Source organism: Nicotiana sylvestris, chromosome 7 (assembly GCF_000393655.2).
Source record: "Nicotiana sylvestris chromosome 7, ASM39365v2, whole genome shotgun sequence".
Lineage (NCBI taxonomy): Eukaryota > Viridiplantae > Streptophyta > Magnoliopsida > Solanales > Solanaceae > Nicotiana > Nicotiana sylvestris.
In genome coordinates this window covers 121,433,344-121,505,314 of record NC_091063.1, presented here as the reverse complement: position 1 = coordinate 121,505,314, position 71,971 = coordinate 121,433,344, and the positions used below count along the sequence as shown (strand labels likewise).

The 71,971-nt window shown below is 38.9% G+C and overlaps 1 protein-coding gene across 1 annotated transcript; it reads left to right on the top strand.

Moving 5' to 3' along the window:
* Positions 1 to 34,769: 34,769 nt before the first annotated feature.
* On the top strand, positions 34,770 to 60,419 carry LOC138873705 (uncharacterized). Its single transcript, XM_070152182.1, has 7 exons — positions 34,770 to 34,931; positions 35,015 to 35,267; positions 35,385 to 35,558; positions 35,663 to 35,823; positions 36,373 to 36,451; positions 46,539 to 46,719; positions 59,789 to 60,419. The coding sequence occupies exons 1-7, from the start codon at positions 34,770 to 34,772 to the stop codon at positions 60,417 to 60,419; spliced, it is 1,641 nt and encodes a 546-aa protein (XP_070008283.1).
* The last annotated feature ends 11,552 nt before the right edge of the window (positions 60,420 to 71,971 follow it).

The window sequence follows — 71,971 nt, the reverse complement described above, 5'->3', positions numbered from 1 at the left end:
TTCAAAAGAAAATGATTGAATATGCTAATATCTGAAATTCAGAAATTTTATCATTTGTTCATTGCCCTCATAGTTGGAAAAAAGGTAGTATTGTTTTTATTCTTCATCTCTAATAAAGATACAACATGAGGGTAATTTTAGATGGGTAAAATATAAAATTGACTGGTCGGACTAAAATTAATTATATTCGCTAGTTAAAATATATATATATATATATATATAAAATATTTTTTTAATATTTATACGAATACCTTAGCAAAATTTCGTTCACCTTTTTACTCTCTAAAATAGAGTTTACGCTGGACAAAATGATATCTATTTATTTCCTAGGATTTAAAACTTTAAAATAAACTAAAATTTTACTTATTAAATCTTTCCTTATCTAAACTGCATAAGTAGTCCTAATATTTAGGACTTTATATGAATATTTTCCTTTTGAACTTGGTAGTATAATTATAATATAATTCATATTGCTTTTCCTAATATTATAAAAAAAAATATCGTATTGTAAACTAAAAAAGAAATTGTTAAGAGGAAAAAAGTTTAATATCGTTTATTTGAAAGAAAGAAAAAAAGAGGAAAATATGGGTCAAATGTGGAGCATGAAAGGCCAACAATCTTATCTATATCTATATTATATTAAAAGCACAAAGGACCTTAGTGAAATGTCGTTCACTTTTTTACCATTAAAAAATAAAGTCGCGGTAGACAAAATAGTCATTTAATTATTATCCTAATAGTTAATACTTTGAAATCTAAAATTTTGATTATTAAATATTTACTTATTTGAACTAGGCAAGAAGCCCTAAAATTTAGGAATTTAAAATCAATTAAAATTCTACCTTACATAATTTTTTTCTTTATCTAACTATATATGTAACATAATAATATTTCTTATATGTTACTTTTTCATGGATGTATATCCTATGGAAAATGAGTAAATTAATGAAATTAATGAAATTAAAGTAAGTAACTCATCCTAAAAATTTTATGCTAATAAAGAGATTAAGAATCAAATTTATAAAAATACAAACTTGAAACAATAAGGATGAAACATTATATTAGAAGAAAAATATAATCTAGATGCGTTTAATTAATTATTTTTCTTTCTTTTTGCATTCAACTTCGACAAAATGATAATTTCTAATATTTTTAATAAATTATTTAATTTATTTTAAAATATCAATTTAATATTAGTCATTTTTAGCATTTACATTACCAATTATCAATTTTTTAGGAGCTATAAGTTCTACCTCTTCATTTTTAAATCTCTAAAAGACCACGAGAATTAAAATTTCAATTTGTGTTATTTGACAAATATTTGAAAGATCGTGGAAAAGTACTTTTGTGTTATCTGTTTATTTCATTATTAGGTCGTAGAAATAACAATAATTTTCATAAGTTATTCCTATAGAAGTCCTTGAAATCAGAATAACGCATCTAAGGACTTCTATGGAATAATGTTTTTTTCTTTTGTTAAGCTAGCTAAATAGGATCAACATTCATCATTTTAAGGAATTTATACTTTTTTAGTTATGCGATTTTTTAAATTTGTGTATTCATTAATATATGGTACACGCGCAAAGCGCGTACTCTAAAACTAGTTATATTAAAAACACGAAAGTCCTTAGCGAAATATCATTAGCCTTTTTTCCCTCTAAAAATAGAGTTTACAATAGACTAAATAAACATTTAATCATTTTCCAAGGATTTAGAACTTTAAAATAAACTAAAAAAATTACTTATTAGATCTTTTCTTATTTAAAATATATAAATAGTCCTAATATTTAAGTTTTTATTTGAATATTTTCCTTATTTCTACTAGGTAACATAACTATAATATATTTCATATTACTTTTTCCTAATATTATTATAGACGGTCGAAATCGGGCTCATCTATTGCATGACAGATCGAGATTAAGACGTAATGAATTAAAGATCGACCATGGGTTCCATCGAGCCAGGATACGAAATTAGAAAACTCGTCTTCGAGGTTACCGATCCGAATGAGCCCGAGGTAATATCGTCGGACCAGATAACGGAAGGACGAAATATCCGTAATCGGTCGGATATCACTACAGGAATCTCGGCATGTATCAATGAGGAACCGGTTAATTAGCAAATTATGAGATTTTTTTTACCTTATATAGAATTATACCTAAAGTAGGATTCTCGTACTATATAAAGAGGGTGTGATTATTTAAAAGGGACATTGTAATACGCATCCCAAAGCATTTATAATATTATTTTCTTTATGCAAGCTACTGTTCTTCTATATTTCACATCATTAGAATCACATTCAGTTCGAGTGAGACTTATTTCCCAAGGCTATAACTGTTCAAGTCATATGGTTTGAAGTTACTTTATTATTATTTGCTTTATTCATAATTCATTTTCGCTTTGTGTCATATTAAACCACGTATCCTTAAAATCACGTATAAATACAATTGTAATCCGATTTTGAGGGTAAATAGTTTGTCATGTAAATAGTAGAAATTTGTGAAGCTTTGTCAAGTTTTTGAAAATAAAAAATTGAGTTTTAAGAGTCAATTTTGACTCGGATTTTGAAATTATTACATATATGAACTCGTGGTTCATGGGTAGACGGAATTTACTACTCGACATGGTTTATGTATGTGGTAAACTCGAGGACAAGTGCATTGGTACGCATCATACGACTACTTATGACGCTAGAATATGTCAATGGGCGTGGTCTATATCGACATACTCCAGCGTCATAGGTCGTACGTGAAGACATAGACAACCACATAGGTCACACTCAACAAAATAGGCCAGCGACATAGAGCACGACCAATGACATATGATAGCGGTTACGCACCATGCTTCTTTTTGTTTTCTTCTTTTTCAAGCTCGGAGAACTCGGGGCCCTCTTCCTTTTTTTCTCATCACCCTGTCTCGGAGTAGGGGACTCGATGGGTACATCCTCATTACCGGATGGAGGCCTCATTGCAACACCCTTGGGAAGGCTTGAAAAAGAAAACGAAACAAATAAGAATTCAACGACACGATAAAAAAATCAAGTATTATTAATTCGGTAAAGGAAACTCACCATGGGAATGGGCCTCCCACCGGCCCTTTGAAAGTTCGCGCCACACACGCGCGGAATAGGGTTTCTGTGACACGAGGCCCTCGACCCACTCCTTGAGTCGAGGGACTGCATCCGGCATCCGAGCAACAATTGCACCACAAAACACCAATAAGAAGAGAGGAAAAGGAAAATCAATAAATGAAATCTTAAAGGCAAGGTTATACTTACGTTTTATGTTCTATTTCTCTAGAAATGACATGTCATCGGCCAAGATTAAATCCAAGGTTTTCACTCGAACGAATCGGCCCAACCAGCCTTGGTCCCGGTCCTCGTCTATACTCGAGAATGGGGCCTTACTAACCCACCGAGCAAGTTTTATTAATCCCCCTCGATAGAGTCAGGGACTGTACAGATGCATGAGGTGATTGATGGTGAAGAGACACCCCTAGATTTTGTTTACAAAGAAGTGGAGGAGAATTACTATCCACTAGAAAGAGGGATGAATTTGACTGAGGGTCACCTCATACCTCTAACAGAAGGCGGTGATGACCGGGTCTAAGGGGTCCAACGTGAAGGGATAAGTGTAAACACTTACAAACCCCTCCACATGGGTAGTAATCACTTTCTCGGATGCAGGCACCACCACGTGCTTACCAACCCAGTTGCAATCCTCCTTGACTCTTGAGAGAAGACTGTCGGTGACCGAGCATATATATATCGAGACCGGCTCGCACCGTCCCGGTAATGATGAGGTTTTCTCGACCTTGAAATCAGCACTGATCGAGCACCCGCCAGGAATAAATTCCTCAAGAGGAGGTTCTGCCGCTAGTTCCTTGCTGGTCGGCCGTGATGAAGAGGCAGTCTCTTTTTGTGGAACTGTCTTAGAAGTCTTCGCCATTTTTTCTTTTAAATAATGATGAAGAAGAGGAAGTTAAAAGGTTACACTTAATGGTTTGGAGTGAAAAGCGAGAGTTCTTGTACTATTTCGTATATTGAAAAAAATTCATGCACACAAATTGTTGTAGGAATTTAATTGACTTTTAAGGTTAAAAAGGGCATTCAATTTTTAATGGCATTTTGGTCTTTTCAATCTTTAACTTGAGAGTTTATGCTTATAATATAGTATGATTCCAATAAATGACTCCATATAGTGGTATATATCAAGTTATTTCTTGTAGCACAATGACTCAATACTAGTTATTTTTAGATTTACATTATCATTTATCAATTTTTGCTTAAGAGATATAGGACCACTATATTGGTCAAAATCTGACCGTCACGACTACACTAACCAACGTCCCGCCTAGGTGACTGGGCAGTGAAAGATAGCGTAGCCCACTTTGTGTCTCTTTCCCGACATCCGTCGAGTCGGAAGAAACAGCGCCTAAAGGGACGACCGAGACATATTGGAGGCAAGAGGGCGTCGGTCCAAGTAAAGGACAAGGGTGACTTGACTATATATAGTAGGAGAAAACCTTCGATTAAGGGGGTTACTCCCTCTTTTCTCTCTCTAAAGCTCTCTTCTTGTATTCTTGAATGAAGTAAGTAATCCATAGAAAAACATGTAAAGTTATCCCCCCATCGATCGATGGGAGACACAATATTAAATTTCAATATGATCATTTAAATCTCTTTTATCTTTTATGCGATCCATATTACTAGCTCTTTGATCTGGAATTAATTATGTCTGACTAAGATTTACCCATTCATCTTCTCTAATTGATTTGTTTAAAAAGGTTTCGATATCTTTTGAGTCAAATAATTTGGCGTCGTCCGTGGGGACTTCTTAGTGAAATTTCCTAGTCTCTCATAGATCAAAGACAAGAAATACGATCACCCACCAAAAGGAGCGTAAAGGAAAAACCCAACCCACGCGAGACAAAGGCACAATGCGGTAGGGGGAGGAGAGCCGAGCAAAATTACCAAACTTAGAAATCTTCACCCCATCAACCATCGATATGCCAAACAAGACGAACAACGTTACCAACCTGTTCTCCTCTATTGGACCACTGGACGGGGGCAAGGAAAGGATCACTCTAACTCACCTTCTGCTCCCTGCTCAAGTAGGGACACAAAGGCCGCGCAGGCGAACGAATAAAGAAACACCTCAGTGAAAAGGACGAAAAACTACTGCAAAACAACTGTTATACCGCCCTTCGGTGATACCTCCAAGCTGGAAGGCGAGATTCAGACAAGGAAACTACAATATGTGCGCAGAACGAACCTAAGCGAAACAACAACGTTTCACATTCTCCGACGTTGCACCCGCCATTGCGAGCAATGTCAAACGGACTGGGACTCACCCAGAAGATATCTGGCTCTCCAAAAACTGGGACTGACGACGGGTTGCTATTTCAATAAGTTCGAAATAACACCCTTTAAGGCCAAGGGCCTTCGCCAACAAGAAGAGTTCGACCTCGATCGAATGACGACGAGTTGTTATTTTGATAAGTTCGAAATAACACCTTTTAAGGCCAAGGGCCTTCGCCAACAAGAAGAGTTCGACCTCGATCGAACGATGACGAGTTGCTATTTTAATAAGTTCGAAATAACACTCTTTAAGGCCAAGGGCCTTCGCCAACAAGAAGATTTCGACCTCGATCGAACGATGCAGGTTGTTATTTCTATAAGTTCGAAATAATACCCTAAGGCCAAGGGCCTTCGCCAAAAGAGAAGAGTTTGACCTCAATCGAACAACGACGGGTTGCTATTTCGATAAGTTCGAAATAACACCCTTTAAGGCCAAAGGCCTTTGCCAAAAAGAGAAGAGTTTGACCTCGATCGAACGACGACAGGTTGCTATTTCGATAAGTTCGAAATAACACCCTTTAAGGTCAAGGGCCTTCGCCAAAAAGAGAAGAGTTCGACCTCGATCGAACGATGACGGGTTGCTATTTCAATAAGTTTGAAATAACACCCTTTAAGGCCAAGGGCCTTCGCCAAAAAGAGAAGAGTTTGACCTCGATCGAACGAAGACGGGTTGTTATTTCGATAAGTTCGAAATAACACCTTTTAAGGCCAAAGGCCTTCACCAAAAAGAGAAGAGTTCGACCTCGATCGAACGACGACGGGTTGTTATTTTGATAAGTTCGAAATAACACCCTCTAAGGCCAAGGGCCTTCGCCAAAAAAAGAAGAGTTCGACCTCGATCAAACGACGACGGGTTGTTATTTCGATAAGTTCGAAATAACACTTTAAGGCCAAGGGCCTTTGCCAGACAGAGAAAGGTTTGACCTCGATCGGATGTTGATGGGTCACTATTTTGATTAGTTTGAAATAACACCTTTTGAGGCCAGGGGCCATCACCCAAGAGGAAACTAGAAATATTTCTAAGGCCAAAAGCCGTCATGAGGTATAAAGGGAAAGAAAAATCGGGACTCGCCATACATGCATCTATCTCGCACCAAAGCCATAAACAGTGAAAATAAAGATGAAATACAAGGAAAATAACGAAGAAAAAACTCTTCTTTATACAAAGTCATTGCGCGAACTATCGTCGCTTACATATGGCCCAAGCCAACAATAAAAGAAAAAAAAGATAATGAAAAGAAAAGGGGAAAGAAACAACGACAACAGACGACGAACAATTAAAAAAATAGTTGAAAGCAAGAACATGCAAAGACAACATTCTTCATTCGGCGTCATTGCCTCCATCACCATCACCATCTCCAAGAAGTCCTCCCTCATCATCATCCGCTCTCCCATTGGCTTCAGGCGTCGCCGCATCATACCCACAATTGACGCGAGCCTCTCGTGCTTTCACTCGCGCTTCTTCATATGCAGCCTCAGTCACAGTACCCGCCTCCCACAAACTCTTATATATATATATCCCGCTGGGCTTCAGCATAAACCCAAAGCTCATGCATATGGCAGGGAACAACAGTGGAGGAAAATTCAATCTAAGCCAACAGTCGCCCATTTTCTGCTTCCAGCGCTGTGACCCGATATCCCATAACTGATGCCTCTTGATCAATCTCGCTAATGCGCTCCTCGAGTCTTGCCTCCATGAGGGTAGTCATCGCTCTTTCCGACTCCTGTTCGGACTGGAGGACGCGGATGGTATTCTCTAAGGCCGCCGCCCTCGCCGAAGTTGTGGACCAAGCACTCTCGATGCTCTCCAACCCAACTACCTTGTTCTCCAGGGAGGTCAATTTCCCCATCCATTCCACGCTCATCGCCTCGACCTTGGTCAAGTTCTGATCGATCTCCGACTGCATTGACCTCAATCTCTCCTGCAGATGCTCACATTCTGCGGCGACTCCCTTGCCCAACTCGAGCTCCTCGTCCTTCATTCAAAGTTGCTCATCAAGCACACTCTTGTTGCGAATAGCTTGCATCAACTCCTGGTCCTTTTTCTCCAACTCCTAACCAATAGCCCGATTACCGGGGTTTGCCTTCAGTCGCTCATGCATCTCGCGGCACTTGTTGCGGCAGCAATGATATTTCTCCAACATCTTCAAGAAAATCTTGGCCCGAATGTTGGCCCTGTGAATGCTTTCCACTTCCACCATATACGTCTAAAAAATGTAAAGACGGGTTAGAACTGTATCATCAAGAAAGGCGAGGGAAAAGCGAAAGTAAGCATAACATACCCTTAAGCTTATAGCGGCCACCTCATCCATCAAATCAATATCAGTAATGGACCGAAGGGCCGCATTCTCGGTTGCGGAGCATAACATGCTGAACTGCGGCACCAGATCCTTCGTGTCCCCTAAAAGATTGGTATCCGAAGGGATCTCAAGAATACGAGACGAGCCTCTCGCACAAACCACCGAGTGAGTAAGTCCCTCCTAAAACATCTTGACATCGTTAGGGTCGAGGTCCAATTTGGATTCATAATCGTTGACCACCACACCTTTCCCTCTTTCGGCAGCCGAAGAGGAAGAATGACCAACTGCAGAGGATGAAGGTACGTCCGAAACTATAATGGCGGCCTTGGAAGTCTGATCTTCCGCCATGACAGGTTGCTGACCACCGACAATGGTGGGAATCTCTAATTGAGCCGAGGAAACGACTGGTTCCGTCCCTACGGGGGGAGCCGTACAACCCCTCTCTAGATCCCGTCGTAGGAGAATCGTCTAGATGAATCACTATTGGGGGTGCAGTTTCAAACTCTACTCGCCGACTCTTCGGTGGCCCGTCCTCTTCCCCAGTAGACAAATATTCACCCGTCGGATGAGCAATGCGGGTCGGGACTTTGGCCTGAGAAGCCCTCGCAGGAGTAACCAAGGCCGCAGACTCAACTGAAGCAGCCCTCGACGAAGGTCGGGCGATGGGTACCGCGATAGGGTGAGTAGATGAGGCCGACTGACGAAAAGCTAATGGAGGAGCCCTTGCTTTCCGTACTCTCCCTAACATTGACAAATGACACATAAGAGCTAAATAAAAAAAGAGGAAGAATAGCAAGTAGAAACGTCATCTCACCTGTAAGAGCCTGCGTCCGAACCTTTCATAAAAGGTCGACCATGTACGACCCCCCATTGTATGGGGAAGAATGGCACTCACCCATTTGCGAATACCTTCGACAGGCGAGGGGGCAATTTCTCAGCTGCAAAGACATGATAAAGTTTAGTACCGTAATAGAAAACGGTTGGGCATCTCACCAACTAAAAATACAAAAACTTACGCGCAAAGTTTCACTTCTCAGGGAATCCCGTTGGGTCTGCCATAATGTGCTCAGTCTACACGTAAAAATAGTTCTCATAGAAATGACAGTTAGTCCTGTCGTCCATCTTCACCACCAGACTCTTCGACCCCCAAGGGCCCATATGGATCATCATACCACGAATAAGTTAAGGGGCGAAGATGTTGAGCATATGGCCCAAAGTGACCTCACAACCGGCGAGTTCTGCGAACTTAAGCAGTATAAGGAATAACTTGTACAAATACGGTGAAAGTTGGGCGAGGCATATCTTGTAAAAACGGCAAAAATCCACCACCAACAAAGGAAGAGGAAGTGTATACCCAATAAGAAAGGGGTAGGCATAGAACATGCAGTACCCGGGGCGGTCGAAATGAACTATGTTGTTCCCCACCGCCGGCTGCATATCAACGTAATTAGGGATTCCCCGCCTTTCTTTCAACTCAACAATGTCCCTTTCTCTCATAATGGAGTGGACAGGTTCCGGTTCTACCCCGGTGCGAGTACCGAAGTTGGTCAACTCCCTCCCAGGGCGAGGCACGATCACAACTACCGATGGGACCTCCTTATCTTCTACCGCATCTATCCCTCTGATGGCCTGAGCAGCACTTTCCGGAGCAGGAACTGTGGCAGGAAGATCGGTGCGAGGGGAATCACCAGCCATTTTTGCCCAGATGAGGCGACAGAAAGACAATGTAAAGAAAGGACGTAGATTTTCAGTTAACTAAGGGTAAACGAAAACTTGGAGGGTCGGAAAGAAGGAATATCTGCAGAATTCTCCTGAGTAAAAGATAAAGATATGTGTCAATCGAATGATAAGCTCCCTCTATTTATAAGAGATATACATTCCCCGAGCACGAAACCCAAGGAGTCGCCAATCAAATCTGATAGGGCACGAAACGTTTCAGTTCCCCAGTAACGTGTGTCATAATGGCGGTAACCACGAAATAGCGCTTTGATACCAAATGACGTTTCGATTCCGAAACTGCCGCAACGGTCCATGAGTATCGAAAGAATGCCGCCCCTACCAAAAACCCAAGGAATGTAACTAAGGAATCAAAAGTCAGAAGTCAGATTTCGCTCGAACTCGTAGCAATCATGATCCGTCTGCCGAGCCCGACAGACGGAGGGACTAACTGTATTGGTCAAAATCTGGCTGTCACGACTGAACTAACCAACGTCCCGCTTAGGTGACTGGGCAGTGAAAGATAGCGTAGCCCACTCTGCGCCTCTTTCTCGACATCCGTCGAGTCGGAATAAACAACGCCTAAAGGGACGACCGAGACATATTGGAGGCAAGAGGGCGTCGGCCTAAGTAAAGGACAAGGGTGACTTGACTATATATAGTTGGGGAAAACTTTCGATTAAGGAGGCTGCTCCCTCATTTCTCTCTCTTAAGTTCTCTTCTTGTATTCTTGATATGAAGGAAGTAATCCGTAAAAGAACATGTAAAGCTATCCCCCATCGATTGATGAGAGACACAATATTAAATTTCAATAAGATCATTTACATCTCTTTTATTTTGTATGCGATCCATACTACTAGCTCTTTGATCTGGAATCAATTATGTCTGACTAAGATTTACCCCTTCATCTTCTCTGATTGATTTGTTCAAAAAGATTTCGGTATATTTTGAGTCAAACAACCACTCCCTTCATTTCTAAGTCTCTAAAAAATTTAAAAGTTCAATTAAAAAATTGTGATAAAATTATATAACAAACAACAACTCTAGTTTTTTTTAAAGTCAACTTTAAACCACATAAATAATAAAAAGTTTCATAAGAATGACAATTTTTTCTCTGAATAATTTCTTATAATAAAAAAGTATAACATTGAAGGGGAAAAAAACGATTATGTCTTGGTAGAAAACATAATAGTCAAACTAGAAAAATGAATAAAAATAGAAAATATTAGATTTTTATGAATAAAAGAAAACGTCAGACTAATTAGTGTGTTATTTTGAGTTCAACAAAATGAAAACATGAACTTCATTATTTAATTAAGTACTATAAGCACATTGTGCTATTCTGTCTATGCTTCTAAAGCATATGCAGAACTTATATATCGAAAATATAATAAAGCATTTTAAATACTTTTGTGAGACAATCTTTTTTCTTTTTATTGAGTTGGTTAAATAGTATCAATATTCATCATTTCAAATTAATTCTTTTAATTTTATTTTCTAATTCAAGCACGTTATTTAATAATGTTTACTTGATTTTGAAAAATTTATACTCATTACGATGGACTCTTAGGCCCCCAAAAAATTAAGGCCCCAAAATCTCTCTCTATATATGTATTAAAATAAATTTTCGCAATCATATGTTGTCAATTCTTATCAATCACTACGTCCATATTTTCAAAGTTTATAATATGTACTATTTTAAAATATGTAATGTAATTACGGTAGAAAATAGTAGGCAATTATATATGTAGTTATTTTCTATCTTAATTTTATCTAATGCATTTGAACTTGAATCATTTTTGTTTATAACTTCAGTGTTGTAAGATTTTTTTTCAATTCTTTGAATATCTTTTTAAATATTTCAAGCTCAAGCTAACTAGATTATTAAATGATTAGATCGAAAAATATGCCGCCTTATAGCCTGTTGCCTTCTAAAAGCTTGGCCAAATACCTCAAATTCTTAAAAATGTACTTTTTGGGAAAAATATTTGTGTCCTTGAAAAAGCTTGGTCAAACAAACTATTAACCTTGAATATCTTTTAAAGCATAATTATCTATGAAATTGATAGGTTTACCAAGTTTTGAAATTAAAAGTAAGACGAAAATTGTACTAGTAAAAAATGATACTCTAATTTTTTAAATGTTTCTATTGCTTATAGAATAATTTTAATATTATCTCTAACAGTTCCGTTAGTTGAAAAATATTTGTAAACTAAAATCAATAAAATATTACTTAAGATTAACAATGTCTTGTGAAAATTACACGTATTGGACATATTGTAAGTTAAAAAATTAATTATCCAAATATAATTAACTTCTTGCATTTTAGGAAGCTATAAGAATAAATATCAAATAAACTATGATAAAATTTTGCTAAAAAAATAACGGCATCTTCTAAGTTTTGGCTTTATGCCACATATTAGATCGAGCCACCACTTAATGAACTATAGCACAATGCCTGTACTTTAAAACTAATAATACACATATATAATTTATATATTTTGTCGATTATCATTTTATGGAGCGACTGCAAATTAAAAATTTCTCATTTAAAGTCATACTAAAAAGTTAAGTGATAAATTCGAAACTTTCCGCGATAAATTTGGACACCTCGAGGTTATAGTTTTAACCTTGGAGCTTTGTTAATGATAAGAACAAATGCAAGATAATTTACTAATGGCAAATGGGTAAATGAACCATAAGAGAAATGGATGACTAGATTGAACAATTATTAACAGCACAAGATAAATTTGGACCTTTTACTTTTTATCAATTTCAAATTCCTAATATTTGAATTTTTACTATGAGAATGCATCATACATCATAGTGTAGTTTCGAAATTAACCAATATGCTTTAAACCAGTTAAAATCGGCTATAGATACAAAATCTTTTGTATTCGTTGTTTTAATTATTTTTTATACAAAAAGTGAACTTATCACAACAATTTTACTTTTATTCAACTTCAACTTTATGTTTTCTGAAACTGGCATAGATGTTCGGGAAAAAAGAAGACATATAAATTAATGTGATGAAATAATTTATAAGTATTTAGAAAATCGATGTTGGAATAGGTACAAATATAGTAGGGGTGAATCTCATAAAATACTTTTTTACAAAGAATAAAGGGGATGTACTGCAAGATCCCATACGATGTTAGAGATAAAATCCAGGAGGAATCTCCGTTTTACGTAGGTAAAAAGAGTTTACTTTATTTTATTTTTATAAAAAAATATAAACATGAGAGAGCAGAAAATGCCGGAATTTTCATAGCCACCAAGGAGTGAATAGAAATATAGTGTCAGTTATTTTGTGATTGGACACGTGTAACGCATGCAAAAAAGGAGCGTGGACCCCAGTGGGGAGCATGCGGCCAATGGCAATTGATGTTGCCAACCAAAGTGTAGCTGGAGGGACAGAGTGGCCGACATTTCCTCCAACGGCGCCGTTTCTGTCTCCTTAATTATATAAATAAATATGAGGCTGTGTATTCAATTTGTAATGGCGTTATAGTCCTTCGACGTCGTTTTGACTCCGATCTGGTTTTGGCTTTATCGTGCAGCGCATCCTTGCTGTGCTGTTTGCTCTTCACAACAGGAGTTATTGTAATTGCCATTTCCATGTATGACATTTGACAAATCTATGAGAATCCTTCTCTGTGTTCCTTTTATGCGAAAACGGTCAAAATGAATTAATTTTTTTCTGTAATATTCAAACTTGAGTTATTTTGTATTTGATCATACAAAATAATAATAATAATAATAATAATAATAATAATAATAATAATAATAATAATAATAATCACATTATTTTACTTGTGATGGAGCGCCAAGTATGAAAATGGTAATTTTAAACCATAATCAAAAGCAGGTGAGTAAATTTAAACATTTTTATCAAAGGATTTTAACTTATGGAGTCCCTCCACTAATCGTTGGACCTCTATTAATGTCAAGTACGAGGGAGTTTGCAAAATAATGGTATAAATAGACGCAAACTATAATGACAGAAATATGAGCAAATTCATATATATGCAATCGAATAGGGCAAATTTGAAACTTTTTTTTTTTAACTAATAGGACTTCTGACACGCATACACACTATATATTGATTTTGTTAGATATCAAAAACTAAATGGTATCAAATCCACTATCACGCAGTAGTTGCTTTATTCTCCCCAAATAATTAACTAAATAGGACTTCTTAATAAATGTATTTCTTTTTAAATCTTGCTGAGAAGAGCTGGATTGTACAATATTATAGCCGGATAGAGATGTCAATAGGCTATTGATACGTCTGTATATTTTCGTATTTGGCATTTTAGAAATTTTTACATTCCTATGTCATATAGTAAATTATATTACGTACCTACACAAGTTTTGTTTACAAAATATATATATTCCACCTTAAAAGACTTTCAATCCATTATTAGTGTCTTCAATTAAGGGATCTAATTACGCTCTTTTCCTTTCTTTACTCCTCTCCTCTTTCATGTTCCCAAATTGAATGAAAGAAATTTCATAGTAAAAACAAATTTTAGACTACCAGTGCAATCAGTGATCCAAAATCATCTAATTTGTTCTCAGCAAAAGCTCTGGCACATGCTATAAGCAGCTGCTTTAGGTTGCCAGAAGGAATTCCCCGCAATGACAAATCTTCCATTGCTTTGTGCCGCTCCCATTGCTTGATATGCCAAAGGCGGAGACCAGTAGAGTGTTTGGGCAGAAATTTGGAGAGGGGCTAGGGCGATGGAAATAATGATTATAATCCAGTGAGGAATTACTAGAAGGACTAGTTCCTGAAATATTTTCAGTAGAGTTGTGTTGCTTGTATATTTTGTATAGTAAAAATAAAATTTCATACAATTAATTATATATTATATAATTTATCTACAACTTTCACATATTATTTCTATCCATTTAAATACAACTACAATGACATACAATTTAAATACAAATTTTATACAAAAATTATACAATATGTCTTTTGTATATTTTATAACTGATTTATACATAGTAAAAACAAATTTCATACAACTAATTATATATTATACAACTTATCTACAATTTTCATACATTATTTCTACCCAGTTATATAAAACTACAATATAATACCACTTAAACACAATTTTTATACAAATTTTATACAATATGTCTTTTGTATCTAATTTATACATAGTAAAAATAATTTTCATACAACTAATTATATATTATACAATTTAACTACAACTTATCTACAATTTTCATACATTATTTCTACTCAGTTATATATAACTACAATATAATACCACTTAAATACAATTTTTATACAATGTTGTTCAACTTTCATACAATAGTTAAATGAATAAAAGAAAAATAAATAAACAACAGAATACAATTTTTCTACAATTTCTGCAATATAATGTATGTCATGTCTTCTTCTTCTTCGAGTTTCAATCTGAAATTCAGCCAAAACCAAGTCTAATCTTCACCAAAACCCCTCAAAATTGAGATATAAACTCCAAACCATATTCCCAATTATTTGCAACAATATTCAATCCTAACAAATAATGATTTTTGAAAACCCAAATTCGAATTTAAAGCTTCAAAACTTTTTAATGGCTGTCAATGGTGAATTACTGCTCTTTTTCCTTTGCTTTATATTACTGAAATTTGAGATTGAGAGATAGAGAGAGACGTAGAGAGAATTCTCAATTCTTTGCAACAACATCTAATCCAAACAAACAATGTCTTTTGAAAACCAAAATTCGAATTCAAAGCTTCAAAGCTTTTTAATGATTGTCAATGGTGGAGGGGTTACTGATTTTTGCTGGTTTTAGAAGAGGAAATAGTGAGTGATTGAAGAGGAAATCGTGGGGTGTGGTTTGATAAGTGGGTGAGGTGGTGAGATTTGGAGAGAGAAACTTGGGGGGGGGGGGAGTGGGAATATACGATAGAGTTAAATTAGGAGACTAATTAATACCATTAAAACCCCTAAGATGTACATAAATGGTAATTAGGTATATAAAATATAATTATATTAAAAGTTAAGCATAGAGGGTAATATAGTTTACACTATGGCATACGAATGTAAAAATCCCGACATTTTATATGTAAGGTCCATCTCTATGTCAAATGACATTGTGGGTCTTTACAAACTTATTTTTATTTTTATGACTCTATTTCTTTTTTTTACATATATAAAAAATTTATTTTTACACATAAAAAATTCATCTTTTATATAATGAATTTATCTTTTATATACTTTTTAATTTTAATATTGTAAATGATTACGAAGGTCCATTCCGTCCTTTGTTTCTCAATATTTACGCCTACGCCTAGAAGGATATTAATCATTATTACTCTTGGATTATATCGGGCCACGTAAAAAGTGTGACATTTTTTCTTCTTCAATAGCAGACTGTTATTTCAAACTAACTCAACTCATAAACTAGTCAACGAATATTCACTTCAATGCATTGGTACAAGTTTAATGTACAAAATGCGTCGATTTGACATATATTTTGCGAAACATTTCTTCTTGTCTAGTCTCTAGTCTCTATCCAAAGAATAAAACAATTAGTAATACGTTTCGCATTCCTAAAAACTTTTAAATGCGCGACACACACTCTTCCTCTCTTTTAGGAACCCTTTTTTTTTTTTACTTTGTTTTTAAAAACTAACAGAATACGTACTTATCCTGACACATTAACTAAAGATAAAAAAATTAATATTCATTTTGAAATGTAGAGAATATTATTCTATATTTATTTTAAATGTAGTGAATGACTTTTCTAACGTGGACTTTCATGTTATAACTATTGGAAGCTCTTCTCCACATATTTTTGTAGAATAAATCGTTCACATTATTAACACTAATTAGTCTTTAAGGTACGTGCGTTGCGCGTGTATCTAATCTCAATGAATACAAAATTTAAAGAGAAGTTAAATAAATTTTATTTTAATATTTGTGTTTGAACTTTATAATAAAGGTTAATGAATAACTGTTAAATCATAAAAATAACGATTGTCAATCCTATTAATTTTTTAAATTAATGTAAATTCTTAACATAACTTTATTTGTTGAAGGAATAACTTAGTTTTTAAAAGGTATAGAATTGGATATGTTGACGAACTCAACTTTATAATATTAACTTCATATAAATTACTCTATAATTTTTAGATTGTTAGACACCTTACATATTTTTACTTTTTGTTTTTATTTCTAGAACTTTTATATTTATTTCAATACCTTCAAAATATCCGTTTTTCAAAATTAACATATACTAATAAGTAAACCAAATCTCACGGTAGTTTTCAAAAATATTCTAGGTTTTCGAAGCCAAAAATCTTCGTTGATTTCCAATATATGGTTTTGTTTACATCATTACTGTTGTATTATTTAGGCGTTACCCTAATTTGATAATGCAAGGAACAAAGAACACTTCTAATCTACAATTAATTCGTGATTAATTGTCATACTTCTCCATCATTAATTTGTTGTAATATTTCTAGATTTTATATATATGCAGAGTGATAGAATGAAATATAAATGGTTCACATCCACTCATATGACAGTTTTTTAACTTTTGTGACTTCGTTTGTAAAAAGATACAAACTATCATTAAACCAAAAGTAATGTTACATAACATTAACTCCCATTTGACTTCTTACGTTTTTCTGATGAAAGAAAATGTAGGTGATTTGTCTATATAAACATCATCATTTATGAGCTAAATACCTACCAAAAAATATTTATTCTATCATCCTCTCAAAAGACTATTCTTCTTCTTATTATCCTGGAAGACTATTCTTCTTCCGATTTTTCCTGGGCAATTCTTTTTCTGCAAACTCCAAACTTCCAGCCACGAGTGCACGTGTTTGGGAGTACTATGGAACCTTGAGGAGCGATCGGTCTTAATGATTTGCACCCAATCAGACCGAAATCGCTTTCAAAGCAGTAGCTTGTCACGACACATTATTTATTCAATAAGTTATTTCTATTATCTTATTATTCTTGGTCAATATTATCAACTATTTTTCTAACAATTTGAAAACGACTTCGTATATAATATTGACTAATGGCTACTATTTTGAACAAAACACTTCCTGATCTGTCAAAGTTAGAGCCTTTAGATGGCAACAATTATAAGCGTTGGTCTCATAAACTTTTAATTTTCTTTGAACAATTAGAAGTTGATTACATTTTATTTAACGAATCTCCTACTCATGTTGTTTCCAATACTACTGATGTTGTTGATAGTTCTAATATAACTGCTACTGTTGTTGCTGATGATACTGCTAAAAAGAAATTTGAAAAGGATAATAAAACTGTTTGAGGGCATCTCCTTAACCATATGACTAATGCTCTCTTTGATTTGTTTATAAATTATAAATCTGCTAAAGTCATATGGGACATTTTGGAGAAGAAATATGGTGCGGATGATGCAGGGAAAAATAAGTATGTAGTTGGAAAGGGGATCAAGTTTCAGATGGTTGATGATAAGCCAATCATGAAGCAGGTTCATGAGTATGAGAATTTGACTGCTGATGTTTTGAACGAAGGCATAGAGATGTGTGATATTCTTCAAGCTAATGTTCCGCTTGAAAAATTTCCACCTTCCTGGAGTGATTACAGGTGTAAGCACGTGATTTTTGCCCTATATGAGAAATACTCCCAAAAAAATGCAAAATAAAATGATTTTCCTTGGTGTGCAATTTTGAGTATTTTTGTGATATTTTTGGATAATTATTTGTATTTGTCTGTGTTTGCTTATTTGTTAAATTAATAAAAATATGTCGCATTTTGCATGTAGGATTTAATTCTACAATTGTTAGTAATTAAATTAGTTTTACAAAAATTAAAAAATTACAAAAATATGCATTTTTTATATTTTTAGCATTTAATGTCCAACTATACAATTTTATGCTTAATTATTAATTAATTATGCGTTAATTGTTATTGGGAGTTAATTCGCGCTTTTGTAACTTAATTTAGTTCTTAATAATAATTTAAGTACTTTTATAATTTAGTTTAAGAAAAATAAAAGAAGAAAAGAGAACAAAAATACAAAGAAAAATCGGATTGGGCCACATCTTCAAATTTCAACTTCAGGCCCAAATGATTGCCCAATCTTCTCCATGACCCAGTCCACTTCAGACTGGGTTGACCCGGTCCGCCCCATTGACCCATTAACCCAACACCCTTTCTTCATTTTGTCAAAACACAAAACAAAACAAAAAATAATAAATAAAAAAAAACCCTAAAAACTAAGAAAACCTTCCGCCCCCTCCATCTTCTTCTTCTCCATAACTAAAACTCCAAGCAACGTCCATGGCTGCCCTTCACCAGCCCCATCGACAACCAACTCCTCACCTCACGTCTCCATCTTCTTCCTCGTCTCCAAATGACCCCTCCAATCGCCGGAAAACTTGACGATTGGAGCAACCATGGCTGGTATCCGAAGAAAACCCACTGTTGCGTCTTCGTCGAGCTCCAACTGAACATGGTTGGTTCTTCTTCTCCGACCTTCCAACAACCAGTCCGTCGACTCCCTTTCATCATCGTCGCTCCTACTGCTGAGCCAGTCCTCAACCTCACGTCCCAAACAGTTCCGCTATGGACTACTGCTGTCCGCCATCGTCTTCCTCCCCGGCGAACTGCTGCTGCTCAGTCGTCGTTAGTTGTTTCTGCTTCATCGACGAGTTGTTGCCTCACCTTCATCTTCTTCGTCTTCGCGCGAACAGCTGAACGCACCCCAGCTCCTTCACGTAACCAAACGAACCCCCAGCTGCCTTGTTCCTTTACTTCTGCCGCGACAACTGCTGCTGCTGCTTCGGCGCGGCTTCAGTTGGCTTCTTAAGTTCGTTCATCGTCGTGTGGTCGAGCTTTGGTCGAGGGTCGTCGAAACAATCCGTATGTATGTTGTTCGATTCGGTTAGTAGATTTTTGAGTTTTATTTTGTCCGTATTTTGTTTTGATATTTTTTGAATCTAAAAACGGCAAATGTTTGTTTTGTTCATGTCTATGTTTAGATATTTGATTTTTGGTTTTGTTCATGTTCATATGTTTTGTTAAATTAATTTTCAGATTTCAAAATAGAAGTTTAATTAGTTGTTTTTCATGTTTATTTCATGTTTGTATTATTGTTTATGTAAATATTTGTTAGTTTAATGTTTGTTAGATTCAAATTGAAATTTAATTAATTATCTCTTCAATTTGTCTCATGTTGTTATGTATTTTCCAGAAATTAGTAATGTTGTTTGAATCATTTAATCCGTCATGTCTGTTGTTTAAAAATGGATTTAATGCATGTTTATTCTTTGTGTGAAGTTCATGTTTAATCCAGTGATTTAATGTGAGTTTATGTTTGTTTGTGATTTGTTGATTTAATTTGAATCATGCATATTGTTGTTTGTATTGTTGTCTCTTTGTTCATCCATTGATGGTCTAAATTAACCAGGATTGGTTCCCGATATGGTTGATTTATTCCCATTAATTTGGAGTTGTGTTGTTCATCGTGTTCGTATAATTTGTTGTTGAAGATTGTTGAGAAATTTGTCATCTTGACTATATTTTAGTCAAGTTATGATTAATTGAGTGTTTAGAGCTGATGAGGGTAATTTGGTAAATTGCATTGCATTCGGGGGTAGATTTGTAATTGCAATAAGGTTGGAGGGGTAGTTCGGTAATTGAACATTATTTTGATTCTTTATGTTAAGCATGTGAGACAAAATATAATGGGGTGGAGTTTTTGATGTACTTGTTTAACATAATGGGAGACAAGACAAAACATAATGGGGAGGAATCTTGTACTTGTTTAATGGGGGCATGGGGGACAAAGTTTAAAATAAAGAAGACATTTAATAGTGGGACAAAACATGCCATTGGGGGAATAATTTGGGGTTGGGAATTCAAGACAAGGTCTTGCTATAAATAAGAGTTATTCTTGACATAAAAAAACGGGGGGAACATTATTGGGAGGACTTGAACATTAAGAGAAAAAGGGTGGAGATTATTGAGAGATTTTTACACTTGAGAGCGGACAGACTTGAAACATTTTGAGAGTAAAAGAGAAATACAATTTGAACTTTCACTCGAATAATTTCCGTTTGCTTTTCTCGAGTGTTATTCAAAAATCATTAAACTACGGCATCTTGTGTCGTTTGCTCTTCGGCTTTGACTGTGATTGAACTTTGGTATTGTTGGGTTTTCAATCTGTTACTGGGTTATTCTACTGGTTGTTGCTGGTTTTGCAGTGTTGCTGAATCTGCTGTTGCTGTGGTATTATTGCTGCTGACTCCTACTTCTTTTCTTCTTGTACTGCCATTTCCAGGTACACATTTGTACACTCTCGGCTTGAAGCGAAATGAAATATTAATCAGGCTTTGTTCCTGCTGAATTACTCTTGTTTGAATTTGTGTTTGAATATAATTTTTTTGTCGTTGTATAAAAATGTAGTTGATTGATTAATGAGTAATGAGGTTGCATATGTATAATTTCTTCATATAATAAATGTTAGTTTAAATTAATCGAAGAATAGTTAATCTGTTTTGATATTATGATGTGTCAATCTCGTGTTCTAGTATTATTGAATAATAGAATATAGAATGAAAGCGGTTTTTCTTTGTACAAACTCGATCGCAATTTTCCATTCGCATTAGCCGTGAACTAATAAATAAGTTACGTTTTTCAGCATGTAAATAATTAAGAAATTTTCTTTTATTTTAGAGACGAACTTAATAGAGAAATGTAGTCACTGTAGGTTTATCCTTAAAATAAAAATGAGACGAGCCTCGCCAAATAAAAATGCAAATCGTGGGGCCCTCAATAATTAGTCATAATAAATACTTAGAATTTGGGATGGACCGCTTAGTGAATTTCACTGCCTTCCCCAAAGATAATAACGCGTTAGCCTCTTTAGACGCGATTTAATTAAATTACTTTCTTAAACTCGGGTGCACATTTATGTAACCCAAATCCAAATCTCAGCGGAGTTGAAATGTGTCTCTAATCACGGGTACATTGATTGTGACGTGGTTCGAGATGCATGTCCACGACGTTGCAAATTCCTTTAAAAAAAATAAGAATGAGATGAGCCTCGCCGAATAAAAATACAAATTGCCGGGCCCTCAGTAAATATTTGCTTTAAAATTGCTTAGACTTCGGGATGGACCGTTTAGCAAAATTCCACGGCCCTACCCAAAGTAAATGATACGCTAGTCGCTTTAGGCGCGCCTTTAATAATTTAATTTCCTTAAACTCGGGTGCACATTTATGTGACCCAAATCCAAATCTCAACAGAGTTGAAATACGCCAACAACCACGGGTGCATTGATGTGACGTGGTTCGAAATGTGTTTCCACGATGTTGCAATTCTTGATAAAAATAACAGTAGATGATGAAAGTGGCAAAAAGTTAAAATTTGCACATAAGTTCATATTTGTATAAAATCAGATAATCAAGCCAAATATAACAGTTGAGCGACCGTGCTAGAACCACGGAACTCGGGAATGCCTAACACCTTCTCCCGGGTTAACAGAATTCCTTATCCAGATTTCTGGTACGCAGACTGTAATATGGAGTCATTCATTTCCTCGATTCGGGATTAAAATTGGTGACTTGGGACACCCTAAATCTCCCAAGTGGCGACTCTGAAATAAATAAACAAATCCCGTTTCGATTGTCCTTTAATTGGAAAAAACTCCCTTGTACCCTCGCGGGTGCGGAAAAAGGAGGTGTGACAGCTCTGGCGACTCTGCTGGGGATAAATAACCCAAAACCACTGGTTCAGGGTTAGAAATTCGAGCTTAGATAAATTGTTATATTTGGCTTTATCTGATTTTTACATGTTTGAGCCTAATGTGCTAAATGCTGCTTTTACTGCTTTGATATTATTTGAACTGTACATATAAACTGTGCCGAAACCTTTCTCTTCTTACCTCCGGGGATGTGCTTACTGGTTGAGACTCCCTATTCTGTTAGTGTCATACCTTAAATAAAAGAGGCTCGGAAAGTTTCTAAGCCGGCTGACCTTTTGGTTCCCGGAAAGGAGCTCCTTCCTCAACTTGAGTTGTCCGCTCGGGTACACTATCTAGAACACCGACCCAGGTTTTTGAACCTAGTATAACAAAGCCACATGCCGGATCCCTAGTAGGAACGTTTGTTTGCATCATGTGCATTTGGCTTAGGGGGCTCAACACAGGGGTTGAGTCCGTCTAGGACAGGCAACCTGAAAATAATAGACCATCTTTTGGCATCCTAAGTGCTACATGTTGTATTTATTCAAGGGTGAATAGGTCATTTGGCGGACCAATGACATTTGCGGACAAATGACACTCCTTATCATGCTAATCACATTAAATAAGAAAGTTGCACGATTTTTTAGATAAGCATGCTATCATGTTAATTAAGCACAGGGGGAACATTTGTGGAATCCAAGAAGTCTTGGAATTCCTGTGTCCCCATGCTTCATTTTTGGGAAAAACACATGGGGAACATTTGTGGAATCCAAGAAGTCTTGGAATTCTCTATGTCCCCCATGCTTCATTTTTGGGAAAAGCACCTGGGGAACATTTGTGGAATCCAAGAAGTCTTGGAATTCCCTATGTCCCCCATGCTTCATTTTTGGGAAAAGCACATGGAGAACATTTGCGGAATCCAAGAAGTCTTGGAATTCCCTATGTCCCCCATGCCACATTTTTGAAAAATATAATAAATATAAAAAAATAAATAAATATATATATAAAGGAGAGAGCATGAAAATTCAAAAGATTTTGTATGTTGTCATCATTTTTCAAAAATTAGAAAATCGTGAAAAAAGGAGAAAATAACAGTGTAGAGATAAAACTACTTATTTTTAGAAATAAAACCAATGTCCAAGTAGTGTCGAAACTATGCCAGAATTTTGAAAAAAAAAAAGAAAAGAAAGAAAGGAATGTTTTATGTTTTTCGTTAGTTTGTTTGTTTGTTATGAATGAAAAATAATAGTTTGTTTGTTTGTTGTGGAAAAAAAAATATAGAAAATGGAAAAAGGTCTTCTCAAAAATAGTTTACTGGCCCGAACTACGCGGGTTTGATTCTCACCGGATGTGAGATACGTAGGCAACCCTCATCGGGTCCAACCCCCTTCTTTGCTAAAATAGCCAAAAAAAAATATGTCAAATTTTAATTCTGTCATAAAGAAATCGGGTGGCGCTGTTTTGTCAAAACATAGCCGAATGTTCCCGAAAGGGACGCCGGAAGGTTGACTTTGCATAAACAGCCACCTTTGGGTCATTTTTAAGACTTGGTCCAGTTGACCCACACAGCCTTAAAAATCTTCGTCCCCGAGACGTTGAAAGGTCGTGTTTGCAATATTGACTTTTGTAATTCGAAAAACGATAAAAAGAGTCATAAATAAGTCAGGTGATGTTGTTTTGTCATAAATAGCCGAATGTTCCCGAACGGGACGCCGGAAAGCTGACTTTGCATAAACAGCCACCTTTTGGGTCATATTTAGGATTTTTGGTCTAGTTGACCCACACAGCCTTATAAATCTTCGTCCCCGAGACGCTGAAGGGCCGTGTTTGCAACACCACGTTTTCATTGTAATTTGAAAAAAAAAACAAAGAGTCCGCGGTTAGGTGAATACCGTTTGAATTTTTAGTCAAAAAATAAGTCGAGCCAGCTTCGGTCACGTCTTAAACCGTTCTTGCCGAAATAGCCTTAGAGTATCTTTCAGTTGTCGAAAGGCTATTTTCGTAAAAGAACGGACAAGTTTGTCAAGTGTCATAAAATAATCCTCTCCGGCCTCAAATTCATGTGAAATTTGGAGGGGGCTACGTTTGCAAAAATAACCGTTCGGTTGCATTTGCCAAACAGAGAAAGAAAGCTGGCCATTTGTTTTTGGAGTTTGTAAATCTTTTTATTAGAATATGTGGGTTGTTTGATTTTCGAGTTTGTAGGTCATCTTTAAACCTTTGAAACCCAGTTTGTTTTATTATGAAAATTGATAAGAAAAAATGTTTATTATTGTTTATCTTTTATTGGTCACGAACTACGCAAGGTCTGATTCATGCGGGGTCATGATACGTAGGCAATCTCCATAAGATTCGACCACAACAAAACAAATGAAAAAAAAGACAGAAAAATGAAAAAAAAAAGAAGAAAAAAGATGTTATTAATAATGAGGACCGACTGAGTCCATTCTAACCTGTTTGTTTCGCAAATGAAGTTAAGGTGGTTGGTTTGTGGTAAGCCGGACAATGACACCCAGAATCCTTTACTTGCATCTCATGATGCACACTCTGCGGGGATCAGGCCTGATAACAGAAACACTCGAAGCCTATTGGGAACTTGTTGACGGAGGTTGATGATATTGAAGCTGGTAATGGTCTTGGCAGTATTGATGCAAAGCTCAGTGGCTAAGATGCCAGTTTTGATAAAGTGGGAGGACGCTCCGTTCCTTGGTTAGCAAGAAAGAGGCATTTGGTGGTTTATTTTGTTGTAATTTCTGATTGTTCGGATTATTAGGATTGTAATTCGGATATTGTCTTGTGTCAAACTGTCTTAGCTTTCCGTTTTGTCATAGCGGTTGTTTAAATTTTGTCCAGTTTGTTTTAGGATTTTGTTCTGGTTTGTTTTGTTTTGTTATTCAAACCATTTCACCGGTAGTCTAATGCAAAATCCGGTCTTTATTATTTCTAGTCATCTTTTCGTTTAGTCCTTTGTCATTTTGTTCAGTGCCGATTCTAGTGACATGACATGCACACACAGTTGGGGCCTAATCTTAAAGTTAATCATAAAACCCTGGGAAGGTGATCAAAGCATTTAAAGGAAATAAGAACGGTTGAGATCATACAGAGCTCGAGTCATGTGGAACTAGGGCAAGTTAAACACAAAGAAAAACCGTTAAAAGCAAGACTCGCCAAATTGGCATGAGGGCCTTTCATGATAATGAGAGTTAGAGTGTCGCCCAACGGTGCTTTAGAAATGACAAATGAAAAAGCAAATGCGAATATAATTGTCAAGCCCAGCACCATCGGAAGAGACTATAAATCTATTGTTTAATTGTGTTGTTTGCACTTGGCATGTTTTGAAGACTGGAATGATGAAGGCATTTTGTTCTGCTACCTAAACACTTTATCCTTCGTTAGCCCTTTGAGCCTTATTTGTTTTCTTTCATACCCCTCGTTCGGAATCAGTAGCAACGACTAGAAGATGCGAACATGGAAGATAAAAAAAAAAAAAGAATAGCAAAACAACAAAACGAAAAAAGAGGAAAAGAAAAGAAAAGAAAAATGATAACAAAAAATATCAAAAGAAAGTCACAAGAAAAAAAAGGAATTGGGAACTACGTTTGACGTGATTCCTCAAATAGGATACGTAGGCGCTTCACGGCTCGGTCATAGTTTTGAAAAATGAAAATCAATCAATTAAAATAATCCTCAAACAAGAAACTGGGGCAAAGGTTGCGTTTGTTGTAAATAAATCTAGTTCCGAAGGTTGTAATTAATAACCCAAAATCGATTTATTTTTGAGCCTTTAATACCCTTTCTTTCTAGCCCTATCCAAAACCCACATTATGGTCCAAAGAAAGACCTTCTGATCAGTCTTCAAAAGATGCCAAGTTAGACAAATGAAGAGTCTTACCGGCGCACATAACATTCTGTTCCACAGCAGAAAGGACTCTAATCTCCAACAGAAAGAGTCATATCGGCAACACTCCAAATCCCCAGCTGGAGAGAGATATAAAACGAGAGAGTCTTATTGGTGAAAACCTTCACAGGCACCATAAGGCGATGAAAGTTGAGAGAAAAACCAAAATGAGAGAGGCTTGATAGTGAAAACCCTTCGGGCACTACAAGTCGAATAAGATTGAGAATCAGATGGGGAATTGCAAATTGAAGATCTTGAAAGATGATTGACAGCGGAGGATATGCCACATATGCATGTCATGACCAATAGAGTCGGTATCTGCATTTGATAGGTTTTTATTTATAGTTTCTTTTGTTAAAGAGTCATTTTTCTTTGTCTTTTTATTCTGTTCCCTTTTATTTTTTTCCTTTCAAAGAAAAATCCCCAATAGAGTCTGTTTGGTCAGAACAAGTGTGAATTGACTTCAAAATATGCCATCAGCTTTCCGAATGTGCAAGATGAGATCTGACTAGTACATCCAAGTGGTATTAGTCATCAAGAAACAAGCGCGAGGCCAATGTCCAAAAAATATCCCCAGCAAAAGGGAATTGACAAAAGGATTGACGAGTGTCAAGAGGGATATCCTTGCCAAGGGTATAAACCTCAAGGCCAAGGCCCGTAAACAAAGCAAGGAAAGCAGTGAGCATGATTTGGCGAAATCCATACTAGACTAAAAGGTCGAAAAAATGCAAGTTTCCGAGCTATGTCACAAAAAAAGAGGGATATCCCCAGCAGGAAGGGATTATCCCCAGCAAATAATATCATCCCCAACAAGTTGTGGAACGCAGAGCAAGGAAAACCATCCCAGTAGGAGTATCACAACCAACCACCATGTTTTAAACTAACAAATTCTGTTTGATTTGAAACAGGTAAAGGAAATGGCATTGAGGCCAGAAATGCATGCCACAAGGGATATTATCAAACTGGGGCAGAAAATTTTCCTTCCATTTAGAAAATTTTCTGGAAGTCAGGTACCCATTCGGGGAAGAATAAAGATAACGCCAGTCTCAAGGGAAGTGGTCTTTGAACCAGTGTTGCCCCCAACATAATAAGTTTCAATGGAGGAAGTCGTTCCCCAGCAAATGGATGAAACTTGAGCTCAGAAAAAGCAAGAGGCCAGTATCATTCCCAACAGCCTTCCGAAGAGTGAAACACTAGTTCTGAAGGAATCAGAATCCCCAGCAGTGTTATCCACGACAGCGTTATCCTCAGCTGATAACATTTTGCCCCCAACAGGTAAGTAAATAATTCCCCAACAGTGTTATCCCTAGCAGTTTCGAGGAGTCCAACACAAGTTTGGTGAAAATCGGTATCCTCAGCGGTTCCTTGCGGGGAAAGGCAAAACGAGTCTCAAGGGAGTTAGTCTTCAAAGGAAGAAGCTAATAATAATAATAATAAAAAAAAAAATAATAATAAAAAAAAATAAAAAAAAATAAAAAAAACAAAAATAAAAAATAAAAAGGGGAAGTAGTTTGCACAGGAATGAAACATCCTACTCAAAAGGAAGTCCTTCTGGAAGGAGTAAGATAACATATTTACTCAGAAGAGTTATCTTCATCAGTGTCATCCCCAGCGGATCATCAAGATGTAGAAGCATCTTCGACAGATTTTCGACCAAGTTTCAAGAGGGTCATAATGGGGAAAGAAGAAAAGGAAAATTCATCCCCAGCAAAATAATCCCCAGCAAGTTTTCGAGGTAAGACATTTTCAAGTCTTAAGGATATGTCGGGTTCATCCGCCCTTGAATAGGATATGTCGGGTTCATCCGCCCTCGAATAGGATATGTCGGGTTCATCCGCCCTCAAATAGGATATGTCGGGTTCATCCGCCCTCAAACAGGATACGCTGGGTTCATCCGCCCTCAAATAGGATACGTTGGGTTCATCTGCCCTCAAATAAGATATGTCGGGTTCGTCCTCAAATAGGATATGTCGGGTTCGTCCGCCCTCAAATAGGATATGTCGGGTTCGTCTGCCCTCAAATAGGATATGTCGGGTTCATCCGCCCTCAAACAGGATACGCTGGGTTCATCCGCCCTCGAATAGGATATGCCGGGTTCATCCGCCCTCGAATAGGATATGTCGGGTTCATCCGCCCTCAAACAGGATACGCTGGGTTCATCCGCCCTCAAATAGGATACGTTGGGTTCATCCGCCCTCAAATAGGATATGTCGGGTTCGTCCGCCCTCAAATAGGATATGTCGGGTTCATCCGCCCTCAAACAGGATACGCTGGGTTCATCCGCCCTCGAATAGGATATGTCGGGTTCATCCGCCCTCGAATAGGATATGTCGGGTTCATCCGCCCTCGAATAGGATATGTCGGGTTCATCCGCCCTCGAATAGGATATGTCGGGTTCATCCGCCCTCGAATAGGATATGTCGGGTTCATCCGCCCTCGAATAGGATATGTCGGGTTCATCCGCCCTCGAATAGGATATGTCGGGTTCATCCGCCCTCGAATAGGATATGTCGGGTTCATCCGCCCTCGAATAGGATATGTCGGGTTCATCCGCCCTCAAACAGGATACGTTGGGTTCATCCGCCCTCAAATAGGATACGTTGGGTTCATCCGCCCTCAAATAGGATTTTATTTTTCAAAGTTGTTGTTGAAGACAGGCGCCCACCTGAATAACGAGAGGAATACTTTTTTGTCTGTCCATTTCATATTTTAGGCGCCCACCTGTATAACAAGGGAATACATTCCACGCCTTTACCAATAGGAGACGCACTTCCTAGGTCAAGTTTTGCCAATAGGAGACGCACTTCCTAAGTTTTACCCATAGGAGACGCATTTCCTAAGTTTATTTTTACCCAGAGGAAACGCACTTCCTAAGTTAAAGATTTCATTAATAGGAGACGCACTTCCTAAGTTTAGTTTTACCGATAGGAGAAACACTTCCTAAGTTCATTTTACCCATAGGAGATGCATTTCCTCCTAAGTTTACTTTTACCCATAGGAGATGCATTTCCTCCTAAGTTTAGTTTTACCCATAGGAGACGCATTTCCTCCTAAGTTTACTTTTACCCATAGGAGATGCATTTCCTCCTATGTTTAGTTTTACCCATAGGAGACGTATTTCCTCCTAAGTTTACTTTTACCCATAGGAATACATTTCTGTCATTTTACTTTCAGTTCTAGGTCGCCCACCAGTAAAATGCGGGAATACATTTCAGTTCTAGGTCGCCCACCAGTAAAATGCGGGAATACTTTCTGTTCTAGGTCGCCCACCAGTAAAATGCGGGAATACTTTCTGTTCTAGGTCGCCCACCAGTAAAATGCGGGAATACTTTCTGTTCTAGGTCGCCCACCAGTAAAATGCGGGAATACTTTCTGTTCTAGGTCGCCCACCAGTAAAATGCGGGAATACTTTCTGTTCTAGGTCGCCCACCAGTAAAATGCGGGAATACTTTCTGTTCTAGGTCGCCCACCAGTAAAATGCGGGAATACTTTCTGTTCTAGGTCGCCCACCAGTAAAATGCGGGAATACTTTCTGTTCTAGGTCGCCCACCAGTAAAATGCGGGAATACTTTCTGTTCTAGGTCGCCCACCAGTAAAATGCGGGAATACTTTCTGTTCTAGGTCGCCCACCAGTATAATGCGGGAATACAATTCATGTCTTTACCATTAGGCGCCCACCTGTATAACAAGGGAATGCATTCCAGTCTTTACTTTTCAAGTGTTGAAGTTGGGAGCCCGCCCATGGAACAGAGGCATACACTTTAGTCTTTACATTTCAAGTATTGAAGTTGGGAGCCCGCCCATAATAACAGAGGCATACATTCAGTCTTTTCATTTCAAGTGTTGAAGTTGGGAGCCCGCCCATATAACAGAGGCATACATTTCAAGATCAAGTCAGAAGACAATAAAACATAGGGTTACAACAAGAATCCCCAGCAGGAAACAATAAAAATCCCCAGCACCGGGAAACAGAAGGTTGCAACAAGAGGCCCCAGCATAAATTCAGGCGCATGAGTCAGAAGGAAGAAAAGACGCGTCTTGAAAGAAGTAGCTGGTGAACATTAAATCCTGCCCAGCATAACCAGTCTGATGAAGAGAGCCGTACCCACCAGAGGAACCGCCGAAAAGCTTAATGAAGAAAGCCATGTCCCTAGCGGACCGAGCAAAATGATGAAAACTGGTATTCAGAAAAGCAAAGGGCCAGTATCATTCCAAAATTCAAGGAAGAAAAGCACCGGATGAAACACAAGCCGACAAGAAAGCAAGGCAACAAGAACAAGTTACAGTCTAGCCTAGCTTCTTGTTTTCTTTTAAACACGGTGTAACAAGGAGATCGGTAAGCAGTGATAAACAGCATGCAACAGCAGTAACATTGCAGTCCCACGGTAGTCCCAGCTACCAAAACTTCCCGAACTATATTAACCTGATTCCCCTTTAGCCAGGGATATGTAGGAGACCTTTGAAGCAAAGGTTCGGTTAAATCTTTTTCAAAAAAAAATGCTTCACACGGAGTACTCGGATGGGCAAAAATCGCTCGCTTTATCTTTTCGCGAAAACCCTTCGTGTCTCCGGGAAAAGATGGGCAGCTGTAAGCACGTGATTTTTGCCCTATATGAGAAATACTCCCAAAAAAATTCAAAATAAAATGATTTTCCTTGGTGTGCAATTTTGAGTATTTTTGTGATATTTTTGGATAATTATTTGTATTTGTCTGTGTTTGCTTATTTGTTAAATTAATAAAAATATGTCGCATTTTGCATGTAGAATTTAATTCTACAATTGTTAGTAATTAAATTAGTTTTACAAAAATTAAAAAATTACAAAAATATGCATTTTTTACATTTTTAGCATTTAATATCCAAATATACAATTTTATGCTTAATTATTAATTAATTGTGCGTTAATTGTTATTGGGAGTTAATTCGCGCTTTTGTAACTTAATTTAGTTCTTAATAATAATTTAAGTACTTTTATAATTTAGTTTTAGAAAAATAAAAGAAGAAAAGAGAACAAAAATACAAAGAAAAATCGGATTGGGCCACATCTTCAAATTTCAACTTCAGGCCCAAATGATTGCCCAATCTTCTCCATGACCCAGTCCACTTCAGTCCGGGTTGACCCGGTCCGCCCTATTGACCCATTAACCCAACACCCTTTCTTCATTTTGTCAAAACACAAAACAAAACAAAAAATAATAAATAAAAAAAAACCCCTAAAAACTAAGAAAACCATCTGCCCCCTCCATCTTCTTCTTCTCCATAACTAAAACTCCAAGCAACGTCCATGGCTGCCCTTCACCAGCCCCATCGACAACCAACTCCTCACCTCACGTCTCCATCTTCTTCCTCGTCTCCAAATGACCCCTCCAATCGCCTGAAAACTTGACGATTGGAGCAACCATGGCTGGTTTCCGAAGAAAACCCACTGTTGCGTCTTCGTCGAGCTCCAACTGAACATGGTTGGTTCTTCTTCTCCGACCTTCCAACAACCAGTCCGTCGACTCCCTTTCATCATCGTCGCTCCTACTGTTGAGACAGTCCTCAACCTCACGTCCCAAACAGTTCCGCCATGGACTACTGCTGTCCGCCATCGTCTTCCTCCCCGGCGAACTGCTGCTGCTCAGTCGTCGTTAGTTGTTTCTGCTTCATCGATGAGTTGCTTCCTCACCTTCATCTTCTTCGTCTTCGCGCGAACAGCTGAACGCACCCCAGCTCCTTCACGTAACCAAACGAACCCCCAGTTGCCTTGTTCCTTCACTTCTGCCGCGACAACTGCTGCTGCTGCTTCGGCGCGACTTCAGTTGGCTTCTTAAGTTCGTTTGTCGTCGTGTGGTCGAACTTTGGTCGAGGGTCGTCGAAACAGTCCGTATGTATGTTGTTCGATTCGGTTAGTAGATTTTTGAGTTTTATTTTGTCCGTATTTTGTTTTGATATTTTTTGAATCTAAAAGCGGCAAATGTTTGTTTTGTTCATGTCTATGTTTAGATATTTGATTTTTGGTTTTGTTCATGTTCATATGTTTTGTTAAATTAATTTTCAGATTTCAAAATAGAAGTTTAATTAGTTGTTTTTCATGTTTATTTCATGTTTGTATTATTGTTTATGTAAATATTTGTTAGTTTAATGTTTGTTAGATTCAAATTGAAATTTAATTAATTATCTCTTCAATTTGTCTCATGTTGTTATGTATTTTCCAGAAATTAGTAATGTTGTTTGAATCATTTAATCCGTCATGTTTGTTGTTTAAAAATGGATTTAATTCATGTTCATCTTTGTTTGAAGTTCATGTTTAAATCCAGTGATTTAATGTGAGTTTATGTTTGTTTGTGATTTGTTGATTTAATTTGAATCATGCATATTGTTGTTTGTATTGTTGTCTCTTTGTTCATCCATTGATGGTCTAAATTAACCAGGATTGGTTCCCGATATGGTTGATTTATTCCCATTAATTTGGAGTTGTGTTGTTCATCGTGTTCGTATAATTTGTTGTTGAAGATTGTTGAGAAATTGGTCATCTTGACTATATTTTGGTCAAGTTATGATTAATTGAGTGTTTAGAGCTGATGGGGGTAATTTGGTAAATTGCATTGCATTCGGGGGTAGATTTGTAATTGCAATAAGGTCGGAGGGGTAGTTTGGTAATTGAACATTATTTTGATTCTTTATGTTAAGCATGGGGGACAAATATAATGGGGTGGAGTTTTTGATGTACTTGTTTAACATAATGGGGGACAAGACAAAACATAATGGGGAGGAATCTTGTACTTGTTTAATGGGGGCATGGGGGACATATTGTAATGGGTTGGGAATGTGGTATTTATTTAATGTAGGCATGGGGGACAAAGTTTAAAATAAAGAAGACATTTAATAGTGGGACAAAACATGCCATTGGGGGAATAATTTGGGGTTAGGAATTCAAGACAAGGTCTTGCTATAAATAAGAGTTATTCTTGACATAAAAAAAGGGGGGGGGGGGGAACATTATTGGGAGGACTTGAACATTAAGAGAAAAAGGGTGGAGATTATTGAGAGATTTTTACACTTGAGAGCGGATAGACTTGAAAGATTTTGAGAGTAAAAGAGAAATGCAATTTGAACTTTCACTCGAATAATTTCCGTTTGCTTTTCTCGAGTGTTATTCAAAAATCATTAAACTACGACATCTTGTGTCGTTTGCTCTTCGGCTTTAACTGTGATTGCACTTTGGTATTGTTGGGTTTTCAATCTGTTACTGGGTTATTCTACTGGTTATTGCTGGTTTTGCGGTGTTGCTGAATCTGCTGTTGCTGTGGTATTATTGCTGCTGACTCCTACTTCTTTTCTTCTTGTACTGCCATTTCCAGGTACACATTTGTACACTCTCGGCTTGAAGCGAAATGAAATATTAATCAGGCTTTGTTCCTGTTGAATTACTCCTGTTTGGATTTGTGTTTGAATATAATTTTTCTGTCGTTGTATAAAAATGTAGTTGATTGATTAATGAGTAATGAGGTTGCATATGTATAATTTCTTCATATAATAAATGTTAGTTTAAATTAATCGAAGAATAGTTAATCTGTTTTGATATTATGATGTGTCAATCTCGTGTTCTAGTATTATTGAATAATAGAATATAGAATGAAAGCGGTTTTTCTTTGTACAAACTCGATCGCAATTTTCCATTCGCATTAGCCGTGAACTAATAAATAAGTTACGTTTTTCAGCATGTAAATAATTAAGAAATTTTCTTTTATTTTAGAGACGAACTTAATAGAGAAATGTAGTCACTGTAGGTTTATCCTTAAAATAAAAATGAGACGAGCCTCGCCAAATAAAAATGCAAATCGTGGGGCCCTCAATAATTAGTCATAATAAATACTTAGAATTTGGGATGGACCGCTTAGTGAATTTCACTGCCTTCCCCAAAGATAATAACGCGTTAGCCTCTTTAGACGCGATTTAATTAAATTACTTTCTTAAACTCGGGTGCACATTTATGTGACCCAAATCCAAATCTCAGCGGAGTTGAAATGTGTCTCTAATCACGGGTACATTGATTGTGACGTGGTTCGAGATGCATGTCCACGACGTTGCAAATTCCTTTTAAAAAAATAAGAATGAGATGAGCCTCGCCGAATAAAAATACAAATTGCCGTCCCCTCAGTAAATATTTGCTTTAAAATTACTTAGACTTCGGGATGGACCGTTTAGCAAAATTCCACGGCCCTACCCAAAGTAAATGATACGCTAGTCGCTTTAGGCGCGACTTTAATAATTTAATTTCCTTATCCAAATCTCAACAGAGTTGAAATATGTCAACAACCATGGGTGCATTGATGTAACGTGGTTCGAGATATGTTTTCACGACGTTGCAATTCTTGATAAAATAACAGTAAATGACAAAAGCGGTTTAAAAGTTAAATTTTGCACATAAGTTCACACTTGTATAAAATCAGATAATCAAGCCGAATATAACAGTTGAGCGACCGTGCTAGAACCACGGAACTCGGGAATGCCTAACACCTTCTCCCGGGTTAACAGAATTCCTTATCCAGATTTCTGGTACGCAGACTGTAATATGGAGTCATTCTTTTCCTCGATTCGGGATTAAAATTGGTGACTTGGGACACCCTAAATCTCCCAAGTGGCGACTCTGAAATAAATAAACAAATCCTGTTTCGATTGTCCTTTAATTGGAAAAAACTCCCTTGTACCCTCGCGGGTGCGGAAAAAGGAGGTGTGACAACAGGAATCAATTGAAACACAAGAAGAAAAACTTAATTGTTCAAGAATTGATCAGTCACATGAGAACTGAGGAAGCAAACCGTCTCAAAGATAAGGAGGCAAAAAGACTTAAGAAATCTCTCTCTCTTAATTCTTCTAAAGCTAACCTTGTGGAATCTACTAGTACTTTTGTGAAAGACAGGTTTAAAGAAAAACAGAAGAAATGCCAGAAGGAAGGTTATGTAAAGAAGCAGAATTGCTTCAATAAACCGGAGGACCAAATCCAAAAGTCGAAAGGACCTTGCTATGTTTGTGAAATTTCCAGTGCAACCAAAGACAAGGACAAAACTTGAAGCACGAAGGGAAAGCTCCGGCCCAAGCTAACCTTACTGAAAGTGGTGATGTGATTGTTGCTGTGGTCGTTGAGACAAATATTGTGGCTAACAAGACTGATTGGATATTAGACACAGGCGCTTCAAGACACCTCTACGCCAACAAGGAATTGTTCTATGACTTTGAGGAGTCTACTGATGATGAGTGTGTTTACATAGGTAACTCTACTACTGCAGGAGTTATGGGTAAAGGAACATTCTTCTTAAGTTAACTTCTAGAATAACTTTAGCCTTGAATAATGTTCTGTACATTCCTTCCATTCGTAGAAACTTAGTTTCATGTGCACTTCTCAACAAAAGCAGGCCTTAAACTTGTTTTTGAATCTAATAAAATTATTATTTCTCGTGGAGGAGACTTTGTTGGGAAGGATTACCTCAATGGAAGTTTATTTGTACTGAACATTGTTCAAGAGATTACTAGTAATGCAAGTACTTCTAATTCTGCTTATATTGCTAAGTCTATTGATTTGTGGCATGGTAGGCTATGTCATATTAATATTGCTTCTATAAAAAGACTTAGAAAATAGAATTAATTCCTGCGATTAATGTTGATAATTCTTCCAAGTGTCCTGTTTGTGTAGAAGCAAAATATACCAAAAAACCTTTTAAAAATATAACTATTAAAAAGACAGAATTGCTTGAACTAGTGCATTCAGACTTAGCTGATTTTAAGAACACTGTTAGCAAGGGTGGGAATAAATACTACATCACTTTTGTAGATGACTTTTCGAGATACACTAAGGTATATCTTTTTAAGTCTAAGGATGAGGCTGAAAGCATGTTTTAAAATACAAAGCAGAAATAAAAAACCAATTAGACAGGAAAATCAAGAGACTTAGGTCTGATAGGGATGGTGAATATAGTATTAATACTCTAGAAGTTTTTTGTGAGAAAAATAATATTATACACGAGGTTAGTGCTCCCTATACTCCCCAACAAAATGGTATAGTTGAACGAAAAAATCAAACCCTTAAAGAAATGGTCAATTTTATGCTTTTGAGTTCAAGTTTATATGACAAGATGTGGGTGAAGCTGTCTTATCTGCCTGTTATATTTTTAATAGAGTTCCTCATAAGAAGTTAGATAAAATTCCTTATGAGTTATGGAAATGATTTGCCCCTAACTTGAAATTTCTAAAAGTGTGGGGGTGTTTGGCTAAGGTTGGTCTACCTGAATTTAAACAAGTAACTATAGGACCTAAGACTTTTGATGTCGTTTTTATTGGTTATGCTCAAAGCAGTACTGCATATAGACTTCTATCTTTGAATGATCATTCTATTGGTGAATCTAGAGATGCAGAATTTTTGAGCATGTTTTTCCATTGAAATATAATGTTCCTAGTGATGTGCCTAATAATGCTTCTACATATTGTGAGCACGTGATTTTTGTTTACACGACAATTACTCCAAAAGAAATCAAAATAATAACAAATGGCTTTGCCGTACAATTTTTGGAATTTACGTGGCATTTTTTGTTAGCTATTTGTGGTTTTGTCCGTGTCTATTTAGTCTTATCCAACAAAAATACAAAAAAATATATATGTCGTGTGTAAGTTCAGGATATCATTCTACTATTAGGAATTAATCGAACCATAATCCGGCTATTAAAAGGAAAATCACAAAAATGCATCTTTTATTTTATTTCGTCATTAAGTGATGTTATTTTAATTAAATGTTAATATGTGTGATAATTGTTTAATGTTTGTATAATGTTATTTGACAATTTAATTGAGAAATTAAAGAAGAAAAGGATTTTCGGATTGGGCCAATTTGAATTAAATAGGAACAAGCCCAAACCAAAATAACCAGTCCAAATTCCCTTTTATCCAGTCCAATTGAGCTGGCCACACGACCATCCAAACGACGTCGTTGTGCCACCTTCAATCTGGACCGTTGATCTCACTAGATTGACGGTCCAGACCACTCACTCATAACCCCATTACCTGACCCGTTACCCGGACCAACTCCGACCCCAATATTAAACCAAACGACACCGTTCGATTAACCCTTGGATCCAGGCCGTTGATCTCGATTGATCTAACAGCCGAGATCAAACCATCCACCCCATATATAAACCCTCATCTCGTACCCCGCCCCCTATCCAAGCACCCATCCCTCGTCTTCATCTCCCTCACCAGACCCAAACCCCCACGGAACCCTAGCGCCGCCCCCTTTCCCCTCACCATAAACCCGGCGGCAAGGATGCCCTCGACCTACACCAAACCACCCCAGATTCACACTAGACACTCCCCTGACCTCCCTCATGACCAAACCAGGTTTGGTTTAGTCCGAATCCAACCAGGACAACCTGAATCCCAAATCTGCCCTTAGGAACCCTAGAAGTCCTAAGTCCGATCTGTGTCCGTTTGAACCAGAAGATTAGGGTCTAATGGACCTTAATCGAAGTGTTCTCAGTTGAGAACACTTCGATTAAAGTCCGTTCAACCCCAAGAAAGGTCGATTCAAATCCGAGCTAGGGCTTTCTGATTTTTTAAGACTTTAAGGTATTTTTGTTTTCCTTTTCTTTATCAGTTCATTTTGTTTGTTGTAGTTAAATGTATGTTCATATGTCCAAATGTTTAGTTGATTTATTTTTGAATTTTTGTCGACTGTTCTATCCACCTTGCCCGGACCTCTGTATTTGGTCAAGTCTTTCTTCATTTACTGATAATGTGTATGTGTATAAACTATACAATCGACTGAAATTGAATTTGGTCGATTAATTAGTTTCCAGGGCAACTTTTGTTTGGTCAGTACAATTTGAACCACATGTTAATACTGTTGGATTCTGATCATTGGCTTCAATTGTATGTGTTGTGATTCGCATAGTCGATTCGATATATGTCGTCAATTAGTTCAGCTTTGAATGGTAATAATCTGATTCATGTTATTGGTTTTTCTGCTGAAGTTTTGTTTAAATCCAATTAGGAACTGAGTATAGCCACTTGTTAGTTGTTCAATTTGAATCAGAAACATTTAAGGGTTGGGTTATAGGAACTGAGTATAGCTGAAGTTTTGATGGCATGTGCGTTCTTGGGCAGCATGTGCATTATAGTTTCTTTATTAAATTAGAGCAAATGGGACAGCATGTGCTGCCAGGGCATATGCAGCCTGCCCATACTCTTGTTTTAGTTTAATAAAAGAGAAACCACTTTTAATATTTAAAGATAGGGCTGTCAGGGGAATCTCATGGGAGGAGTTTTATTTTTAAATGGTTGAGTGGAAAAACAGCAGGGGATGGGAGGGAGTTTGAGTGGTTTTACAGGCTGTAGATGGGCTGAGAAAGGTTATCAAAGAGAAGGGTCTCGATTAGTTAGGAGGAGGTTGTTTTTCAGACATAAAAAACAGTCTTTAAAAAGAGAAGAATTCAGTTTTTTGGAAGATAATTCCATCAGGCTTTGGTTTAGTTTGAAGTCTTAGTAGTTGATACTGTTCCTTTTCTTGGTTTGACTCCAATTCAGTGAAACTTTTTTTGCAATCTACTGCTCCAACCTTGGTTCGAGTTCGAGTCCATTTTGAGTTTTGCATGCTGTTTGTTGCTACCTGGTTTTTCACAAATCTTTCGGGTTTCGTTTGAGTTGTTCCTGGGCACTTGGTTACTGTCACTGGCTGCTGTATTTGTTGTTGTTGCTGCCTTTCCTGTTTGCTACTGCTGCTGATTTCTCTGCCTTCTGTTTTCTCCTTTTGCATTTCAGCATCCAGGTACACACTTCTGAAACTATGGGTGGATGTAAGCTTGAATTGGAAGTTTGAATTGAAATAAACAAAGGAATGAAATGTTCATATGCTTTCCCGATGTCTGTGCTCAAGATGTAGTAATAGGATGAATGATAAAGTAGTTCGTGTTTGTTTAGGTTCATCCCAATTGTATTTACTTAGCACAAATTGGAATGTACTCGAACTTTATTTTGGGACTGTTAATTAGTACAGTGCTAGATCAATTAGGCATATGTCCATGTGTTTTAGTAATTTAGTTTGATTGTTGATGATAACATAACACAGAATATTAGCAGACATTTGTATATATCCCGTTGGATTTTTGAACTGTTTTACCATAGTCCGGTTCAGTTTGATTCCAACGCATATGTCAAGCAAACTTCATATCACGTTAGTTAGTGCCAATGGATTAACCATTAATGTCAACTCTCTCGTTTGAACTCCCTGTTTCAATATAGGTTTAATAGTGTAGTTTAATAATTAATTTTAGCATCGACTCACCATTAAACGAAGTGGCCACTAATTTTATAGAATCGGTAGGTTTTACATATTTGGAGTACGAATCAATGCTGCAGGGCTAAAAGCTTTAATCTAATAGGCGTGAATCTAGCAAGATGGCTTAAAATTTAGATCTAATAAACTTTCGAATAAACACTAAGACTCAAGGTTGATGCTTATTTTGACTAGTCAAAAACAATTATTGGTCTATCCACATAATTATGTGAAGCTAATCTAGTTATAGAGTAATTAATCTTCTTTGAATATATTCTTTTGTCGATTTTGTATTCACTTATAATTCCAAATTTTAAGTAATATTCTTTTCTGTTAACGTTCGTCTTAATCTAGTATGTAAAATGATGTGCTTGTAGCATGTAACTAAATAAGATCTTCCTTCCGCTCTCTCTTATTTTTAGAAGCAAAATTAATAGAAATGTAGTCTTTTTAGGATACCTTTTAAAATAAATGAGATGAGCCTCGCTAAATAAAAATGCACAAACCGCGGGGCCCTCATAAATGTATATACTAAAAATACTCAGAATTTGGGATGGGCCGTTCAGCGAATTTCGCAGCCTTCCTCAAAGATAATAACGCGTTAGACTCTTTAGGCGCGATTTTAATTAAATTACATTCTCAAATTCGGGTGCGCATTTATGTGACCCAAATCCAAATCTCAACGGAGTCGGAACGTATTAACAACCACGGGTGCATTGATTGTGACGTGGTTCGAGATGCATTTTCACGACGTTGCAATTCTATAAAAAATAATAATAAAAGCGGCTTAAACTTAATAAAGCACATAAGTAATGACATGTATTAAATAAGATATTTAGCCAATATAACAATTTAAGCGACCGTGCTAGAACCACGGGATTCGAGGGTGCCTAACACCTTCCCTTGGGTCAACAGAATTCCTTACTTAGAATTTCTGGTTCGCAGACTTTATTTGGAAAGTCGAATATTTTCCTCGATTTGGGATTCAAGATAAACCGGTGACTTGGGACACCAAAAGCCAAACCTTTCCCAAGTGGCGACTCTAAATTAAATAAATAATCCCATTTCGAATATTGTCACTTAAATTGGAAAAACTCCCTTGCGCATTTTACCCTTTGAGGTGGGCGCGCAAAAAGGAGGTGTGACAGCTCTGGCGACTCTGCTGGGGAATTAGAACCCAGAACCTCTGGTTCAGGGTTCAAGAATTCGAGCTTAGAATAATTGTTATATTTGGCTTTATTATCTGATCTTTATTACATGTTTTGGCATAACGTGCTAAATGTTGTCTTTTACCACTTTGATATTATCTGAACTGTATATAAACTGTGCCGAAACCCTTCTCTCTTCACCTCCGGGGATGTGCTTACTGGTTGGGACTCCCTATTCTGTTAGTGTCAATACCCTGAAATAAAAAAGAGGCCCGGACAAGTTACGAAGCCGGATGGGCTTTTGGTTCCCGGTAAGTTGCCCCTTCCTCGACTTGAGTTGTCCGCTCAGGTACACAGTCTAGAACATATACCCAGGTTATAAACCAAGTATAACAAAACCTCATGCCGGATCCCTAGTAGGAACGCTTATTTGCATCATGTTGCATTTGACATAGGCGACTCAACACAGGGGTTGGGTCCGTCTAGGACAGGTAACCTGAAATGAAAAAACCATCCTGCTGCATCCCGTTTGTTTGGCGCATTTATTTGCTTCTGATCTGCATGCTGATCGGTTTCTAAAAAAAAAATAAAAAAAAAATAAAAAAAAAATAGCAGCGTAGGGAGATGATTACTTATTTTTGGAAAAATAAAACCAATGTCCAAGTAATGTCAAAACCTCGCCGGAATCTTCTTAAAAAAAAAAGAAAATAAAAACAAATTTGTCTTTTAGTTCGATTTATAAAAAGAAAACATATATATATATAAAATTTATTCACTTTCAAAATCCAAAAAAGGGATTTATTTAAAAGTAAAAAAAAGAAGGGGAAAATTCAAAATTCAAAAAAATATATGTTGTTTCATTTGTAGTATCTCTTTAAAATATTTTCGAAATTTCAAAAAAAAAAAATAATAAAAAAAAAGTGAAAAGAAGTTTAAAATTCATAAATATTTCCGTAGTTTCTGATCTCGCCCGAACTACGCCAGTTTGATTCTCGCAGGGTGCGAGATACGTAGGCAACCCTCATCGGGTCCAATTTCCCCGTTTTCAGAAATAGCCAAAATATCAGAATTTTAATTTGTGAGTCGGGTGATGCCGTTTGTCGAGAATAGCCAAATGTTCCCGAAAGGGACGCCGGAAGGCTATCTTTGCATAAACAACCATTTTAGTCACTTTTAAATTTTGACCAAATTGCCCAATGGCCTTAGGATCCTCGTCCCCGAGGATCTGCGAGGCCATGTTCCCAATATCGGGTCACCATTCCTAAAATAATAATAATAATAAATAATAAAAAAAAATAAAAAAATCAAGTGATGCTTTCGTTGTCAAAAACAGCCGAATGTTCCCGAAGGGGACGACGGAAGGCTGCCATTGCATAAACGGTCGTCTTTGGTCATCAACTTTGGTTTTCGACCGGTTGATCCTCGCAGCCTTAAAATCTTTGTTCCCGAAGTGCTAAAAGGCCGCATTCGAAAACCGAGTCCATCATTTTACAAAAAAAAAAAAAAGAAAAAAAGAAAAACATAGTTTTATTTCTTTGAGTCTAATGAAAGTTCTTCGTTGGCATAATCACCTTAATAAATGTGCAGGATGAGCATGATACAAAACAAACCCTTTTCAATAATGACCAAGATCCCTTTCGAGTTGCGATTATGGTGGAATGATTTAGGCAAGGAGGGGCAAGACAAAGTAAAGAAGTATTTGAAAGATCTCCCGGATTTACTAGACATTCAGCCTCGTGGTGATATTATTAGATCATTGGTCACTTGCTGGGATTCAGCACACAATGTATTTCATTTGTCGGACTTTGAGCTCACCCCGACATTGGAAGAAATAGCGGGATACATCGGAGGTGATGAAGCCCCGTTAAGGTTCAAGTACTTGATCGCACCTAGGGCCGTCACGGTACACCGGTTTCTGGATTTCCTAAAAATACCCCGAACATTTCACCATCCAGATCTTGCCAAAGGTTTCTGCAGTCTCCACCTCATATATGCTAGATACGGCCACGTGGGCGGGTTCAATAAGCCAGACTTCAAACTATGCAGTAGAGGTAACCGACAAAAGTGGGACGAACACAGGCTGATAGCTTTTATGACAGCTTTTTTGGGTCTCATAGTGTTCCCAAGGAAATACGAAAACATCGATCTAAAAGTAACTGGGGTCGTTAGTACTTTGCTCACCCAAGATAAAAGTACTCTGGCGCCTATGACTATGGCTGACATCTTCCGGGCTCTCACTGCTTGCCGAGCCAGGGGTGACTTTTTCGAAGGATGTAACCTATTGTTGCAAATGTGGATGACCGATCATTTATGCCACCGCTCCCCGCTCTTGGGTTACGGTTCGCCCGAGAAAACTTATATTGGAGAATTCTACACAAGAATCGAAGGCTTTAGTCTACCCGAGGGAGTCACAACTTGGACGTCATTTTTTCGAACTCTCACTGCCAACCAAATCCAGTGGACGCTCGGATGGTTGCCTGTTGAGGAAATCATATACATGCCGGCAACCAGGCCCCACTTTCTGTTGATGGGACTTAAAAGCATCCAACCTTATGCACCATATCGGGTTTTGAGGCAACTTGGGAGGTATTAAGTAGTGCCGAAAGATGAAGACTTGAGTACTCAAGTGATTGAAATCAGTCCAGACGGTCGTTTCCCCGAAGAAGAAGTCCGCCAAATCTGGAGTGAGTGCCAACACCTGACAGCAAACACTTGTGTGATGGATACGGCTAAAGGGGAAGTTGCCCCGGGGTATCACGCTTGGTTTAGAGGTGACATATCCTGCGAGAGACCGGCTAAAAGACCTCATCTCAAAGATTTCGTTGAGTCGTCCCAAGAGCAATGGAGCTGGTTAGCAAAAGAAAAGGGGTATCGGGCAGAGATCGGTGATTTGAAGCAACAGGTTGATAGTCTGAAATTCAATAACAGTATGCAAATCGCTGCGGATCGAGGCGAAAAGAATAGATTGGCCCAAGAAAATGAAGAACTTAGGGCCCAAATTCAGAAATTGAGATTGGCTCTTGATAAACAACCAAGGAGTCGATCAAACGAGCAGTTGATAAAAGGGCTGAAAAGTGAAGTCAGGGAATGGCGAGATGGTTTAGAAAAGTCTGAAAACGTCATGGCAGAGCTCAAGATACAGTGGGATACAAGAGCAGATAAGCATCGCCGATACTTGAATCAATTGAAACGCAACCACGAGAAAACTGTTGCCGAAATAAAGAGAGAGATGGCTACACTTGAGGTTAAAGCAGTTAATCAGGCCGAGGATTTCCAAATTGAGAACAGATACTGTTATGACTTGTTGGCCCGGATGAAGGTAGAAGTACAACAACTGAAGAATCAGCATATGCAGGATTCTCAGGTTTTAAAGACGTGCAGTGATCAGATAAAACGCCTGCTTATAGAGAAGAAGCAAACCAGAGATAAGATCAGGACCATTGCCTATGCCATCATCAGACGGTGTCTACGGTGTGAGAACATGACCAACATTACCGTTCTCTCGGCAGTGATGGGTTATGTCAAGCAGACCATGTATGAGCTGGAACAACTTGAAAGGGATCTCACACCTAGGACCACGGCAAGGCCGAACGATGCCCCGCGGGCACCAATTTTCGAAACCTTAATGTATTCATAGGTCGAGTCTGTATCTTAGCATCTTCTGTCCGTCTTTTCGCATCAGGGTGCATTAGTCTGTTTGAGTCTATGTTTATGTTCAAGTTTTGTTTTTCCTTTTTCAAAAATGTTGGTTGTAATAGATCGTTTCAGTAATAAAATGTGTGCTTCTTTTATCTGTTTCGAACTACGTAATGATCTGATTCATGCGGCATCGTGATACGTAGGCAATCCTCATCGGATCCGGTCACATTTTTAACTGCAAAAATTGAAAACAGTAATAAAAAGGGGGAACAAAGAGAAAGAAAGAAAAATGGGAAAAATAATAATAAAATAAAGGGGAAGCCTAAAAGGAAGCCGGAATGATGCATGCTTTCGTTGCAAACATGTAGGAATTCACTTAACTGTATAGGTGCATCATGCCCCAACGTGAGATTGCCTATCTGTTATTTGTTTCGAACTAACCATTCATTTGTCGTTGAGTCCTTCCAGGTTTTAGAAAAGGTGGTTGGTTTGGTGAAAGTCTGGCCTCACATTCGTACTTCACGAGGTCGAAAGGGAGTGTTCAATTACCTGTTGTTAAGTCAAGAGGGGGTACTCACACTTACTTCACAAGATCAAAGGGAAGCATATAAATGTCTTCAGAAATTCCGTTGCCGACAGTTCCTATTTCCGAGGAGAGTTCGATCTCGGCCGTCCTCACGCCCGAATCCGCAACTGCGGAAGAAAATAGAATCCTGCGGCTCCGCATGTTGGAAATGTTGGATGACTGGAGTAACGGAAAAGAGCCGCCAAGTGTTATCCCTGGGTTCCCTGAGTTGTTCTCCAGGACAAGTGGGACTTCTAACGTCCCCATAAGCTATCCGGCTACCCCTTTCGGGTACCCAGCCATTTCGGCCTTCCCTGCTGGATTGCCCTCTGATTCTTATCCCCGGATGTCAACAACAGATGTAGCTACAAACATCTTTACTGCACCTCCCTGTCCAATCGTGGCACAACCCGCTACACATAAGCCAAATTTTGACTCATCCTCATTCACATTCCAAGCACCATCTTTCTCACTGGAACCAACTCGGTTCGCCACCAGCACTCATCCTCCACAGCCTCAATACGAGTTTGCACCTGGGCAGGATCAGAACCCCAAAATTGCTGAACAAGATGAGATGGCCAAAAGAATGAGAAGCCTTGAGCAGAGTTTGAAAAACATGCAAGGTTTGAATGGACAGAAGAGCGTCTCCTATACCGATCTATGCATGTTCCCTCACGTGCACCTACCTGTGGGTTTCAAAACCCCAAAGTTTGAGAAGTACGACGGGCACAGGGACCCCATTTCTCACCTCAAGAAATATTGCAACCAACTACGGGGAGCCGGCGGCAAAGAGGAATTGCTAATGGCATATTTTGGGGAAAGTCTGGTAGGAATAGCCTCAGAATGGTATATGGACCAAGACATATCTCGATGGCATATATGGGATGATCTCACCAGAGATTTTGTGAGAGAATTCCAGTATAACATCGATATTGCACCAGACCAAAATTCTCTGTTAAACTTGAAGAAGAAACCTTCAGAAAGCTTCAGAGAATATGCTATTAAGTGGCGCGAGCAGGCATCGAGGGTAAAACCTCCCATGGACGAGATAGAAATGGTCACTACTTTTCTCCAGGCTCAAAAATCAGACTATTTCCAGAATATAATGTCAGCCATGGGAAAGCCTTTCGCGGAAGCAATCAAGATCGGGGAGATGGTGGAGAACGGTTTGAAAACGGGTAGAATCTTAAGTCAGGCAGCCATAAGGGCAACCTCCCAAGCCGTCCAAAGCGGGTCCGTAGGAATGGCAAGAGGAAAGAAAAAGGAAGAAACGGCCATGGCAGCATCAGAAGCAAGGGAATATCGTAATCCCAGGCCCCGTTTTCCAGAAAGAACCCCACAACACTACTACCCCCACCAAAATGTGACATATGCTCCTCAACCCTACATGGTCATGAATACCCAGCCCTATGTCCATCCGCCACAGCAAGCCAATCGAGGCCAAGCTCCACCTCCCAGAAATTAGCCTCCCTACCGCAACCACTATAATCCACACCTCCTCAAAATAACTTCCGCCCTCAGGAACCACCTAGAAGGCAGACTTTCACACCCATCGGTGAACCGTATTCTACTTTGTTCCCAAAACTAGTCCAGTTGGGTTTTCTGTAGCCAGTCCCTCAGACAAGGCACAATCCGGCATCACCTACTTACAAAGCCGGTGTTAGATGCGCCTATCATTCAGGAGCGGAAGGGCACGATACAAATGACTGCTGGGCTTTGAGAAGGGTAGTCGAGAATTTAATAGAGCAGGGGAAAATAGTACTAAGGGACGAGGAGGTCCCAAATGTGACTAACAATCCGTTGCCTGCTCACAATAACGGGCCGCTGATTGGAATTATCTGCGAGGACAAAGAATTTGAACCTGCTTTAAAAGCTATAATCGCCATCGCCGATGCAGGGAAAAGGCCTGAAACAGCCCCGAAGCTAGAAAAAGGGGAAAAGAAGGTCAGCACTGTCAAGGGTGAGCCCGAAGAGAAGGTGGAGAGAAAGACGGTGCCTGTGAAGAATGGAGTTCTTTACGTCCCACGAGGTCAAGCAGAGAAGCCGCAAAGTTTCGAAGTCAAAAGGGCAAAACCAATGTACGTACCAAAAGGGGCCTATGTGGTCCGGGGGACGATTCAACCACCTCGGCTGAATGAGCCAGTGGTTATCGGACGCGTGCCACAGAAGCCGATGACCAACCCGTCCACAGTGCCGTGGAACTATCAAAGAACGTTGGTTACGTACAAAGGTAGAGAGGTCACGGGAGAACTTCCGGAATATACTTTCATTGGAAGGTATTCGAACACTCAAGAGTTAAACAATGCCACACGGAGACGCTTCCCTCCAAAGAAGCCTGTAAGCATTGAAGAAGCGGAAGTTTTCTTCCAAAAGATGAAAATGCCAGACTACGAAGTGGTAGATCAACTACGCAAGTGCCCCGAGCAAGTGTCCATGCTATCTCTGCTGATGAAGTCGGCTGAACACCAAAAGATCTTGCTCAAGACCCTGAACAAAGCATACGAACCAGTTGAAACCTCAGTCGAACAACTGGAACGGATGACGGAGAGGTTCTTCGCCGTTAACCAGGTTTCTTTCAGCAAGAACGACTTAACCCCAGAGGGAGCGGCTCACAACAAAGCTTTACATCTGACAGTTAAATGCGAAGACTACTACGTCAAGCGGGTAATGTTAGATGGAGGTTCAGGTGTTGACATTTGTCCGCTCTCCATACTACAGAGAATGGAAATTGGGACCGAAAGAATCCGCCCCAATAATGTCTGCGTAAGGGCTTTTGATGGTGTCAAGAGGGACACCCTTGGGGAAATAGACTTGGTATTGACTATAGGACCAGTGGAGTTCGAAATAACTTTCCAGGTGCTTGACATGGATATGTACTATAATTTTCTCCTCGGTAGACCTTGGATTCATGCGGCAGGGGCTGTACCTTCCACTCTTCACCAAATGGTGAAGTTTGAGTACGAAGACCGGGAAATTGTGGTCCACGGAGAAGATGAACAGTCTATTTATCGGGACCCATCCATTCCATATCTTGAACCAAGGGAAGGGAGCGAGCACACGGTTTATCAGGCTTTTGAAGTTGTGCTAGCAGAGCAGTATGAAGAGGGAAGACCTTGCCCCCAACCTTTCTTGTCTAACGCCTCGATCGAGAGACCAAAATAAGCATTCACACGGATGAGAAAACGCGAGACGCAATAATTCAACTCCTTTTTGAATTTAAAGATGTGTTTGCTTGGTCATACGATGACATGCCAGGATTAGGTGTTGATCTAGTGGTTCATAAATGGCCAATTCACCCTGATTGTCCTCCAGTTCAACAAAAGCAAAGAAAGTTCAAAACTGATGTCAGTGACAAAATTAAAGAAGAGATCACTAAGCAGCTGAAAACAGGAGTAATTCGGGTAGTCTAGTATACCGCATGGTTGGCGAATGTAGTTCCAGTGCCGAAAAAGATGGAAAGACTCGGGTATGTGTGGATTATCGAGACTTGAATAGGGCGAGTCCCAAAGACAATTTTCCATTGCCCAACATCCACATCCTTGTTGACAATTGCGCCAAATATGAGATACAGTCTTTCGTAGATTGTTACGCTGGATATCATCAGGTGTTGATGGATGAAGAAGACACCGAGAAGACTGCTTTCACTACACCTTGGGGCACTTATTGTTTTCGGGTTATGCCATTTGGTCTGAAGAAAGCTGGGGCAACTTACATGAGGGCCATGACTGCCATTTTCATGACATGATGCATCAGGAAATAGAGGTGTATGTGGACGACGTGATAGTCAAGTCCAAGACCCAGGATAATCACATCCAAGACTTGAGGAAATTATTCGAGAGATTAAGGAAGTACGACTTGAAGCTGAACCCAGCCAAATGCGCTTTCGGAGTCCCATCAGGCAAGCTTTTGGGTTTCATAGTAAGCAGGAGAGATATCGAATTAGATCCAACAAAGATAAAATCTATCAGGGATCTACCTCCCCCAAGAACGAAGAAAGACGTGATGAGTCTGTTGGGCAGGTTAAACTATATCAGCCGATTCATTGCCCAGTTGACTAGCACGTGTGAGCCCATATTTAAGTTATTGAGGAAAGACGTGGCGATCAAATGGACGGCTGAGTGTCAAGAAGCTTTTGACAAAATCAAAGAATATCTTTCAAATCCCCCAGTTTTGGTCCCGCCAGAGCCAGAGAGACCACTGTTCTTGTATCTGACAGTCTAGGAAAATTCTTTTGGTTGCGTCCTCGGGCAATATGACATAACCGGAAAGAAGGAACAAGCGATCTACTACTTGAGCAAGAAATTCACCGGCTACGAGGCCAAGTACACCCTGCTAGAAAGAACGTGTTGTGCTTTGACATGGGTTGCTCAAAAGTTGAGACATTATCTCCAAGCTCACACTACTTACCTCATAAGCAGGCTGGATCCTTTGAAGTATATATTTCAGAAACCAATACCTACTGGAAGACTGGCCAAGTGGCAAATTTTGCTTACTGAATTTGACATAGTCTATGTCACCCGCACGGCAATAAAAGCCCAGGCGTTAGCCGACCACTTGGCCGAAAACCCAGTTGATGAAGAATACCAACCATTGAGTACTTATTTTCCGGACGAAGAAATAAACACCGTAGAAGTAGTCTCGGAAAACGCTCATGTTTGCAATATGTTCTTTGATGGGGCCGTAAATGCCAAAGGTGTACGAATCGGGGCAATTTTGATCTTGCCCTCTGGTCAGCATTATCCTGCCACAGCTAGACTGCATTTTTTTTGCACGAACAATACAGCTGAGTATGAAGCCTGCATCATGGGCATGCATATGGCGATCGATCAGGATGTCGAAGATTTATTGATTATGGGAGATTCTGACCTGATTATCCGGCAAGCCCAAGGTGAATGGGAAACTCGGGATATCAAGCTTATTCCTTACCGACAACACGTGGAGGACCTCGGCAAGCGTTTTAAATCAATAGAGTTCAGGTATATCCCGCGGTGTCACAATGAACTAGCGGATGCACTTGCTACCTTGGCTTCAATGCTACCCTACCCAGGCAACGCCCACGTCGATCCCTTGGAAATCCAAATCAGGGAGAGACACGATTACTGTAACATAATCGAGGCAGGATCGTGTACACAGCCATGGTACCATGATATCAAGAGGTTCTTGAAGACACAAAGAATACCCCGAGCATGCTACCGGAGATCAGAAGAGGACTATCAGGCGACATGCAGGAGGTTTCTTTTTGAGCGGCGAGGTATTGTACAAAAGGATCCCAGACCTCAATCTGCTAAGATGTGTTGACACCGAGGAGGCGGGAAGGATCATGCATGAAGTACACGCAGGAGTGTGCAGACCCCACATGAACGGGTATGTTTTGGCAAAGAAAATCCTTCGAGCAGGTTATTACTGGATGACCATGGAAAAAGACTGTTTTAGCTTCGTTCGAAAGTATCATCAGTGTCAGGTGCATGGTGATTTGATTCATGCACCTCCCACGGAACTGCATCCCATGTCTGCACCTTGACCATTCGTTGCTTGGGGTATGGATTTCATTGGTCCGATCGAGCCAAAGGCCTCAAACGGACACAAATTTATATTGGTTGCTATCGACTACTTCACAAAATGGGTGGAAGCTGTCACTCTTAAGTCAGTCACTAAAAAGGCTGTAGTGGATTTTGTGCATTCAAATCTTATTTGTCGTTTTGGCATTCCTGCAACTATCATCACAGATAACGCGGCAAACCTGAATAGTCACTTGATGGGGGATGTATGCGAACAGTTCAAAATAACGCATAGGAATTCCACTCCTTATCGGCCCAAGGCCAATGGCGTTGTGGAGGCAGCAAACAATAACATCAAGAAGATTTTGAGGAAGACGATCCAGAGTTCCCGACAGTGGCATGAGCAGTTACCCTTTGCACTATTGGGATATCGCACTACGGTACGCACGTCAGTAGGAGCAACCCCTTATCTTTTGGTTTATGGGACTGAGGCTGTGATACCAGCAGAGGTAGAAATTCCTTCGCTCCGAACCATTGTCGAAGCAGAAATTGAAGATAGCGAGTGGGTTAAGACTCGATTGGAGCAGTTGACTTTGATTGACGAGAAACGAATGGCTGCGGTTTGTCACGGGCAGTTGTACCAACGAAGAATGGCCCGTGCTTACAACAAGAAAGTCTGACCCAGGAATTTCGAAGTGGGTCAACTGGTACTGAGGCGCATTCTGCCACATCACCAGGAAGCGAAAGGAAAATTTTCTCCAAATTGGAAAGGCCCATACATCATCAGGAAGATATTGCCGAGAGGAGCATTATATCTGGGTGATATTGAGGGAAATGATCCTGAAACAGCGGTGAATGCGGATGCAGTCAAAAGGTATTATGTCTGAGTTATACTCCAGTGGTCCTGACACATTTGAAATGATGAAGGTTTTATTCCCACTACCCCAAACACTATCAACTCTCTCCAACAAGCCCTTTGAGCCGGTTACATTTCTTTGGCTACCTATCAAAAAAAAAAAGAGAAAAAGAGAAAAGAAAAGAAAAAAAAAGAAAAAAAAGGGGAAAAAAGAAGAAAACAAACAAAACAAAACATTGATTGTGCCTGAACTACGTCTGACTTGATTCCGAAAGGATACGTAGGCAGCCTCTCTCTGAGGTTCAGTCACACCAACAATAAAATCCCATTTGCCCTGAAATTGAAATCGGGGCACACCAAATGGCTTAGAAGTTGTAGTATAATCTACCGTTCTTTACCAAGCACAAGTCCTTCGGATCAATTACCAAAAGTAGGGGGAGCCAAGAAATATCACGATTGGAGGCCGGTACATTCTAAATTGAGAGAAATGAAATGAGAGAGTCTTGTCGGTGAAAACCTTCGGGCACCGCGAGGCGACGAGAGTAGAGAAACCAAAATGAGAGAGCTTGTTAAGTAAAAACTCGCAAAGACTGCTATCAAGCGACAACAAGAAGAGAAATGAGAGAGGTCAACTAGCGAAAACCCGCAAAGGGCGCTGTCGGCCGAACGGATGGTTCCACCTCCGGAAGTCCCGGCAAAGTCCCACCGGTTTGGAAAACATAGATCCATTTTGGTTCATGAGGAAATGCAAGTTCATTGAAGGTCAGGCGTCCAGTCCAAAAAACATGTCATGTCCATTTAAAGTCAGCATGTTCCCTTCAGATAAGTCTTTCTAGTCCCGAAAGGGACACTTCTCTTCTAAAATTTGTTTCTTCCGTTCTTTGTTTTACTTTTCTTCGAATCCCTTTCATTTTGACTCCAAGTTCCGAATATACTGGAAAGAATAGGTGGCGGGACCGGTTTCACGGAATTCCGTTTCGTAAGAAGTAAATATCCCGTTTCAGTGGCACGTTTGTCCAAACCCGATGGATCATGATGTTGGCTGCATTCGAAGTAGAGCCACACCCATATATATATATATTAAAAAAAAGAAGTCCGCCCCAACAAATCCCCACAGGAGAAAGAGAGACAAATCCCCACAGGGTTTCCCTTTGTAAAAATCTCCACAGAGCCTCCCTTTGTAAAAATTCCCCAAAGAGTCCGCCCCAACAAATCCCCAGCGAGTCCCTTTGTAAAAATCTCCACAGAGCCTCCCTTTGTAAAAATTCCCCAAAGAGTCCGCCCCAACAAATCCCCAGCGAGTCTGCTTTGTAAAAAATCCCCACAGAGTTCTCTTTAGACAAATCCCCACAGAGCTTTCCCTTGTACAAATCCCCACAGAGTCTCCCCAATAAAAATCCCCACTGAAAATCCCCAAGCAGAACGGGATGGAAAAACCAAAGCCTTACAAGGAAAATCATCACAAAATCTGGAAACGCGAGTCTGAGTAGTCCAAAGGGTTTCGCCTGTGAATTCAAGCAATGACAGAGTTTCTCAACAGAAATAAGGACGTGACAAAGCAACTGGAGCAATCAAGGTCACCGAACCAACCGCCATTTCCAAACTGACAATTGTTCTTTGTTTAGAAAATTGAAACAGGTGTGATCCAAGGCGACCGTGTAAGAAAGCAGGTGTCGCCCAAAAGAAAAAGAAAAAAAGAAATACACGAGTGCAAGAAACAGATTGGCAATAAGGAATCCACTCAAAAGGGAAGTTTCCCCAAAATTCTCTTTTACATTTTACTAAAAGAAGAAAACTAAAAAAAAAAGAGGGTCAGTTAGTATCCCCGGCATTTTTCATTTTAGCCAGCATTAGGGCTCCAACCCTGAACTGAGCATTTTCTATTTAGCCAGCATTAGGGCTCCAACCCTGAACTGAGCATTTCCCTATTAGCCAGTATTAGGGCTCCAACCCTGAACTGAGCATTTTCCATTTAGCCAGCATTAGGGCTCCAACCCTGAACTGAGCATTTCCCATTTAGCCAGCATTAGGGCTCCAACCCTGAACTGAGCATTTTCCTGTTAGCCAGCATTAGGGCTCCAACCCTGAACTGAGCATTTTCCATTTAGCCAGCATTAGGGCTCCAACCCTGAACTGAGCATTTTTCTGTTAGCCAGCATTAGGGTTCCGACCCTGAACTGAGCATTTCCCTATTAGCCAGCATTAGGGCTCCAACCCTGAACTGAGCATTTTCCATTTAGCCAGCATTAGGGCTCCAACCCGGAACTGAGCATTTCCCATTTAGCCAGCATTAGGTCTCCAACCCTGAACTGAGCATTTTCCTGTTAGCCAGCATTAGGGCTCCAACCCTAAACTGAGCATTTTCCATTTAGCCAGCATTAGGGCTCCAACCCTGAACTGAGCATTTCCCATTTAGCCAGCATTAGGACTCCAACCCTGAACTGAGCATTTTCCTGTTAGCCAGCATTAGGGCTCCAACCCTGAACTGAGCATTTTCCTGTTAGCCAACATTAGGGCTCCAACCCTGAACTGAGCATTTTCCATTTAGCCAGCATTAGGGCTCCAACCTTGAACTGAGCATTTTTCTATTAGCCAGCATTAGGGCTCCAACCCCGAACTGAGCATTTTCCATTTAGCCAGCATTAGGGCTCCAACCCTGAACTGAGCATTTTCCTGTTAGCCAGCATTAGGGTTCCAACCCTAAACTGAGCATTTTCCTGTTAGCCAGCATTAGGGCTCCAACCCTGAACTGAGCATTTTCCATTTAGCCAGCATTAGGGCTCCAACCCTGAACTGAGCATTTTCCCGTTAGCCAGCATTAGGGCCCCAACCCTGAACTTAGCATTTTTCTGTTAGCCAGCATTAGGGCTCCAACCCTGAACTGAGCATTTTTCATTTAGCCAGCATTAGGGCTCCAACCCTGAACTGAGCATTTTTTTGTTAGCCAGCATTAGGACTCCAACCCGGAACTGAGCATTTTCCATTTAGCCAGCATTAGGGCTCCAACCCTGAACTGAGCATTTTCCATTTAGCCAACATTAGGGCTCCAACCCTGAACTGAGCATTTTCTTTTAGCCAGCATCAGGGCTCCTGAACTGAGCATTTTCCATTTAGCCAGCATTAGGGCCCCAACCCTGAACTGAGCATTTTTACCTTTGGCGACATTAGGGCTCCAACCTCTGAGTTGCGTTTTGCAGACTAGTTTTTCTTATCCCCGCATCAATGCTGTAGATTATTATGGCAATTAACTCACGAAATTTTCCTAGTGAAACTGGGGCAGAAAATTTTCGTTCGTTTGTTTTGTTTTGTCTCGGCAGGTTTGGCTTCGAGGCACATGGATCGAGACGACTTACGGGATTAGTCTCAATCCGGAATGAAGAAAAGAAGAAAAAGACAAAAAGAATATGTTCCGAGACATTGGAACAAACAAAGGGCGGATCACTCCAAAATTTAATCAAGGTCCCGACTCCGCCAATCCCGTCTCACTCAATATCGCAGAAATAAACAGGCGCCTACAATTTGCAAGTATCAAGATTCAGATCGGAGTCTACGAGCAGAATCAGCCAAGACCCAAGATCAAGTTGCAAAAGAATTATAGATAGAAATCTTGTAACTAGCGGTTGACAGGCATAAATAGTTAGTTCAATTTCAAGCTCCTTTGGTTGTAATAAGGGGGTCAGTAAAGCAGTAGTGGCAACAGCAACAGCAGTAACGGCAAGCATTGCGATCCCATGGTAGTCCCAGTTACCAAAAATTGCCCGAACTACATTGACCTGATTCCTGTTTAGCCCAGGATATGTAGGAAATCTTTGAAGCGAAGATTCGGTCAAATCTTTCAAAAGCGCTTCACATGGAGTATTCCAATATGCAAAATCGCTCATATCCGCTCACTTTATCTTTGTACGGAAACTCTTCGTGTTTTCGCACAAAGAGGGGCAGCTGTGAGCACGTGATTTTTGTTTACACGACAATTACTCCAAAAGAAATCAAAATAATAACAAATGGCTTTGCCGTACAATTTTTGGAATTTACGTGGCATTTTTTGTTAGCTATTTGTGGTTTTGTCCGTGTCTATTTAGTCTTATCCAACAAAAATACAAAAAAATATATATGTCGTGTGTAAGTTCAGGATATCATTCTACTATTAGGAATTAATCGAACCATAATCCGGCTATTAAAAGGAAAATCACAAAAATGCATCTTTTATTTTATTACGTCATTAAGTGATGTTATTTTAATTAAATGTTAATATGTGTGATAATTGTTTAATGTTTGTTTAATGTTATTTGACAATTTAATTGAGAAATTAAAGAAGAAAAGGATTTTTGGATTGGGCCAATTTGAATTAAATAGGATTAGGCCCAAACCAAAATAACCAGTCCAAATTCCCTTTTATCCAGTCCAATTGAGCTGGCCACACGACCATCCAAACGACGTCGTTGTGCCACCTTCAATCTGGACCGTTGATCTCACTAGATTGACGGTCCAGATCACTCACCCATAACCCCATTACCCGACCTGTTACCCGGACCAACCCCGACCCCAATACTAAACCAAACGACACCGTTCGATTAACCCTTGGATCCAGGCCGTTGATCTCGATTGATCTAACGGCCGAGATCAAACCATCCACCCCATATATAAACCCTCATCTCGTACCCCGCCCCCTATCCAAGCACCCATCCCTCGTCTTCATCTCCCTCACCAGACCCAAACCCCCACGGAACCCTAACGCCCCTCCCCTTTCCCCTCACCATAAACCCAGCGGCAAGGATACCGATGACCACCACCTTAACACCCTAGGACCACCTCAACCCCCTGAACACAGATCCACTAACCGTGGGTCTCGAATCCTCCCCCACCATCTCGAATCTTTATTTGAAGATTCGAGCCAGACCTCGACCTACACCAAACCACCCAAGATTCACACTAGACACTCCCCTGACCTCCCTCATGACCAAACCAGGTTTGGTTTGGTCCGAATCCAACCAGGACAACCTGAATCCCAAATTTGCCCTTAGGAATCCTAGAAGTCCTGAGTCTGATCTGTGTCCGTTTGAACTAGAAGATTAGGGTCTAATGGACCTTAATCGAAGTGTTCTCAGTTGAGAACACTTCGATTAAAGTCCGTTCAACCCCAAGAAAGGTCGATTCAAATCCGAGCTAGGGCTTTCTGATTTTTCAAGACTTTAAGGTATTTTTGTTTTCCTTTTCTTTATCAGTTCATTTTGTTTGTTGTAGTTAAATGTATGTTCATATGTCCAAATGTTTAGTTGATTTATTTTTGAATTTTTGTCGACTGTTCTATCCACCTTGCCCGGACCTCTGTATTTGGTCAAGTATTTCTTCATTTACTGATAATGTGTATGTGTATAAACTATACAATCGACTGAAATTGAATTTGGTCGATTAATTAGTTTCCAGGGCAACTTTTGTTTGGTCAGTACAATTTGAACCACATGTTAATACTGTTGGATTCTGATCATTGGCTTTGATTGTATGTGTTGTGATTCACGTAGTCGATTCAATATATGTCGTCAATTAGTTCAGCTTTGAATGGTAATAATCTGATTCATGTTATTGGTTTTTCTGCTGAAGTTTTGTTTAAATCCAATTAGGAACTGAGTATAGCCGCTTGTTAGTTGTTCAATTTGAATCAGAAACATTTAAGGGTTGGGTTATAGGAACTGAGTATAGCTGAAGTTTTGATGGCATGTGCGTTCTTGAGCAACATGTGCATTATAGTTTCTTTATTAAATTAGAGCAAATGGGACAACATGTGCTGCCAGGGCATATGCAGCCTGCCCATACTCTTGTTTTAGCTTAATAAAAGAGAAACCACTTTTAATATTTAAAGATAGAGCTGTCAGGGGAATCTCATGGGAGGGGTTTTATTTTTAAATGGTTGAGTGGAAAAACAGCAGGGGATGAGGGGGAGTTTGAATGGTTTTACAGGCTGTAGATGGGTTGAGAAAGGTTATAAAAGAGAAGGGTCTCGATTAGTTAGGAGGAGGTTGTTTTTTAGACATAAAAAACAGTCTTTAAAAAGAGAAGAATTCAGTTTTTTGGAAGATAATTCCATCAGGCTTTGGTTTAGTTTTAAGTCTCAGTAGTTGATACTGTTCCTTTTCTTGGTTTGACTCCAATTTAGTGAAACTTTTTCTGCAATCTACTGCTCCAACCTTGGTTCGAGTTCGAGTCCATTTTGAGTTTTGCATGCTGTTTGTTGCTACCTGGTTTTTCACAAATCTTTCGGGTTTTGTTTGAGTTGTTCCTGGGCACTTGGTTACTGTCACTGGCTGCTGTATTTGTTGTTGTTGTTGCCTTTCCTGTTTGCTGCTGCTGCTGATTTCTCTGCCTTCTGTTTTCTCCTTTTGCATTTCAGCATCCAGGTACACACTTCTGAAACTATGGGTTGATGTAAGCTTGAATTGGAAGTTTGAATTGAAATAAACAAAGGAATGAAATGTTCATATGCTTTCCCGATGTCTGTGCTCAAGATGTAGTAATAGGATGAATGATAAAGTAGTTCGTGTTTGTTTAGGTTCATCCCAATTGTATTTACTTAGCACGAATTGGAATGTACTCGAACTTTATTTTGGGACTGTTAATTAGTACAGTGCTAGATCAATTAGGCATATGTCCATGTGTTTTAGCAATTTAGTTTGATTGTTGATGATAACATAACACAGAATATTAGCAGGCATTTGTATATATCCCGTTGGATTTTTGAACTGTTTTACCATAGTCAGGTTCAGTTTGATTCCAACGCATATGTCAAGCAAACTTCATATCACGTTAGTTAGTGCCAATGGATTAACCATTAATGTCAACTCTCTCGTTTGAACTCCCTGTTTCTATATAGGTTTAATAGTGTAGTTTAATAATTAATTTTAGCATCGGCTCACCATTAAACGAAGTAGCCACTAATTTTATAGAATCAGTAGGTTTTACATATTTGGAGTACGAATCAATGCTGCAGGGCTAAAAGCTTTAATCTAATAGGCGTGAATCTAGCAAGATGGCTTAAAATTTAGATCTAATAAACTTTCGAATAAACACTAAGACTCAAGGTTGATGCTTATTTTGACTAGTCAAAAACAATTATTGGTCTATCCACATAATTATGTGAAGCTAATCTAGTTATAGAGTAATTAATCTTCTTTAAATATATTCTTTTATCGATTTTGTATTCACTTATAATTCCAAATTTTAAGTAATATTCTTTTCTGTTAACGTTCGTCTTAATCTAGTATGTAAAATGATGTGCTTGTAGCATGTAACTAAATAAGATCTTCCTTCCGCTCTCTCTTATTTTTAGAAGCAAAATTAATAGAAATGTAGTCTTTTAGGATACCTTTTAAAATAAATGAGATGAGCCTCGCTAAATAAAAATGCACAAACCGCGGGGCCCTCATAAATGTATATACTAAAAATACTCAGAATTTGGGATGGGCCGTTCAGCGAATTTCGCAGCCTTCCTCAAAGATAATAACGCGTTAGACTCTTTAGGCGCGATTTTAATTAAATTACATTCTCAAATTCGGGTGCGCATTTATGTGACCCAAATCCAAATTTCAATGGAGTCGGAACGTATTAACAACCACGGGTGCATTGATTGTGACGTGGTTCGAGATGCATTTTCACGACGTTGCAATTCTATAAAAAATAATAATAAAAGCGGCTTAAACTTAATAAAGCACATAAGTAATGACATGTATTAAATAAGATATTTAGCCAATATAACAATTTAAGTGACCGTGCTAGAACCACGGGATTCGAGGGTGCCTAACACCTTCCCTTGGGTCAACAATATTCCTTACTTAGAATTTCTGGTTCGCAGACTTCATTTGGAAAGTCGAATATTTTCCTCGATTTGGGATTCAAGATAAACCGGTGACTTGGGACACCAAAAGCCAAACCTTTCCCAAGTGGCGACTCTGAATTAAATAAATAATCCCATTTCGAATATTGTCACTTAAATTGGAAAAACTCCATCGCGCATTTAACCCTTCGGGGACGGGCGCACAAAAAGGAGGTGTGACACATATATATATCTGTTAATTGTCATATTTTGCCTTCTTCTATTATTACTGCTAATGATCATGAAAATGAACTTAGAAGGAGTAAGGGACATTGAATTGAATAGCTTTGGTCTTGACTTTATCACTACTTTCTTGACTGAAAATATTGAGCTTGATGAATTATGAATTAGTGTCTACATATTTAATAGAAGAAGACCCTATGACTTATGATGAATCAATAAGGTCAATAGATGCTAATTTTTGGAAAGAGGCCATTAAAAGCGAATTAGACTCTATATTTTCTAATCACACTTGGGACTTGTCTGATTTACCCAAAGGTTGTAACCCCATAAGTAGCAAGTGGATAATTAAGAAGAAATTGAGACCTGATGGTAAATTTGAGAACTATAAGGTTAGACTTGTTATTGGGGGGTTTAACCAAAAGAAAGGCATTGACTACTTTGATACTTATTTTCCTGTAACTAAAATAACAACTATTAGAACTCTTGTTGCCTTAGCCGCTATCCATAATTTAGTGATACATTAAATGGATGTTAAAACTGATTTTCTAAGTGGTGATTTAGAGGAAGAAACCTAGATGACTCAACCTGAGAGTTTTGTGATCCAAGGACAAGAGAATAAAGTATGCAAATTGAGAAAGTCTCTATATAGTCTAAACATGCACCAAGCAATGGTATGAAAAGTTTAATAACACACTAGTAGATAATGGGTTTGTTGTTAATGCATCTGATACTTGTGTTTATTCCAGGATGGTAGGATCAGATTGCGTGATTATATATCTGTATATGGATGACATGTTAATCTTTGGCCCTAATTTGGATATTGTAAATGAGACTAAGAATTTGTTGTCTTCTAAATTTGAAATGAAAGATCTTGAAGAAGCATATGTAATTTTAGGGACCAAAATCAAAAGAACTGCTAATGGGTTTTCATTGTCTCGGTCTCATTATATTGATAAAATATTGAAAGGGTTTAATTGTTTTGATGTAGCTCTTGTGAGAACTCCTTATGATCCTAGCATACATTTGAGAAAGAATAAAGAATCTAGTATTTCTCAAACTGAATATGCTAAGATAATTGGTAGTGTAATATTTCTCATGAATTATACACGACCTGATATTGCTTATGCTGTTAGTAGAATGAGTAGATATACTCACAACCCCAGTAGTGAACACTGGAATGCTCTTCATCATTTGCTAAGGTATTTGAGAGGTACTATGGATTGGTGTTTGCATTTTTATAAATTTTCTGCTGTTTTAAAAAGATTTTGTGATGCAAATTGGGTTACTGACAATGACGAAGTTAGCTCCACTAGTGGCTATGTATTTACTTTGGGTGCAGATGCTATTTCGTGGAAGTCTTCAAACAGACTTGTATAACACGTTCGACCATGGAATCTGACTTTATTGCTCTTGAGTTAGCAGGGCAAAAGCTGAATGGCTAAGAAACTTATTGGCAAACATGCCTTTGTGGGGAAGACAAACTTCACCAATGTCTTTAAATTGTAACTCACAAGCGGTAATTAGAATTGCCATGAATAGCGTGTACAATGAAAAAAGAAGACATATTCGCATTAGACATGGTGCGGTGAAATAATCATTAAAACATAGTGTTATTTCCTTGGAATATGTAAGGTGCGCAAGAAATTTGGCTGATCCTTTAACCATTTGGGTTTGGCAAGGACAATTATCCTTGAAACGTCGAGGGGGCTGGGGCTAAAGCCAATGGATTGAGAAAGTATGGTGGATACCCGGTCGTGGTCAAACGAAGCCATATGAGACTTCAATATGCACTATATTTCCTATCCCTATGATGTGTGGTAGTGCTTTATAAGGTTGAACCTATTTTGCTCTTAATGATTCCATAGCCTTAAGGTTGTCTATATGTTGATAGACTTGATGGAATCACCCACGTGAGTGTAAATGTGCGGTCGCCTTTTATGAAAGATTTGGGATGTCTTTCTAGAGCACTCATGAGACCCAAGGTATATGTATGACCATAAAAGCACTTTATTAGTATCGCAGAGTTTGCATAAAATTAAGGAGATAGTATGTGTATTTGGGGTCTCAACTCATGTCCATTCAGTTCAAGAGTACTTCACTTTGTGGATATTAGTCGTCGTCTCATTTTACTACGTGTCAATTCAAATCGAAAGATATTGATACTTAAGTACATGTTCCTTTCTTTTGCCCAGGAATTATTCTTATTCTTTATCTTTGCATTAGTGGGGGATTGTTGGTATTATTCCTCTTTAGGCGTTACTCTAATTTGATAATGCAAAGAACAAAAAAAACTTCTAATCTATAATTAATCCATGGTTAATTGTCATACCTCTCCACCATTAATTTGTTGTAATATTTTTAGATTTTATGTATAGGCAGAGTGGGAGAAGGAAGTATAAATGATTCACATTCATTCATATGGCGTTTTCTTAACTTTTGTGACTTTGTTTGTGAAAAGATACAAACTTTTCAGAAGGTTTGAAGTTACTGTCTTTATGACAATTTTATCATTAAATCAAAAGTAATGTTACACAACATTAACTCCCATTTGACTTCTTACTTTTTTATGATGGAAGAAAACGTAGGTGATTTATCTATATAAACATCATCATTTGTGAGCTAAATACCTACCAAAAAACATCTATTCTCTCATCCTCTCAAAGGACTATTCTTCTTATTATTATCTTGGAAGTCTATTCTTCTTCCAATTTTTCCTGGGCAATTCTTTTTCTGCAAACTCCAAACTTCCAGCCACAAGTGCACGTGTTTGGGAGTACAGTGAAACCTTGGACACCGACCGGTCTAAACGATTTGCACTCAGTCGGACCGAAATTACTTTCAAGGTAGTGACTTGCCACGACACAATATTTATTCGATAAGTTATTTCTATTCTCTTATTCTTGGTCAATATTATCAACTATTTTTCTAACAATTACTCCCTCCGTTCACTTTTAGTTGTCCACTTTGGACTTTTCGCGCCCCTTAAGAAATAATAAATAAAGTGTATAATTTACCATAATATCTATATTAATTGGTGTATAGTCTTAATGAATTAGGAATGAGTAATTAATGCTAAGGGTAAAACAGAAAAAATAATTTATTTTTCTCTTGATATGCGAAAAGTGACAAGCAAAAATAAAAATTTATTTTTAGAATACTTCACAATGAAAAGTGAACGGAAGGAGTAAGTTTTATAAGCAATTAGGCTTGTATGTGTCTTTAGGAAGAAATATAGTCATAATCATAAAGTAAGCAATATGTCTATTTAAAGAAATATAGTCATAATCATAAAGTAAGCAATATGTCTATTTAATCAGAAAGAGTTAATAACCAAAATATTAATTCCAAAGTCCTAAATATTAAAAACTTAGGTAAAAGATTATTTTGTCTAATGATAAAATTTATTTTTTAAGGATAAAATAGGCGAACAACATTTATAAATATACTCTCGAAATTTGATAAATTAAAGGCACGAGTTGGGATCATTTTTGAGTAGAATAGAGTAGAAGAAGTAGGCCCGGACTAAGGAAAATGGGCCTATCCCAAGTAGTGGCCTATGTGTAGAATCGTGGCCCATCTGGAATTGTGGTCGTTTCTATCTTGTGCGGGAAGTGAAAAATGGCATGAGATACAGGAAATTACATAGAATACAACTCTTTAAAGACTTATTTTATTTTCTACAACTGCTTTAATAAAATTACTTTTAGTACAACTTATTTTAAAATCATACCTTTTTAATTAAATCGTATACAACTTTTTAATTCCTAAAATCTCTCCTTGATATTCTCTCTCACTTAAAAGCTAATAATCTCTCTCATAAATTGTTGTCGACCCAACAAGCTAATTATCAAGATTAAAGTTGATTTTAGCCATTATTGTCTTGTTTAGATAATAATATTAAGAACTTGATAACAACTTAGCTTTCACTGAATTGTCAAACTGTCACGACCATAAAACCGGCCCGGTCGTGATGACGCCTATCGTGAAACTAGGCCAGCCGACACAACTCCCGAATTAACCATTTATCAATAAAAGACATTTTTAAGTCTTTACTTAATCAAATATTTCATAATGAAAGTCTAAATGAACAGTGAAGAATAAATACACAAGCCCGACATCGAGGTGTCACAAATCACGAGCATCTACTAAGGTCTGAATACAATGAAAAGTCTAAAAATGTACTAAATACAGTCTAAGGAAGACAAGAGGGAGAAAAGCAGTATAGCGAATGTCGGGAAGCTACCTTACTAACTCCGATGACTCTGCCACTGAGCGTTCAACACCCGCTACCGGGTCCAGAAATACCTAAATCTGCACACAAGGTGCAACGATTAATGTGAGTATAAAAACTCAGTAAGTAATAAAAGTAAATGAAAGTTGAGCAGTAAGAAAACACGTAAGCCATGTCATAACGCTGCAACAAATGCAGTATAGTTCCAAAACAATACAGAAATCATTTACTTAGTAAATCAAGATCAGTTTTAGTAAAACCTTTTAAAACAACTTTCAATAGCTTCAAACGAGTGATAAAACAATGAGTAAAAATGATGGAAACATAAACAGCCTCTCGGGCAAAACATGTACCATAAACCGCTCCTCGGGAATAATATCAACGGAACCAGCCCCTCGGGTTACCTCACAATCATACGTTCGTCCTCGAACGACCGATCGGGCCGTTATATCCTCCCCGCTTAAACATACGTTCGTCCTCGAACGTGCCCAGAGTTGTTCCTGAAACCATCAAATCGCTGTATAAACTTACCATGCACATACCCGAGGGTGATCCTACGTCACCCTATCTCATATAGGTCCGATAATGCAACGTAACTGAAGTTCCGCAATCCAACCTAGCCCATAAACCTTAGAACCATATTTCCACTCCTGAAATCATCTACAAGATTAGAATCTCACATTTATACTCTGAATAAGCCCGAACAAGCTGTAACAAACCATACCTGCAACCTTAAATGCAATTACATGATATACTACATAACTCAAACACTCGTAGCGATAACTTTTAATCACAACAATTGCTCAAAATAACCGAATATTAATAATAAGCCTCTTATCTAATAAAGCCTCATTCCAACACTCCCGTGTACTGCCAATGATAAATGAAACATGTAGAAAGTCATAACCATTCCTCAGATCAACCATTCGTGAAGCCACTTCTCCTTTGGCAAGGACCATAGCAAACTCCTAAGCCGAACATCGATATTATCCTCCCAGCACGCCGAAACCGAATCTGTTTGTATTCATTCTAGATCCTAACGATCTCATCTAGTCCAACACAACTACTCTGGTGACATGACACATCAACACAATCTAAAGCCACAACTCGTGCAATCCGCGCACCAATAAGCAACGGTCCGAACGTACTCAAATCATGAAAATGACTCAAATGAGAGAGTTGTATCGTAATCTCACCAATACCACCACACACAATGCTGAGAACTCGTCACACATCGTAGGACCAGAACACACGAATCTAACCCGAAGGAGCATACCTCCACATAACTTCGCTGAAATGCACGACCCTATCCAAACACTGGTTCACATGAAACATCTCAAGTCACTATGCTCAAAGTCGACAACCACACACAATTTGATGTCCAGAACCAAAACAAATCATCATAATCACGGCGAAGCAATTGACATAACATTACACAACCCGAAAAGACACAACCGATACGCCATCCGTCGAGCAATACCCAATACTCTTCCCGCTCGAATTCCACTGAGAGACCCCAATAAAACTGCACCACTTGTGCCTATAACCAACAAATCTTAATGCCTCGAAACACGGAAAGGTAACTCAAAGATCTCCCTAGATCACCAATAAGCTCAATAATAATCGAATCAACACATCCCTCAACAATAACAACTCGGAGTCAACCAAGACGACTCGAGTTAGAACACCCATCCGTATTGGCCTATCAATGAACCCCTTATCAAGGAATTCGCTACTCCTTCAACTCCTTTAACTCTGCCGATGCCATACGATACGGTGCCCGACACCAAATCAATACCAAAATCAACAACCCTGTCCGGCGACATGCCCGACAGCAGGAAACACATCCAAAAAATCCCTCACCACCGGATCTGAATTAGTGGTAGGAGTCTCTGCACTGACATCCATCACGAAGGCCAAATAAGAAAGACAACCCTTCCTAGCCATCCGCCGGGTCTTCAAAAAAATAAAACCACCCTATTGGGCATATAATCCGTCGAACCTCGCCACCTAATCTGCGGCATTCCCGGCATAGTCAGTGCCGCCGCCTTAGTGCAATAGCCCAGAATAAAATGACACATAGACAACCAGTCCATACCCAATATCACACCAAAATCTAGCATACTAAGCAATAAGGATCCACTCGGGTCTCCAAACCTCCATTAGTTACAACACAAGGCCGATATACGCGGTACACAACCACGACCTTACCTGTTTATGAGAACTCCCAGTCTCTAAATCCATACAACACGTGAATCACCATATCCGATCCCACTCCACCTTCAGAATATACAACACACCTCTAATACCCAATCATCCCACGAGAGGTTCTCTTATCATTCTTCTGTACCAACAAGCAAACTTGAATATCAGCAGTCGATCCAACAACAGAGTCCCGCAATACTAATAAAGTATCCTCAACTCCAACACATCGCCTTTGCTAAAATGTATACCCTCATCAAGCCACACCAATCAGTGATCTCATTTATCTAGTAAACTGAACTGTCCATGCTACCTAAGAATTTGTGACCTTCCTTTCAAAACTAAACCGTGACCTTACACATGCAAATCTCAGTCCTACACAACACACTGCATATACCATACCATCCTAGGATAAACATGAGAACTTCATATACCTTCCGAGCCACAAGCAACTACGTTCTCACTAGCCAAGAACTTTCCATTGATCCTATCTAGAAGAAAATCACTACACATCCCACGCTCCTCACGCTCGTAGAAAATGTATATCTCTAACCGTGGTAGAAACCATCAAGAACTCTCCGAATTCCATTTGCACAAAATAAACCGTCAAGACTGAATCCTTCCAACTCATCCAAGCTACGCAGGCCACTAAAACCCAAGAGAATTGCTGCGAAACACTGTAGAAACTCATTACCTCATAAGCACCCAAAGAACTAATCATACCCTTACCATGCCGATCCGGCCTACTACCAAGCTATCCCATCTATCCAAGTTCCTTTTGATTTACCTTCAACTTGATACTTCTTATTGGTATAACACCATAATTCCTCAGCCCACTCTCACCACACGATACCCAAGCATAAAACCACACTGTCTAAGGTTCATAAGCAGTTGGATACTCTCCTAAATATTCCCAAATGCACCACATTCAAAATACCTACCCTGAAGTGACTCCCTGCGAACCCAAAGCCATTACCTTCACCTTCCTGATACTAATATATCGAATCCCATAATGATATAGAAATACCACGAGTCTTGACACCCTCCAATGCAACCCTCGATTTCTAGCCAAATATACAACTTGAAAATCTCCAATTATTACATGTAAAATCTTGAACCCATTTGACCCATTCTCGAGAGTCATCCACTCTACTTAAACCGCAATTAGACCGATCAAATGGACCGGACGACCTGTGCTCCAATAGCACTCCAACACCGCAGAATGTAACCTCACCTTAATGCAACCAAACAACTTTCTGTTCTATACACCGCACATCCTTTACCAATAACAACTCAAGTCATTCCGTGATTTTCATACACCCATAAAGCATAGCATAACCTTTATTGAAATTTTCTTTACTCGAGCCATCCTCAGTCTCAACCTCCATAAGCCATAACTGATTCACCTGTACGCCTCAAACTGGAACCAACATAGCACATAATCGTGCAATCAACTAATCAATAGCAGACTCCCCCACTTGGCTCAAAGCCATAGATCAAAACACACAATAACTCATAATGCATATACTCTATTACTGCCATAATAACATAGTGAGATTAAACTCAATCCTTCATAAGCTCGTGAAACACAGACCATCTAGTACTTTAAATCTTCTACAAATCTCGCATTCACCCTCGTAACAGTCAAGCCCACTCTCTTAGGCGACCCAAATTCAAATTGCAATACATATATTTCACTAGTAACAGAGATCTTCCAATAAACAACATAAAGGATCACGCAAACTTCAGAACACTCCGCAGGAGATAACCCACCTGCTTCGTCTCAAACTAACATCTCTTTATACCCTTCCACCGTCATAAACATTACGCAGTCACTTAATCTTCTTGAGTCTAAACTCATATCACAACGTGAAATTTACTCCACTTCCCAACTAGGCAACATGAAAAGATACTTCATCACGCCTACAACTCGGGGCTATACATCAAATCACGATGGAAATCAAGCACCAGATAGTTCTTACTACCCCCAAGCAGACCTTTCTTGTCTCGTTCAAATCATATGCACACATCTCGCAGTGATATCATACTCATCATACAACCATCCAGTCATCACTCCCACTAATAGGGGCACTATCAGACATACAAATCCAAAAGCATGTGCTCACACAATCAACGCCTCAGTGCTCAAGCTATAGGCAAAACCCGGCCTCAAGTCCTCCAGACTAGCCCAACATCAACACACAGAGATCACACCTAGCCCCTCGATCAGGGAATCACAAACTGTCGATGTATATCTGATATTGAGCGCTCATGCACGCATATGAATGCGTGGAAGGAATTCAAGGAGTTACATTTCAAGCAGAATCAAGGACACATGATAAGAATTCAAGAATGCGAAGTTTTTCCTAAAGGTTCTGCAGCCTCTTGAGGATAAGTACAGACGTCTTCGTACCGATCCGCGAGACTCTACTAAACCTGTTCATGACTCATGAGACCTATGTAACCTAGGCTCTGATACCAACTTGTCATGACTCTAAAATCGGCCCGGTCGTGATGACGCCTATCGTGAAACTAGGCCAGCCGACACAACTCCCGAATTTACCATTTATCAGTAAAAGTCATTTTTAAGTCTTTACTTAATCAAGTATTTCATAATGAAAGTCTAAATGAACAGTGTAGAATAAATACACAAGCCCGACATTGGGGTGTCACAAGTCACGATCATCTACTAAGGTCTGAATACAACGAAGAGTCTAAAAATGTACTAAATACGGTCTAAGGAAGATAAGAGGGAGAAAAGCAGTGCAACAAACGTCGCGCATCTACCTTGCTAACTCCGATGACTCTGCCACTGAGCATTCAACACCCACTACCGGGTCCAGAAACACCTAAATCTGCACACAAGGTGCAAGGATTAATGTGAGTATGCCAACTCAGTAAGTAATAAAAGTAAATGAAAGTTGATCAGTAAGAAAACACGTAAGCCACGTCATAACGCTACAACAAATGCAGTATATTTCCAAAATAGTACAAAAATCATTTACTTCGTAAATCAAGCTCAATTTCAGTAAAACCTTTTAAAAGAACTTTCAATAATTTCAAACGAGTGATAATACAATGAGTAAAAATGATGGAAACATAAACAGCCTCTCGGGCAAAACATGTACCATAAACCGCTTCTCGGGCATAATATCGACGGAACCAGCCCCTCGGGCTACCTCGCAATCACTCGTAACTAGGCCCTCAGGCATAACATGAATCAAGAACCGTCCCTCAGGCTTTAATATGAAACAACAACAGCCCCTCGGGCTACAACATATCACTCACACTGGGTACTCGCGCTCACTGGGGGTATACAGACTCCGGGAGGGGCCCCTTATGACCCAAGCGAAATAACAAGCCATCTCGTGGCATAATCAAACAGGCTCTCAGCCTCATATCAAGCCACCTCGTGGCGTAACAAATCAGGCCCTCGACCTCATAATCATAAATCAGTACCGCACTGCTGCGGGGCACAACCCAATCCCATAATATCCTCACAACACAAGCCCTCGGTCTCACTTAGTCAGAAATCTCTCATGCCACTCGGACAACAGTAAAACATGATGCTCAACCCAAAAAATTATTTAGAATATCAAAATGGAGTAAATATGACTGAATTATGAAAATAGTGGAATACAACATAACTTTGTACAAATATGAAGTAAAAACAGTGAGGAATAGTAGTAAAAATCCCCTAAGAGTCCAAAACAATTGGCACGAAGCCCAAATATGTCACTCAACCCAAAACATGGTAATAATTTCCAAAATACAATGACATCAAACAATTTACAATCAAATACGCAACTTAACAGTCATACAGGACGGACTAAGTCACAATCCCCAATGCTGCACAAACCCACGCTCATCATCTAGCATGTGCGTGTCACCTCAAAGTAGCACAACGATGTGAAGTCTGGGGTTTCATACCCTCATGTCAGACATTTACAATCATTACTTACCTCAATCCGGTCCAAACTCGAGCCCGCGATGCCCTTGCCTCTCGACTCGGTCTCTAAATACTCCAAATCTAACTAAATACAAATTTATACCATCAAAATATACTAAAGGGAACGAAGCCCACTCGAAAATAACCAATTTACATCAAAAATCCCGAAACTGGCCAAACCCGACCCCCAGGCCCACATGTCAAAATCCGATAAAAGTTACATCAATAAACTCTTTATCTTCCCACGAGTTCATCCATATCAAAACTAACAAAATCCAACTACAAATGACCCCTTAAACCCTTACTCAATGGTCTCCAATCTCAAGCCCTAGTTTCTTCAATATTTACCCACAAATTTCCATAAATTTGAAGCCTAATCAATGAAATAACACTATATGAATGAGTTTTATGATCAGCAATCTTACCTCAATGATGTCTCCTCTGATTCCTTCTCCAAAATCCCCCCAAAAGCTCCAAAATCGATTTAAAAATGGTAAAGAAAGGCTGAAAATCGCGAAGAAGGGTTTATATATTTTCTGACCGTGGGATTCCACACCAGCAGTCCTATTTCCGCTTCTGCGGTCTAACCCACCGCATCTATGGTTTTCACTTAAAGGCCCAATTTCGCATCTGCGACAACACTCCCGCACCTGCGCTATCGCAGATGCGCTCCAATGACCGCTTCTGCGGTTCCAGCTGACTTACCTCTTTGCCGCATCTGCGGCTCCATCTCCGCTTCTGCGAGCCCGCACCTGCGGTCCCCTAGCCGCAAGTGTGGTTATGACAGCAATAGGAAATCTTCAGCTGCCAACCCAACTAAAAATCTTCCGTCAACCATCCGAAATCACTCTGAGGCCCCCGAGACCTCAACCGAAAGCACAACCAAGTCATATACCACTATCAAAACTTATACCCTTTAAAACACTTCAAATAACATCGAATCAACCAAATAACATCGGATTCAAGCCTAAGGTTCCAAGAATCTTCGGAATTCCGTTTTTAATCAAAAAGTCTACCAGATCTCGTCTGAATGACCTGAAAGTTTGCACACACGTCACATTTGACACAACGAACCTACTGTAACTTCCGGAACTTTATTCCGACCTCTATATCAAAATCTCTCCTATCAACCGGAAAATACCAAAATTTCAAATTTCGCTAATTCAAGCCTAAATTTAATCCGGACATCCAAAATGCATTCCGATCACGCTCCTAAGTCCCAAATCACCTAATCGAGCTAACCAAATTATAAAAATTCAAATCCGAGATCATACACTAACAAGTCAAAACTTGGTCAAATCTTTCAAATTTTAAGCTTCAAACTGAGAACTGTTCTTCCAAACCCATTCCGATTACCCTGAAAACCAAAATCGACGATTTACATAAGTCAAAATACATCACATGGGGCTAGTCATGCCCAAGAACTGGAGAGCGAAGTGCAAAAGCTCAAAATGACCGGTCGGGCCATTACATCCTCCCCCATTTAAACATACGTTTGTCCTCGAACGTGCCCATAGTTGTTCCGAAAACCATCAAATCGCTGTGTAACCTTACCATGCACATACTCGGGGGTGATCCCACACCACTCTATCTCATATAGGTCTGATAACACAACGTAACTGAAGTTCTGCAATCCAACCTAGCCCATTAACCTTAGAAGCACATTTGCACTCCTGAAATCATCTACAAGATTAGAATCTCACATTTATACTCTGAATAATCCCGAACAAGCCGTAACAAACCATACTTACAACCTCAGATGCAATTACATGATATACCACATAACTCAAACACTCGTAGCGATAACTTCTAGTCATACCAGTTGCTCAAAACAACCGAATATCGATAATAAGCCTCTTATCCAATAAAGCCTAATTCAACATTCCCGTATACTGCCAATGATAAATGAAACACGTAGAAAGTCATAACCATTCCTCAGATCAACCATTCGTGAAGCCACTTCTCCTTTGGCAAGGACCATAGCAAACTTCTAAACCGAACATCGATATTATCCTACCAGCACGCCGAAACCGAATCCATTTGTATTCATTCTAGATCCCAACGATCTCATCTAATCCAACAAAACTACTCTGGTGACATAACACATCAACACAATCTAAAGCCATAACTCGTGCAATATGCGCACCAATAAGCAACAGTCTGAATGTACTCAAATCATGAAAATGACTCAAATGAGAGAGTTGTACCGTAATCTCACCAGTACAACCACACACAATGCTGAGAACTCATCACACATCGTAGGACCAGAACACACGAATCTAACCCGAAGGAGCATACCTCCACATAACTTCGCTGAAATGCACGACCCTATCCAAACACTGGTTCACATAAAACACCTCAAGTCACTATGCTCAAAGTCGACAACCACACACAATTTGATGTCCAGAACCAAAGCAAATCATCATAATCACGGCAAAGCAATTTACATAACATTACACAACTCGAAAGGACACAACCGATACGCCATCTGCCGAGCAATACCCAATACTCTTCCCGATTGAATTCCACTGAGAGACCCCAATAAAA

What these genes read in the sequence shown, in the direction of transcription:
- LOC138873705 (XM_070152182.1), top strand. Translation starts at nt 34,770, where the DNA reads ATGAGAACTGAGGAAGCAAACCGTCTCAAAGATAAGGAGGCAAAAAGA. An exon ending in TAATAATGCTTCTACATATT is followed by an intron (nt 36,452 to 46,538) that starts GTGAGCACGTGA and finishes TCGCCGATGCAG; the next exon opens with GGAAAAGGCCTGAAACAGCC. An exon ending in GTCAAAAGGGCAAAACCAAT is followed by an intron (nt 46,720 to 59,788) that starts GTACGTACCAAA and finishes TGTTTATTCCAG; the next exon opens with GATGGTAGGATCAGATTGCG.